Source organism: Calliopsis andreniformis, chromosome 8, assembly GCF_051401765.1.
Source record: "Calliopsis andreniformis isolate RMS-2024a chromosome 8, iyCalAndr_principal, whole genome shotgun sequence".
Lineage (NCBI taxonomy): Eukaryota > Metazoa > Arthropoda > Insecta > Hymenoptera > Andrenidae > Calliopsis > Calliopsis andreniformis.
This window is the reverse complement of record NC_135069.1, coordinates 8432189-8504277: the sequence shown is the minus strand read 5'-3', so window position 1 is coordinate 8504277 and position 72089 is coordinate 8432189. Positions and strand designations below refer to the sequence as shown.

General features: G+C 37.5%; 5 protein-coding genes and 2 long non-coding RNA genes across 7 annotated transcripts; 3 read left to right on the top strand and 4 right to left on the bottom strand.

Annotated features, from left to right (window-relative positions):
• Positions 1 to 40934: 40934 nt before the first annotated feature.
• LOC143182527 (uncharacterized) lies at positions 40935 to 41338 on the bottom strand. The gene is made up of 2 exons (XR_013002467.1): positions 41249 to 41338; positions 40935 to 41155 (listed from the first exon to the last, which is right to left on the bottom strand). It is a non-coding gene; the product is annotated as an uncharacterized LOC143182527 (long non-coding RNA).
• A 405-nt stretch (positions 41339 to 41743) lies between these two features.
• On the top strand, positions 41744 to 42323 carry LOC143182525 (uncharacterized). Its single transcript, XR_013002465.1, has 2 exons — positions 41744 to 42009; positions 42103 to 42323. It is a non-coding gene; the product is annotated as an uncharacterized LOC143182525 (long non-coding RNA).
• Positions 42324 to 44070: 1747 nt separating this feature from the next.
• On the bottom strand, positions 44071 to 46778 carry LOC143182351 (uncharacterized). The gene is made up of 4 exons (XM_076383306.1): positions 46089 to 46778; positions 45100 to 45266; positions 44876 to 45010; positions 44071 to 44192 (listed from the first exon to the last, which is right to left on the bottom strand). Exons 1-4 carry the CDS (start codon positions 46119 to 46121, stop codon positions 44186 to 44188), a joined length of 342 nt encoding a protein of 113 aa, XP_076239421.1. The 5' UTR covers positions 46122 to 46778; the 3' UTR covers positions 44071 to 44185.
• Positions 46779 to 49504: 2726 nt separating this feature from the next.
• LOC143182074 (uncharacterized) lies at positions 49505 to 63486 on the bottom strand. Its single transcript, XM_076382816.1, has 4 exons — positions 63444 to 63486; positions 63159 to 63400; positions 63004 to 63115; positions 49505 to 50192 (listed from the first exon to the last, which is right to left on the bottom strand). Exons 1-4 carry the CDS (start codon positions 63484 to 63486, stop codon positions 49936 to 49938), a joined length of 654 nt encoding a protein of 217 aa, XP_076238931.1. The 3' UTR covers positions 49505 to 49935.
• LOC143182516 (WD repeat-containing protein 36) lies at positions 52300 to 55359 on the top strand. Its single transcript, XM_076383548.1, has 3 exons — positions 52300 to 53890; positions 53963 to 54240; positions 54323 to 55359. Exons 1-3 carry the CDS (start codon positions 52357 to 52359, stop codon positions 55175 to 55177), a joined length of 2667 nt encoding a protein of 888 aa, XP_076239663.1. The 5' UTR covers positions 52300 to 52356; the 3' UTR covers positions 55178 to 55359.
• Ndc1 (Nuclear division cycle 1) lies at positions 55392 to 57515 on the bottom strand. Its single transcript, XM_076383550.1, has one exon. The coding sequence runs from the start codon at positions 57325 to 57327 to the stop codon at positions 55600 to 55602; it is 1728 nt and encodes a 575-aa protein (XP_076239665.1). The 5' UTR covers positions 57328 to 57515; the 3' UTR covers positions 55392 to 55599.
• On the top strand, positions 59270 to 62152 carry Rassf (Ras association family member). The gene is made up of 11 exons (XM_076383580.1): positions 59270 to 59337; positions 59372 to 59427; positions 59608 to 59702; positions 59876 to 60006; positions 60071 to 60146; positions 60225 to 60365; positions 60446 to 60622; positions 60702 to 61196; positions 61266 to 61548; positions 61628 to 61847; positions 62055 to 62152. Exons 1-11 carry the CDS (start codon positions 59270 to 59272, stop codon positions 62113 to 62115), a joined length of 1803 nt encoding a protein of 600 aa, XP_076239695.1. The 3' UTR covers positions 62116 to 62152.
• Positions 63487 to 72089: the final 8603 nt, after the last annotated feature.

Here is a 72089-nt window from a genome sequence, read left to right as displayed (position 1 = left end):
TTGCCGAAAATTACTTCTCTTCCATTTAAATTACAATTTACAATTTCATATTTAATCATTGATTTACAGACTAAAATTCTAGGACCATTTCCCACGTTTAGATAATTATTCAACCTTTCCATTCAATCTTATGACTCTCTCCTGACAAAATATGAAATAAAAAGCAATATTACTCATACTCTAATACATTCTAAATCAGAGTGTCTCGCAAAAATCATTTTCACAACCTACGCAGAACATCAAATAACAGTCATGTCACTCTCTCGAAGAAACCAGTCGGTGTCCCCTTTCGCTTCCATTTTTTCTCTCTTTTTGTTTTACTTCCCAAATTCGTCCGCGTTCTTCATTCATTCACCACAGGGAAACCGCATGAAAGGGAATTCCACAATGGCGAGCGACTATCCGGTTGAGCTTCTGAATAAGACGGCTCCACCCTGACCCCGTACACAGCGTCGCCCGCTGACGAATATGACTTGGAATTAAAGCGAACGTTGACGAAACGAGAATGCAAACTGCCGACTTCCTGTTTCCGTGTATCGAAACGGGTCACGTAAAAGCGAAACGGCAATGCGGTCCAGTCCAGGAAGTCGGGTTCGCCTTAATTCGTTCATGGGTCACGAGTGACCCTGAGCTACCCTGGATATTGCATGTCGTTGGCAATTTCGTGGGTTATGATCTTACGATATGTGGGTCATTTGTGTCTTTTACGATGAAGTAGTCATTTGGTTCTTTTTTATTGTCCAGTAAATATGGATTAGTTTTTGGAGTACGTTCTTTTGTAAAATTGATTAGAAATTCAAATGAGCACTTACTTAAAATGCAATGCTCAAAAGTTATTATTAAAAGTAGTTAATATTGAGAAGGTTTTATTGTATATATTCTGTATATTATTGTGTACATACTGCATAGGCTATAAGAAAAAGATTGTGATATTTTTGAATTAATTATTCCTGAAATTATTTTCCTCAATTATTTTCCCTCGACGTTATCATTGGATATCTAAGTTATGTAAAGTATTTTATAATCGGTATTTCTATCGTAAAAAGGTCACGAAAATACGTAACACTTTTCTCTGAGGTAGTGGATTATTCCTTGTAGCAAAATTCTAATAGAAAAAAATGTGAACTTTTCAGGACTTTTCACTTCTTATTAAAACGTAATTATTATTCTATATCATGTCTTTTGCCATCAATAACAATCAAAATGCATAAAAAAGAACGAGGACTCGTCTTATTCATCGCAATTCAGGGTATTCAAAGGACACCATGGACAGCTCGCATTCGATGTGTAACAGGGCAGAGGGTTCGAAGCAGATAGGCTATTATTTTGCAGTTATAGGGTTGAAACATGATCATTGATAATAACATATTATTAAGGTCGTAACAAGGTTTCTTACAATAAAAAAGAGCTCTGTATCCCTCCTAATGCGCTGCTCGATTTTCTCAGCCATTTTCTCAGTGTCTTCTTTCTTTACACCACCGACCCACAGGTTCACGTATACGTTTTCACAAAACATAACACGAGACACTTTCCTCTTTTCTTCGCAAAAATGAATCATGGAGCCTACTTCGTAGGTCCACAGAAAAATTAATCATTCCTCGCGTGACATTGTCCGAACATTACCACTGGAGAGTTTTCGTTCTGCAAATTATTCGAAATTAGTTTCGCGAATTGTACGACTAATTTTTCGCCACGCTTTTGTCGCGCAAGAATATTGTGAATTATAAAGTTACAGCTTCATATTGAAACGTCTCGCGATGGCTTCTGTTGATTTTAGGTTAGTAAAATAATTTAGATAGTATTAAGTAGCGGCCTCGCGTAATTAGCGGTTTCGAATGCCGATTCTTTAAGATACCAGATAAAGCGGCCGCGTTTAAACCCAATCTTAATTTGCCCCTCTTTACAGAATAGATTCGTATCAACGTCCATGGGAAGTGATAGATGACGGTAGTACACGGAAGCAATCTCGCTCGCGTTGAATATTTTTTTCTAAGTTGGGTGGAAGTCTCTAATTTATGTTTTAAATTGGTGGAGAACTTTTGCTGTTCTATGGTTACTCTTTCTATAACATCTCTTGTGTTAAAGTTAGGTCTTGGTGTATTGTGCTTTTGTCATTGCTATGGTAACAATTTTACTATTATCAGTATTCAGTTTTATTAAAATTTTGTTGATTTTACTAGAGAAAAAATTTTTGTTTTAAAAATTATAAGAAAAATAAGTTTGGTTTTAAAAATAATATTCCTCGTTAAATATATACCTCTCTTGCAAGTTAAATATACTTATTCAGTATTTTAGAATTTTTTAGTTCATCTGCATTTAAAGTAATGAGGAACAATAAGTTTTTACATCACTTGCAAATACCTTCAAATTGGAGAAAGCAAATTATATTCGCCATCTTAATGTTCGTATTAACGAGTCAAACAAAGCTTGCCAATTTGTATTTAAAGTATACCATGTAACAAAATTTGTATCTTACCGAGAATTAATACTTTCAGCAATTGTGACAATTTTCTTTATCCCATTGCAATTAAGAAATTATTACAATTGGTTGTAATTCGTGAAAGTCATCTACTTAGAGAGAAAGTGCTTGTTTTCCTCAATTGACAAAGTAATTTCAAACTTTTAGCTACCAGCTATTTAGCTAGTGTACCATTTTCTACAAACAGACTGGGTTAATTTGAGAAGACTTCACTTTACATACAAATAGCGCGGACAATTATGTCGATTCGCTTGTTCCTGTTTGAAAATTGCCAAGTCTTATCATTTTATCTTCTCTCATCTCGTAACACCACATTGTCACTTAGCATTCGAAGATAACTCTTCTCAAATGGCCATGCAATGCAGTTTTACTATTCAAAAAAATTGACTTTACCAAAAGTTTGATCATTCTTAACCCTTTTACTGAACGACATACGTATAATACATCCTATGAAAATAACCACTCATTGGTATAAAGTGTACATTCACAGTATAAAGAGACGTAGACAAATTTGCCTGCAAAGTAGGTACTAAAGTAGTACATACTTGCTATCTATACGCAGCCTTAGATAGATGCAAATCTCTTTTACCTATCATCCATCATTTCCTGCACCTCCTGTTCTGCGTTCTCCATTATAATAACCAGCAGCAGACTAGAGAAAAATAGCACGTTGGCAGGTTTCGATTTAAAATACATTCAGCTAATGAGTTAACCGAACAAAGCATCTAGAATCTAGAGATCACAATCCTCCAATTGTTGAGGAAAAAAGATTTTTAGTTAAATTTTTAAAGCACGGAATTGTATAAAATAAAAAAGCTCATGTTTTAAAAGGCCCACGGAAGTTTTATTCTTCTTAAATTTGACGAAGTAGATTTATTTTAATTATTAGTAAATTCTAATGTATTAGGTATACCTAATCAAAAATAAAAGTTGGTATCATAAAATAGTATCCTCAGTTTCTTGGACCTCGTAATTAAAGTATTGCAACATAAAGTCATACGTTGTTTATTGGGACATTTGACATCTCCAGCGGTTAAGTATTGGGACATTTATCTTAAATGCCCCGAGTATTTCATCCCATCTTTACCTAAATAGCACAAGACGTCTTGAAGACAGATTTTATGTCCATTTTATGCCTGAATGTCTTACGCCATAATTTGGTCGTCTTTAAAACATCCAACAGCGCAAGTAAATGTTATAGTAGCCGATCATGTCCCGATACCTGGACACTAATGTTAATTTTATTTAACCCTAAGCTTAAATTGTAATAAAAAAAACAGTACTGTTAATTAAAAAAAAAATATCTTAGAATAGTATATTCAATTATTGGGTCGTAATTTAAGTATCGAGTAAAACATCTTTCACTTGCCCACTTATTGGGACATTTGACATCTTAATCGCCTGGGTATTGGGACATTCATCTTATGTCATAAAGACTTCCGAAGTTTACGTCCGTTTCAGTTCTAAAGACCCACTACGTGGACGTCTTAAAGACTTACGCTTTTGGACCTCTTAAAAACGTCTATTTAATGTCTGAACGTCTTATAGACTTAATTTGTACGTCTCACGAGTGTCTCTTAAGACGTCCTAAAAGGAATATTGATTTGCAACTTGGAACATTTCAAAGCCTTCTTTCGAGCATTTTTAGGACCTCACTAGATGTCTTTAAGACACTCCAGAAGAACTGTCTGTGCTATATAGGCACTTTCCAGCCAGCCGCTCCCAAAAGGAACGAAAGGAATGGGAAGCGAAGTAAAAGTAACATTTCCATAACCGCGGAAGGAGGTAGCGTGACTGGGCAGGGTGACGTATCGCGGAGGACCATGTTTCTCGTCGGATCGATCGATAGATCACGGGCGTGCATAGACGTTGGCCGCGTAATTTCGTAGATGCACGCGGCCCAGCGACGCACAGAGGACGCAGGTGGTCGCGTGCAGCGTCGATAGGTGCACGGTCAGACCTGGCGGCGTGATCCATAATGGTGGTGGGTGGTGGCGGTCTGGCGGTCTTGTGTACACGCGTGGCTGGCATGGCAACGGGGTCGATAAATAGCCCGGCACGGCACCGACTTCCGATTTCATCGTCGACGCTGCCGTGCCACGTCGGTATCGCTGCCCTGCGCTGGCATTCCCGCCGATCCCTGTAATTCGCCCTTAGAGCTCGTAGCCGAGTCGACCGAGCAACGAGCTGCGGGGAAATTTTCAGCGGTAGCCAATTTGCGTACGATGCGCCCTGATGGCTTTCGACGTTCAGATCGGACCTCTCTGCGGAGCTTCAGTCGTATTAAACCTTGTTCAGATTAGTCAAGTTACTGGAATTCAAGCAGCTTGAATGGAAGTGATTTGAAGCGACTTGACCAATGTGAACCTGTTATCTTACTTGGCTTGAAATATTCCTTCAAGTTTCTATTTCGTCTAGGCACGTTCAGATCAGTCAAGTTAGTTGGATTCAAGTGGCTTGGATATAAGTGATTTGAAGCAACTTGACTAATGTGAATCTGTTATTTTACTTGATTTGAAATATCCTTTCAAGTTTCTATTTCCTCTAGGCACGTTCAGATCAGTCGAGTTCAATTCAAGTGGCTTAGATGTAAGTGATTTGAAGCGACTTGACCAATGTGAACCTGTTATCTTACTTGGCTTGAAATATTCCTTCAAGTTTCTATTTCGTCTAGGCATGTTCAGATCAGTCAAGTTAGTTGAATTCAAGTGGCTTGGATGTAAGTGATCTCAAGCAACTTGACCAATATGAACCTGTTATCTTACTTGGCTTGAAATATTCCTTCAAGTTTCTATTTCGTCTAGGCACGTTCAGATCAGTCAAGTTAGTTGGATTCAAGTGGCTTGGATATAAGTGATTTGAAGCAACTTGACTAACGTGAACCTGTTATTTTACTTGATTTGAAATATCCTTTCAAGTTTCTATTTCGTCTAGGCACGTTCAGATCAGTCAAGTTCAATTCAAGTGGCTTAGATGTAAGTGATTTGAAGCGACTTGACCAATGTGAACCTGTTATCTTACTTGGCTTGAAATATTCCTTCAAGTTTCTATTTCGTCTAGGCATGTTCAGATCAGTCAAGTTAGTTGAATTCAAGTGGCTTGGATGTAAGTGATCTCAAGCAACTTGACTAATGTGGACCTTTTATTTTACTTAATTTGAAATATTCCTTCAAGTTTCTATTTCGTCTAGGCACGTTCAGATCAGTCAAGTTAGTTGAATTCAAGTGGCTTGGATTTAAGTGACTTGAAGCAACTTGACTAATGTGAACCTGTTATTTTACTTGATTTGAAATATCCTTTCAAGTGAAGTTGAGCGAATCGTGAGTATATTGATAATGTGGTTCGACCCTTAGTCGTCTGGCAGGCGATGGGTTACATCTACTGGCGATGGTTCTAGGAAATGTTTGGGTTCTTTAGGAATTGTTTCTTTCGAATCAACATAAATTTTGGATTTCTAATTATTTCAGTTCTGGGATAATTGGTAAAGAAGACTATATTTGTTCAGTTATAGAAAAATGGTTGCCTTTCTCTTTTTAAGTGACTCTTTTAATAGATTAATAAGATGTGAAAATTGCATTCATAGATATTATTTTAAAATATTCTTATTTATTAGTATCAATATTCTCCTACCAGGAAGTTGATTTCTCAGCATTATTTCTGAAACTTACTCTTATCTTAAACAATATTTTATAACATGATACAATTAATTCTGGAATGCTACACTGGTACTGGTACTATACTGCAAAATAATTGCCAATAAAAATGTTTTTTAATTTTTTTTTAAATCTGATTTAAATAACCTTAAACTACATACTTGAAAGTATATCATCGAATGTTCACAGACTTATTTACATATTCAGAATGTGTAAGAATCACGCTAAACTTGAAAGACCCAATGTGCTGTGTGACAGTCCGAGAAAAGAATGTGCCATTTCAAGATTAATGAATATGAGTTCGAGCAAATATCTGGATAAAGCTTTCAATCTCTTATAATAAAGAGACATAGCATATAATCCCAAATTGCACAACGATATTGTGGATATTAATTACGCAACATTAATTTGAATATAGAAATCTAGGAAGTTATAGACCTTGATTTATATTCGTGCTCTTAATAATTAACGTCAATATAAGAGGTGTCTTAAAACTTCTCGTGAAATTTATTCGAAATTTTCCTTTTTCCCTCATTTCTTTAACCTTAATAGTAAAAATAAATTACAATCATAATATTAATTTCTTTCTCATTTTTACACATGCATATGTATAGATCCCTCTTCTTACATCCGCAAAATGTTCTTTTCATTTGCCCTGCTTTCATAAAATTATCCAATAAATCTTTCCAATTTATGCAGACCTAAGCAGCGATAAAGCGTTAAAAATAGGGAAACAAAAGTATCTCATACATAATAGGAGTAGAGTGAGATCTCGATATACTGGCAGTTGTCGTTTCCTTATCCTCTCAAGACTTCTCTGGGAGTCGCGTGACGTACACATAAGCCAAAGAACGAAAGCTGTAGGACAAAAAGAGGCAGGAGGCCCGCGCATTTGCAACCTGTCGCGATAGGGGCTCCTTATCTGCGGCAGGTGTGCGTCTCTGAGAAAACGGCTGCCTATACACAATGAAATTCTGCTTAGCACGTTTCAAGGTATGTGCTAGCTATACCTTACTTTCAGCTTCTGCAGGCCAAACTATTTTGAGATATTAGAAAAATTTCTTCTTAATTAAAGGGTCTAAGTTCAGTATATCTTATGAGACTAACAATAAGAATTAGAGACACTTTTCCTATCATTATTTCCTCAAAGCTTATTTTGTGGATGCACATAAATATCAGTTATCGAATAACGAAAGCATTACTCAACATCCATTCATTTTGGCGTAATTAGTGATGGAGTCATGATCTTCTAATTTCAGTGCTATATTAAAGATTTCATAGACTTCTTGAATACCTTGTGCAATGAGTTGAGGCTCACTCGTAATTCTACATAAATAGAGACGCAAATGGAGTGGAGAAATGTTGAGCTTAGATCAATCGCTTAGGTTTCGATGTATTTTAATTAGACAATTGCATATTCTAGATTTATAGTCCCTAATATGATCAGAATTCGAAATACATGTCAATTTTAAAATGTGAATATTTGAGTTGAAAATTGTGCTCTTGTAATAAGAATTTGTAATAAATAACTGGATTGTAATTAGTTATATTAAAAATATCTATACAATATTTTTTACTAAATCCATTTACTATGTAACATATTTGTTGCCTTTAAAGGACCATTAATAACTAAGAATCAGATTAGATATTTTATAAAATAGTAGCGCAAATGCTATAACTATTTACAATAACTAGTAATTAATTTAACATGAGCAAAATATTTTTTTCATAAACTTACAATTGGATTAAAGAGATTCATTAAGAATTAGAATAGGATGAAGGAGCTTCGAATTAACAAGACTTAAGTGCAGTTATATACCTTTATTTACTCGTTTTGTAATACATATCTTATTTAGGTATTTAGTTTAATTAATATAATTTATGCAATGCCAATAATTGATTCAATATCTCGATGCAGCTTAATCTTAGATGGTAGATAATCTTCTTGCTGAAACCATAAAAAGATCGTAAATCTCTCATGAAAGATGTTCTGCATAATTTTTTGCTCGTTTAATATCCATTTAAATTTATAATTAAACTAGTGTGTGTTTTGGTTTTTGAATGATTAATAGTTTAACTATGTTAGACCTCATTAAGTTTATGTAATATACACTTTTCTTGACATTGTCAGAAATCATTTAGTATTTACATTATCCTAACCTTTGCATAAATAAATATTTTATGGCCAAAGCATTTTCCATCGTAATGATTTACACACGAGTCGATTTTCGTTTAGAATTTAAATTATACTTAAATGCAAATTGGTATTTATGTAATTGACAAATACCAGAAATTTAGAAGAAGCTATTTTAATTGAAGTTCATCAAATAGATGCACGTATGTAGCAGGTTGAAAGTTAATGTTTAAATTAATCAGCATATTATTTAATATAAATTAATTTTCCTAATTCTTTCTTTCACGAGAATCATTGAAAATATAAAATATTTTTTTTCAAGCTACAAAATACAATCAATTGTTCAAAACTATTCATACATCACATTTGTAATAAAACAGGAAAGGAGTTAGTCTCCTAAATCGACAATAGAAATAGCACGCTCAACAGCGCAAGTAGATGCATCGGTGAATCTTCTCTGTGCATCTACTTTCACCGATTAAATTGAACAGCACGCTCGAGCGATTACCCAGGCAATGATTTACTTCTATGTTCAGTTCGAAAACCTTCAGCTACCGCTATTCTCGTGTTACAAGATTATTGCCTTCTTGATTGACAGGAAATTTATGCAAGCAAATGCCTTGTATAAGAGACACATCAACTGCAACGAAATTACTACTGACAGACACTTTAAACTTACAATGTAGAAAGCTCAAAGTTTTCAATGTAGACAGTTCATAGGATTTTTTAATTAACATTCAACCTAAAGTTTAGGCATGAATTGATTTAACCAATATTACAGTTGCATTTTTCTGCATTCTGGTACCAATTCGTGCATATCATTTTCATAGAAGGATTTATGCTCAGCATTAGAATATAACTAAAGTGTTTAGGTAATCTAGTATTAAGAACATCGTTAAACTCTTAAGTTTCCTGGTTTTGGCATTATACATTTGAATAACATTTAAATAAATGAACCAAGAGGGAGAACATGAGAAAAGTTTGTGGTAACAAACATTTTAACTCGTTCGGTCGAAGTCCACGATGAATCGGTATCCAGCAAGTGATGGCATTGCAAGATCCACGATTATACACTGCACATCTGTGAATTCTTCCAGTGCCAAGACTCGCCAGAACCTTCCTGGTGTCCTTGATCTTCACTTCCTTCACTTTTCCCTCGTGCAGACGTCAATACTAGCACAATACGCATTTCCCTTTCCCTTCCCTTTCGTTTTACGACTTACGCGAAGCACGTGACTCCTTGCTTCGCAAATCCTTTTATCTATCAGTGCTCGTCGAACCTTTTCAAGGGAAAGTTTCACGTGAAAGCCCTGGGAAGTGTCCTGAACTTGACAGACTACAACATTGTAAGTACAAAACAATTCCAAATAAAAGAGGAATCATCTTTCTGTTTCGTGAGCAAAGAATTTATAGATAGTTAACATTGGGCAGATAAATTTAAATTGGTTTAAAAATTGAGAAATTTGCAAACAATAGAATTCATTAGTTTGATACTTGAGTCATTCAAATAGTATTGATAAATACATATTATAATATTATATTTTTACCCATTTCATGAATACAATTTTAGGATAATACAAAATACATAGAAATAAAAAGTTCTCAATTTTTAAAAGTGATTTCTAATTTTCTTTTCCATTAGAAGAATTTTCATTTAGAAAATGAATAAATGCCTTTCGTTCGGTGGCGTCGATCGTTCGATCAGAATTCAATCAAACACTAGAGAAATTTAGATAGGTCGCCTACGTGACGGAATCGTATCGAGAATCACGAAATGAATTCAGAGGGCAAAAAAATGCGAGGAAAAGAAGGCTCACGGTGGTCATTTTCTTTGTGTGGGTAACGAGGTTTCACAAGTGATTTGCGAAATCCGCTGACTCGAACCGTGTTGGCGAATGATTTAGTCACGAAAACCAAATGAATCTCAAACTGAAAGTCAATGAATCGACTTCGTTACGTTTTCGTATGATCGATCGTTATCGAATCACGTCGAATAGCAGCATTGAATAATACGTCAAACAGTGAATCAAATCACATTTCGTATGCATGAATTGGCTTTTCGGAGACTTGGAGCTGAATTTCGATCATAAAAGCATTGGAAATTGTTACAAAATATATCGTTCATTTACTTGAAGATTTTAGCAGAGACTTTCATATATTCATGATTTCCGTTATTCACAGAAAAACCAAAATTTTAAAAATTGTAATTTAGTGAATTCCAATGTTAAAAACAGTGAAGTTGATCGAAAACTTGTTCCCCTTTAACTAAGTCAGAATTTTCATTCGAATTAATAATCGTCCATTATTTAACGTAATTACTCCTTCAAGTTAAAAATGAATGTAACGCATTAATAAATAAAAAAATAAATGAATAGAGGTGGAGTCTATAAAACGATACGAAATGAACTGATAACTCAGAGACCTGTTTCAGAAATCAGAAACCGCTGAAAAAATGATTGTTGCTAGCAAAATAGGAATTACGAGCCAGCGATTAACTACAAAACGTCGGGATGAAAATTACGTAAAATTACGAGTCAAAATTACACCGAGGCTAATCGTTCTTCTCGACCGAACCTGAGTTACGAGATTAGCGATTTGGTTGCAAGGTGTATCGAAATCGAGCCAACGATCGTTGTAATTACCACGACTGCACAAAAACGAACGCAGAAGGCCGCCAGTGGAACATAATGAACGACGCTGACGATCTCGCGATATAGGTACCGGAAGTGCTCTCTAAAGCTACGAATTCCACTTCCGATGTGTCAATCTATCGCGGCTATCGAATTGTCCAACATTTTCTGTTTATTTTTAATCAATTCGCTCTCTCGTTAAGTCGTGAAATTTAACCATCATTCTGGGACAATAAAGCAAAACAATATTATTGAATACCTATTATTGGAAATTATTCGAAGATCGATGAAAAACATGAGGACGTGTATGCAACAGAATTATTTTTGGCTGACAGTGTTAGAAATTGTATACTGTGGTAGGAGAATTCATGATGTCAGCAGACTTTAACGAGTAAGATAAAACTAGTCGCCTCAGAGGTTTGCAAACAATTTGCTCAGCTGTTATTTAGAAGTAGTTCTTCCACGTCAGCTCAAAAATCAATTTAAAATACGGCAAAGTCTTTTGAAAAACGATACTCCATTTTGTAGGATTCATCAGAGTTAGATGTTAATAGAATCGATGAATTCAGTGATTTTAAATCGAGCAATTATTAACACGTGCTTGTTTTCCGCGCTATCGGCTCTCTTTACTGTACCGTATATGCTCTGCAAGCGTTTCTGTTTGCCAGTCATTTAACACCTTCAGGAAATGAATTTTTATCTCTTGCATTCCAAATTTATTATCATTGCAGAAAACATTAGTAATGCAAGTAGTTCTCTTATCTTTCTAATTAGAAACAAAGTTGAAATTTTATGGATTTGTAACAGTGCTTCAATGTTTAACGAATGATAGAAAGAAACTCTTGAATTCTGAAACCAAACACTTAACAAATTCTAACACTGTTGGTTATTAAAAATACGTAGATATTTATGGAAGACTAAAATATTTTACATCATTTATTTTTCAGTGTTTTAATATAAACTGAAGATGTACATTACCGTAGCTCTCATTAAAAATAAAAAACAATTTATTAACCTACGAGTAAAAATACTTTCAAAAAATATCTATTCGATATGTAAACCAGTATTATCTACAGTATTCCTCAGTGAATATTTTTCACCCATTTCACTCAACGTTAAGCAACAAAAATACCAATACAAGGCTCCTCTGTAGACATAAACAAAATCATCCTCCTCATAAAAATTTCCAAGCTAACTCCTATTCATCAAAGTCACAAAAAACTGAACCAAAATCCCCACCATTCAAGGATCCAAATAATCCTCTTCAAGGAATCAAATAATCCTCATCTCTCGAAACCCCAACGTCCCCAACCATTCCCACACCCATTCCCCTCCAGAAGGATACGAAATGCCTCCTGGAACACCAGTACCAATCACAAACGCCGAATGCAGGAGAAAGGAGGAAGGGACTCGCGAGTTCACGAGGCTCGATCGAAAATCGCGTGTACTTGGCTCGTCGCGCGATCTCGTTGCTTCCGGTCTGCAGGGCGTCCGAGGGCGTTCGACGCTGTTTTTGGGAACGGCCGCGGAAACGGGACGAAACGAAACGGCGCACGGGCCGAGCTCGACACACGAACTGATCACGAAAAACCAGCCAGAGCCCATCGTGAAGCCTCGGTACCGGTCGCTCCGTGTCGTTCCACCGTGTGCGTCGTTCCGTTCGGTTCCGCTCGGTTCCGTCCAGTTCCAGGGAAACCGCCGCACTGATGGGCTCTCGAGTCACTCCTGCACCGCGGTCTCTCTCTGCCCTGTGCTAGAAGAAGGCGCGCCTCGCCTCTCTCCCCTTCGTTCAGCCACGCTAGGACCTGGTCTCTACCTTTAATTCGTTCTCGAGGCGAAGGTTCTTCCTATACACGTGTGCTACCCTACGCCCACGACTTGGGTAGCCTGTCCACGGCGGTCGTTGAAGCGTTCAACGCGTTCAGCGCTGAGTTCTGCGCGAGTCCCTGTTCAGGTCGCGTGAACCGAGCATGGTAGGTGTTGTGAAGTTTGGTCAATAGAGGTACTTCGATGATGGTGTTGGGTATTTGTTATGAAAGTCGAGGGTGGAAGTTCAGAGGCCTCAGTTGGGTGGATTATGTAAGGCTGAATGTTTCATTGGCTAGGGGATTGGGGAATGAGATAGGGTAGGCGAAAGTGTGGGGTGTTGGGGAAGAAGTTGGGTGTTTGTTTTGGGGAAGTTTCTGGTGTAGGCGCATTCTGAGGAGTTGTTTGGTGAAAGAGTTTGCGTGAAGTTTAGTAGGACGTGTTACGAAATGTTGGGTACTTGATTAGCTTTATTTTAGAAATTGAGGAACTCTAAGTTTACCATTCGTCTGAGAAGCTTCAATGTTGAGAAGAGTACACGTGGCACTGAACGTGTTAAATGACGCACCTAATTATCCAAATTGCAGAAAAATGTATATTTTTTTGTTAGAATCTCGTTACTGTTTTACTTATTTTGAATAATTGTTGCTTCAGTTTCTCCTTTGATAAGACGAAATTATTAATTTAAATTATTTGCAGAAAGATACACTTTGTATATGGTTAACTGATACGATTGAGAAAGAAACATTACATGAGTTTTTATTGCTGATGAAGTACCCACTTATATAGAAATATACACCTACATTCCCAAGAAGAGTACTATTTAGAATGTTTTTTACGTTTAAAATTATTTCCATGTATAATACTTCGAATATAGTAGAAGGGAGGAAATGAAGATATAAAAATAATACTATATAACCATCATATGATGAATAAAAGTCTATTTGTGTTTACCAACTACAGTTAATTATCGATAAATATCGTTTATGCTCATATAAAAAGTAAACGCGAAGGCTTTACGCTCCTTTTAACACAACCCGTTTAATATGTAATATTCCCGTGCATGAACGTGATTAAGAAAGCACTAGGCATCATTTGAGTCATTAAAAAGCTTGCAAAAAATGTTTCCATTGACACAGCACTAAAAAATAAAAGAAATCATGTCTTATAATTGGAAATATATTCCTTGCATGCTAGAGTCATATTTTCTGACGATACAGTTTTGCTGCAATGCACGTACTGGACTAAAATACAAACACTCTTATCGTTCTTTTTTGTATTAGTAGTGACTTGAATAATGTGCATTTGATAAGATTAGGTAGTTCAATATTTTGTCAATGACAGCAAACTTCTGATGAACTTTACAGCTGTTCTAACAAAACTTTGTAATAGAAAGTGTTTCGAACTCGAGAATTGATATATCTGAATATAAAATTGTATCATTTTTTTTATTCACAAAGCAAGTGAAATAATTTTTTAGAATTTCATCAACTAGTAACACATCTTGACGACGTTCTCCATGAAACATTCTTCTATTACAATGAAATTTCAGTGAAAGTAGAATTAAGTTTTCAGTAGATGATTTTGTGATTTCTGAAACATAAAATTTTAGTAGACAGATTTTTAATTTGTGTCGACACTGCTAGAAGTTAGATGGTCCATCAATTATTACTAATATAAAAATTGTTTTCCTCCTGTCATAGAAAATGAGATACTGCATATATGAAAGTTCATTATTTTTCAAAATTAAATTCTATTTTTTCTAGATTCCATTACATTCTTATCTTCTGCCTATTTTAGTAGACAAGTATTTTTGAAAAATTGTTCACGCGTGGCTTGAACCTTGGTATATTTTTTAATCTTGTTCACCTACGTCTAATCTGCACTGTTCCATGAATTAATTCTTGTTTTTTATAATTTACGTTCCCTCTTGATTTCAATTTTTACGCACAAGATATTTTCTCATAAACAAATGATTACTTAGCATCCCTTAAATGTCTTCCCACAAGAAAATCAATTTGACCTTAAACCTTTTTTCGATAGTTCATCGCCATAAATATCTCCGTTAATTCCCTTTCTTTCATTTACTGTCTCGTTACCCCTTTATCGCTAGTCTTTCATCCTTTTACATTTTTTCTCTCCATCATACCTCAATAAATACATCCACAGTCTTAACAACTACCACTACCCTTTTTTTGCATCCAACCCTTTATTTCCTCCTCTATTTACCCACTTTCCCATGCTTTACAACCCAATCGCGTCCTCGCGTTTACCTTCCCTTCTCACAAAAACACCCTATTTTCTGAACTTCGCCCTCAATCACACCTCCTCTTTCTTTTAAGTCCCAGCAAGCTTTCTTTCCCTCTCCATCCCCTATTTAACCCTCCACGATGTCCCCCCGCCAGTCAGTAGAAAGGCTCTAAGAAAGTAGGATGTATTCTGCTGGACGACCGTCATTTCAGTCAATGGTGGTCAACAGCTTCTTTTTATTTAAATTATTTCTTTTTATTTTTCGTCATGTTCGTCGTTCAAAGGGCGAAGGTCTACGGTCGTTTCTTTCGTACTTTCTCAGGGCCTTTCCACCGACTATTGCTCGCACTTACCGCGACTACCCTCTTTCCTCCAGCGTCTTACCGCGAGTATTCCTCTCCACCCCCGTCATCGTCCCTTTCTCACTCGTTTTTTCTCTCCTCCCTCGCCTCCAGGTGCACGCGACTTTCAGTCGCGGACGACTGACCGAGACTGACGAGGCGGCGCGCGAACAAGCGTGCCCGCGGGGGTGGCTCTGCGCCGCGGCTGCGCCCCTTTTTTCCTGCTACCCCCTCCATCCCTGTGCTGTACATCCGCGAGCCCTCGTACGCGCGACACCAGGCCTTCCACCGACGGGACTAATTTCCCTGCACCCTTTTCTCCGCTCCAACGCACGAAAAGCCCGCGGCAATTTGTCGCACGTCGATGTCACGAAATTGTTTGCAATCAACCCTGCGACCCTTTCAGGTTATCACTGAACGATTCGTCGAGCGAGTGGGGAGTCGCGGAAGGAAAGCGTGGATGGCGAGGTGTGGTAACACACTCAAATTATACGTATGTTAATTCGGTTCCCTGGAGAGTTAAATCCGCGGTGTACATGGTAGTGTTTTCATTGGGGATTTGATTCATTGCGGGGGTGTGCTCGCGAGGGTGCTTATGGGTGGGGAGTACTAATTGAATTATTTTTGTGTGACTTGTAGAACGATAGAGTGTGTTGAGGTTTCTATTTTTTAATTTTTGTGTAAGCTTTTTAATGACTCAGATTTTTAGGCATAAGGAAAGGGAGAAGAGTTAATTGAGAGTTTTAGATAGTTTTATTCTTAAGTAGTTATTGAGGAAATAAAATTGTATTTGTTGTGTTTTTTATTTTTTCTTCGGAATTCTATTCAGATTAGTCAAGTTACTTGAATTCAAACCACATGGATTCATATAAAATCCTTATCGACACAGGACGATGGCTGCTTTAATATCTACAGCAGCAATAAAAGAGTAACTCGTAAATGAAATTCAAGTTCCATCTAAAAAAGCACCGACTTAATTTACCTATCTAATACTTGCAGAATTTCTTAACTCCATACCCCAGTGAAATAAAAGCTTCACATTATTATGTGAATCAGCTTATCATGGTTATCGTACACCTAAAATAAAGATCCTAAACACATATCACGCAATCCCATCGCAAATGGTTAGCATTACCACATGCAAAGACGGTCTACTAAATATTCATCAACTCTCTTGAAATTATTCAAACCGTCCGAACTAGATCGATATACGCGAGGCTCTCGAATAGCCTGTTCCCAATCGAATAAAGCGCCCAATCGAGCGTGGTTCGACGCCTCCTTCTTGAATGGTTCCAAACAGTAGCCACGGTCGAGGATCGGCGAGAAATGCAAACGATTTGGAGGAAAAGAAACAGGCGATACGAGGTCGAGGAAACTGGAACGTCCACGTTCCACCCACGCCTCTATCGCCGATCGATAGTAACACGTCGCTTGGACTACACTGTTCGCATAATCAATACCAACTGATATATCTGTAATGGAAGCGAAAGAACAGGTCGCGGCAGTAAAAGGGTAGAAGAATACCGTTGATAGATTGTCGACGACGAGCGTCTCTTTATGGAGGAAATCGCGCAAACAACGAGGCTATGCTAATTGCTTCTCGCGAGGAAATGCGCGGGAAATTTAATGCGCGACGAGTCAATAATCATTGACTCTTATTGTTAGAGAAAGTAATTAAATGCACATAGGTACTGCTCTTTTTTTTGAGAATTGTTGTTTTCATTAAATGATAAGTGAATAGTTTTAGAAAAATGAAAAACTTGTATCAGGTAGAAAAGGATATATAATAATAATAGAATAGAAAATGTTTTTCTAAATTATGTCGATTTTTAAGAGCATTTTAATATATCACTGTTGTCTAATTTTTGCTTGTTTTTCAAAATTGCATATTCGTGTTTTTATCATCTAAATTCTGCTGGTATTACCCACGTTGTACCAACTTAATATATTACATTTAATTATGGATCGCTAAATGATAATAATCGACCAATGATAACAGCAAACCCCTGCTAAGTACAGATAGTTTTTTAAGTAAATTTTTATCGTGAACAAGGTATAGAATAAATCTATTATTCAGAACGATTTAGTATCACATTCTGAGGAAATTTGAAACCTTTTTTAACATTTTGATGTCTACTTCAACGTTATCGATCTACTTTGAAATAAGATTGCAACGCTACTGGCGGTAGGAACTAAAGTTAAATATTTCCGGGAATATTTGAAATTTGTTTGAATTGAAGAAATAAGTTGCACATTTTTTTACTTTAGCAAAGGGTTGAAAATTCCTAGAATTTGATATTAACTTTGTGTCTGGGATTTATAAGATTCTTACTGTTTCTAAAACTGTAGGTTATCATTATAGATAATACAACAACAGAAATAGAACTAAATAATTAGTTATTGTTTAATCAGTTGATTAAATAGTTGAAAAAAATTAGTCGATCAATGGCTAGCATGGACTGTATAGGTACTCATCCTTCAAAAGAAAACAATTTGAAAAAGGAAAGAGAATGTTTGGTCTGTCGTCAATTCTCTATTTTTGTGGTCACTGACATCGATATTGATCAATCAGTTTCCATATCCGAACGAGCGCAAGGATCTTGTGTAACGATTTAACTCGGTATCGCAACAATCCTAGACGCGCACTTGAAATTTCTGCACATATAAGACTCGACGGAATGTAACGTAAACGCGACAACTTCACAGCTCGGTTTTCTCGGAAACTCGCAACTGTTGACAGCGTACATGTACCTGCTAAGCACTTTAGAAAAGCGTTTATTTGATATTATTCAAGAAAATTTTCTAATACTTTTAATCAAATTTTAATTGAATTTTCACCAAAATTTTTACTTGAAAAAACTCTAATACATATAAGCTGTCTATATTTCCCAAAATTTGTAAATTTTTTTTATAGAAAAAGATCGCAGAAGAATTAAAATAGTTTATTATTAAAACTAAGAGGTTCCATACTTTTGACTCAGTTTTGCTAAGTACCCTCAGTCAAGTATTCTTCCACCAAAATTAATTATCGAAGTCGTCTTTCCTTCGCTGTTAGGGAAGAACGTGTAGTTCAAAAGAGATTAATCTGCCTCTTTTCTCACACGGTGACTGCAGGTGCAATTGCAGCAGCCTATGCTTGCAGCATTTACGAGTACGAGAAACGTTGATCAGAGTGAAAGAGAGCTTGGATTTGCATAACGAGCCGCCGATGAATTGATCCATTCGCCATGCCGAGTTTCCATGAAAACGATGTAATTTTATTCTTCCAAGGATATATATAACTTACATCGGGAATCATGGAATAATTATTGCATTAACTACCACACAACTTTCTGTGTTCCTGTCTTTTCATTTATTCAAATATACCATTCTAAAAGTAAGAGAATTATTTTTCATATCATAGTTCGATGTAGTATTTAATGTTTCGTGTCAGACTTCGTGGTATTAATGTTGATTGAAAGGATTATAAATTCTAGAGTTTATTTCTGCACCTCAGAGCCAGACTAACCCAAGTCTATTTCTTTCAAAATTAAGATTTCTACAGAATCTTACTGCTTTCTGTACATTTTATTAAAATAATAGGAATTTAGTTAAGTAACGTTATAATTGAAGGCAATGTAATAGTACGAACTACTTCAAATACTATGTTAAGAAATGGGTAATCGCGTTTGTTTTTCGGCTCTCCTGAAAAATAATAGAAAAGGACTCACGTCACATTGGCTTTCAGGTACAGATTTACTATAAGTGTTTAAGAAAACGCTGTGTATCTAGGTGCCAGTCACCGATGGCATTCAGCGTATTAAATATTCAGCCATCAGACGATTGGCAAGGTTCACATAAAAGGAGAGAAAAGCGGAGGCTAGATTAGAGCGAAAAGAGGGTACCGTTAAATGGATTATTTGTATTATATTGATCCCTGTCTAATATGGCGGAATATCGAGTATCTACATGTAGGTAATACGATAGGATCGGATTGCTTTAAGAAACGGTAACTGTAATAAAATGATAAGAAAGCTAGATACACATGCACATTATCTTGTGGTAACACTGATGTAAAATATTCTGAATTTTTGTTACCATCCTTTATCAGTAGCCTATAATATAGCTGATTTTCCATTTTCATTTAATTTCTCATACAGTACCTCAAAAATAAAAATTAAATTTGTTACCATGGGAGTGTACAGTCTTACTTTCACAATTGTGTTGAATAAAATGAATTTGTCGGATAGAGTAATCCATTTTTCTACTTGTTATTCTATGCAATTAATCAGTTTAATTTTGTTCAGATTCTACTATTTGATTTTTCAATTTCTTATCTATTTAGTTTCGTGTTAAAGTTTTGTTTCTTGTTGAATCAAGAGTGCTTAGCATAGTGTCCGTATTACAATCATTAATGGCGATCGAAAGAGAAAGTAATAACCGATCAAGCAACAAGTAACATTAAGTGTCCTACATATGAGTATTCTACTTACTTTATCAAGTTACTAACCTGCACCTGCGAGGTGTTCTAACGTGGAATAATTAATGTCTCATTTAAGTTTTATCAAATTAATCATTTGAGTTGATATTATTGCATTAGTATTAAATACTTAATCACTTTTAAGTGATATTATACATCAAGAAATGCTGTGCTATAAATCCTTTTTCTAACAAATAATTTTGTTATAATACCTTTGCTATCTATTTTAGACATTAGTTTACCCAAAGAAATGTTTCCTATTTTATTTCAGTTTGTTTCTAAATATTTCGTTGGAAACATTTAAATAGATTATCAAATTTCTTCCTTATTATATTTAAGCTATCACTGAAATAAATATATTCAAATAATTCAGATATAAATATTACTTTTCAATTAAATTTTACTAATTGTACTATGAATCAAATTATTATCTCTATTCAAATAAATAAAATTAATTAAACCTTTTCAATACAATATCCATCAAAAATTCTCTCTATTGTTAAATATATGTTATTAGTTTTAGTAATTGAATCTTCTCATAATTTTATGAATCACCTATGAAAGGAACCGATCAACTTTTAGTCGTTTCACCACTTTCTTTGTAGAAGTCCAGCTCTAAAGGCATTGCGTTTCACCTAGGATTACGAAAGCCATCTAATCATCATCCTTTTGAGAGAAAAACGTTTCGATCGTTAGCGTTTCAGCCAGTGTAATGCCACGGTCATAAAATGCTAACTTTCGCATGCATCTGCTGCGGCGTGATGTTCATGCGGAAACGTTTTGCTCTGCCTGTCTCTCTTTCTCTCTTTTTGGAGGAATTTTACTCTACGTTAGAACACCGAAGGAGAAATTACTCTCTATCGTTCGACTCAGCGCAATCTGTCAACCAATTGGTTCCACTTTTGCATCCTCCTTCGATGATAAATAAGAGGATTTATTTTGCAGAGGATTCAGTGCAGTTATTTAGCTCACTTCGTAGTCATTATACCAACTGTATAGAAAGGGAAATATGTATTTTAGAGGAGATATTTTAGTACAGCAAAAACCCTCGATTAACTGGATTCTTGTTATCTAAATTTTCTGTATTCTAGGATTTCAATTTTCTGATAAAATTGTGATAGACATTTCGTTTTGTTGTTAAAGTAAGTTGTATGTTTAAATTTTTTAATTAAATTGTTGTTCTTTTACGTTATTTAGGAATGCCTTGAATAGATAACATTTGAATTTTATAGTTAGATTTATAAATTAGATTAGGAATTTATATATCTAGAAAGTCAAGTATATGGTTTCATCCAACCTTCTCTTAAGTTGAGTATAATAAAAATAAAATAGAATTGAAAGAAGATCCATGAGTCGAATTATGACTTAATTCTAGTAAAAGTTAGAATCAAAAAGTTCTACCAAATATTGGATCATGAGCTTGTTAATCTCAGTCAATAGCTCAAGTATTCTGACTGTATAATATTCCCACGAGTAAACAATTTAATAATAAAAAAGGTAGTCGCAGTAACTAATGCCCATTAAAGTGGACTTCCTAATAATATCCCAACACACAACATTTTAACTACTTAAAGTGGTTCTACAAATACATATAGCCACAGAACTGATCATTAATCTTCGACACCAAATATTATCCCCCTTTATAACCAATCACCTGCATCTTAGCAAGCACCTTATCTTCAAAGACATTCACTTTCTTCACCCAGTGAAAGAAAAAGGAAAGGCAGGAAACCGCGTTTGAAACGTCCTGAAACGTTTCCTCGCTTCGATCAGACTCTTAATTGCGCGGGATACCGTTCTAACGAAGTCGCGGGAAGTTAATAAACCCCAGCGGAGCAATCAATGCCGATCCATCGGTTATCCTCCGCTGCGCGAGCTTGAAAAGGAACAAGGAGCAGTCGAGAAATCTTTATCTCGAGCGGTCTTTGATCGCTGATCGCGGTGTCCCTTCAGCAACGCGAGTCCGTCACCTGTGCTTATCGATCGATCGATCTTGCAGAGCCGCAGAGATCGCAAAAAACCCGCGGAGTCTCTTTGATCGACGATCCCCACTCCACGATCGTCCAGCGGCGATCGGGGCGATCGATCGGTGAGAATCGACGGAGGGATCCGACTTGGGCAGCGCTTTCTCGCGTTCGCAGCTTCCATGCACTGCCGTCCAGGTTGGAGGCTGCGGTTTTCGCTCCCTTTGCTCGTGTATGCGGTTTGCAAATCGATTCTGAAGCCTCTGCTTGCTTTATTTGGTGTGAATAGAGAGACGATTTTATTTGTCGGCAGTTTCGGTGCCTTCCTTTTCATTCACTTTGAGTGATTAAGTTTTGTGAGAGGGAGGGAGAGAGATTCAATGCAATTTTGTGTTAAAAGGGTCTTTATTGAGAGTTACAATTTTTTTGTAAATAGAATATTCTTCGTTCTTCTTTCTTCTCGAAGTAAGATAGTTGATGTAAGATGAAAAGCCTTAAGAGACCTCATTATTTTTTATTCCTGTAGTTGTTTGTGTTGTAGTTTGTATTCTTGTGATGGAAGTGTTCTTAGCGAGCCTGAAGATACTTTGCTGAAATTGTTGAACAATAGTGAGTTATTTGCTAGAGATGTTCCTGTAGTTTGTTAATGTTATTTGCTTTCTTAATTTTATACTTACTTCAGAGTTATTCACTAAAATAGGACACTGTATTTTCCCCTTTCTCTTCATATGAACTGCTGTATTTCTCATGCCACTGTTCTACTCTTGAAATTTAAATACTAAAATAATTCAAACAATTTATGATCCCAAAGGATATCTATCCAATCACTTCTCGATAGATCAGCTCCAAAGAGCCTCGAATCAGCATTAGCAAGTTGCAATTCAAAACCTCATCAACTACCATCCCCGAGAACCCATAACGAAAAGCTACTGCACCTACTAATTTCGATTTTTAAACACGTCTCATAATTCGATACTATTTACTGCCCACTCGAGTCTATCGTTACTCAATGTATTTACTCCGAAGAGCCTCTCGAATCAGCATTGTCGAGTTACGATTCGAAGTTCATCGATTACCATCCAGCGTCTGCCTATTCATCCTGTTCCTCGAGACCAGGACGACCTGGATAACGATCCCAGCAATCAGAGCTACTTTCCTAGACAAAAACGACCGATTCGCGCCGCTCGAGGGACTGTTGTTGATCGAGACGCGATCGAATCGTGAAAATAGAAGAGCACGAGACGCGCCGCTGCTGCTCCTCCTCGACTCGCTTAATTGCCGAGTTAATCTTCTAACGAAGCGGCTCCGCACGCTCGCGCAGTCAATCAACGACAACTCGTTTCTTATTTTCACGGACGCAGATAATGTTGCACTTTTCACCATTGTGGCGTCCTCCTTTTCATCCTTTTGCAGCCGACGCCAACCTCTCGAACGATTCAGCCTTCCATCGCGGTGATCCTCCCTCGATCCTTGAATTATATCTCGATCAACCAGAACGCGGTTGTTTAACCTCGTTTAATCGCTAATCGGTCGATGGGCAAGCAAGAGAAAAAGGGAAGTGGTATGAAATATGAGGTGTGTAGTCGTGAAGTTTGAAAGTTGAGTGGAGATGATGTTAGGGATAATCAGATGAATCTGTTTTTAAATGAAGACAGAAGGTTTTTTAAGGTTCGACTAAGTCTTTTGGTATCAATTGTTTTTTGAGAGATTCAAATTTTGTTGTTATCTCTATTGATGCGTAGTAATTAATCCCCGAATTTTTAATTACTGTTGGAATTAAATGTAGTATTTGTTTTTGATCATTTTACTGACAGCTTAGCTAAATTTGTCTTAGCTATTGTCAATGACATAACAATAGCATCAATCTGTGTCAACTCTCTGCCAACTTTCATGCCTAAAATTGATCCAAACTCAACAATTTCGTTAATCAATTTCTCCATATAATTAATGAGCCCAATTCTCAATTCTTCAGTTGTGAATTGATCAGCTCTATATAACCACAAACAATATCTATTAACAAAAATTTCTCGATGAACGAGAGCATTGTGAGTAAATTAAAAGTGTTAAAATTAAAACCACTGTGCGTGTCATGATAGAATTTCTCGCAGACACTATATGACAGTCGAAGTGTCAATTTTCATATCTCTCGTCGAATATATTTCAAATTTCCCTACGATCCATTAACCCTCCTAGGTTCCTCAGATCTTTCGGACCCAATTCTTCTGTCCCTCTAAATTTCAAAAAAATGCCAAGTAATGTATAAAGTAACATGAAATATTTCAGGAAGAACATAGCGAGATTAAAAAGAACGAACCATTAGCCAAAAGTCTTGTACTCACCACCACCGATATCCTCCACTTCCAGTCAATCGCCTACTTTCCCCTATCTTTCCTAGTCCCTATCCACCTAATTCACTTTCCCTGCACCTTTTATCCTCACTTTTCACCGACACGAACCAACCACTGCACTTCACTGGATCGTCCCAAGCAGCTCAGTATCATTCGATGTACACGCGCAATTAATCGACCAGTGGTCGTCTGTTATCGTTCACTGCTTGCAACGTTATCGTCACGCTGTGCGGATAATGCAGACCGTCTTCCCGCTACCGAAGCCCGACACGCTAAATCGTGCAGAAATCCAGGTTGTACGTGCACCGACCTGAAGCCGCAGAACCTACGTCCCTGACCTGCTCAACCAGCGGCCTCGATGAATCATGCAGCCAGCGAGATCTTCAGGAAGACAATCGACGAAAGTTCTCAGCCTCTAAGGGAGATCTTGGTCCCCTTATGCTTGGACTTCAGATTGGATCTTTGGAACTTGGTCTTCAACTTGGTTTCTTTGATAGGAAACGAAGCTAGGATTCTTGCTGATAATTATATTGAAGGATCTTTTAAGCTTCAGTGTCTGAAGCTTTGTGATTCAAGTGTGAGGTGAGGACTATTTTAGAGAAGTATTATGGCAGAAGAAATCGTACTTCAGAAATTATGTTTAGAGATTTTAGAAGTATTACCATTTTGAGTATTGATGTTCAGGGCTGAATTGCATGTAGAGAATTTTTCAATTTGTTACTTTTTTGTTTCTTTAGGTGAAGGTATTTAGGATAGTTGACTTGAAGAATTGTGTATTCTCGTTAATTAAGTTTCTGGTCTGTTTTAAGTCTGAAACTACACTTTACTTTATTTTTTAATTGAACTTATTCTTCATTGCATCATAGTGTGTCACTCTATCAAAGCTTGATACGTTATTTATCTCATTCGTTATCTTCGTTAATACTGTATGACTTAGTATTAAGTCGCTATATCGTATCGTCATTTATCGAACAACTTTCAGCATTATCGCTGCAACCTATTCACTTTCCACTTTTCTCGAACACCAAAGTTCCTTATTGACACCTTAATAATTGAACACTGACCATTCACTAGATCCCTTTTTTTAGGATCGACCAAAGTCAAGAGCTCGTATCATAGAAATTCCTCGTCGAAGATCGCAGCCACTTCCTGTCAAGATAACCAGCAGCGTTCCATCGAAACGGAGAACCTGTTGATCCTTTCCATGACTCTGAATCGGCCAAGTGCTGACAGCTAACGATCCTCATCGAAGACCAGCAATTTGTCCAAGAATGTCGAACAGATTTCATCGAACGATATTACATATTCTGCTCGCGGTAATTTATTTAAAAGCGCTGCTCCGCGAAACGCTTGGGATAAGATTCTCGGCGTTGTTCCCGCCACGGAACGAGATTAGTCAACAGCAGTTCGAATTACACTTTCGAGATCGTTCGCGTGGAAATGGATTCGTTGTGGCGTCCTAACTTGGTCATCTGGCTTCGTGATTTCCAAGCTGGAATTCGACGTAACGGTGTCTCAAAAGTTTTTCTAAAAACACATTGGAAGGCTAGGATTGGGGTATGTTTAATTCGTCGCTGAATCACTTTTGCAAGATATTTGGAAGGGAGTCAGAGAATAGTGATAACTAATTTAGGAGAACTGTAAACTGACTGGAACTGGAACTTAAAAATCATTCATTTTTCAGTCTCAGTTTTCTGTAGCTACTGTTCCTACTGTAAAGTGTAGGATATAACTAGGCATCTATTTAGGTATCTCAATTGTCAACTAAGTCCAACAAAATCTTTCGCTTCAGTGTCCTCAGCTTAAGAAGCTATTAGAAAGCGTCAATAATTTCTACCTATCAGGACTTAGTATTCCAGTTTCTCACTGTAGGCTACAGACCCAATTTCCTAACATCAAGTAGACTTAAACTTCAGAGATCAATCAAACCACAATTACTCGTAGTCCTTGTCTAAATTCAAATGAAGTCCTTCCATTCCTAGCTCCATCATCACCATTAAATTTCTCACAAAAAAAAAACAGCTCCCAAGTCCATTAACTTTCCAGCCTCAAAGCCAGACCCCTCGAACACTTCCCTTAAGCAGCAATTAGGATCCAAACCACCTGTGGATCCCTGAACGAAGCATCTTTCCAGCACGATCTAGATCCCCAATCAAGGCGCGCGCGCGCGGACTCGCGCGTTTTCGAGCATGCTTCCGGCTCCTGGTTCGCTCTGTCCAAGTGGAACGGGTCGATCGATGATGGCCAAGCTTTCGGCCCGCGGCGCGAGGAACCGGAAGAGGTTGCTACCAAAATGGCGGGCGCGTGATTTCGACGTGGGGACGATTGAAAAGCCGATCGGAAGCTTGTTAAAGGATGAACCGAGCACACGGCGTTGGTAGAGAGGTTTTCGAGCAACTACGAGCCGGTCTGAAGGCAGCATGTCTTTCTCCCCTGCATTGTGCATCAGGTCGCGGAGAGAGGGAAATGGCGAAACGATGGTAGGAGAAGTATAGTGCAAAAAGCTGTTGGGAGGGAGAGGGACACTGGTGAACGCGATAGATTCCGCGTGTTCTGGAATCGGGACCATCGGGATGCTGTCTTGACGCAGTCGTGTGCGATTGATGAGAGCGATCGACTTCGATGAGGTGATCTCGGTGACTGAGAGGATCAAAGAGATTAATAGTAATGGCGGATATATTAATAATTGTGGGATCAGTCGCTGTGGTAAATTTTAGTGAAGGATTTTCTGTGAAATCTGTATTGAAATTGTCTTAGTCCATGTAAGGGTCATAAAATTATATAGGAAAATTGTAATTTATTTTGATCTGTAATGTGGGATTTTGGTTGATGATGCTTCTCCACTTTATTGTCGAGTTATAAATAATATTTGTGTAGGCTAGTATGGTATATTAATTATATTTCATGATTTCTAAATTTTTGTACCGCAAGGACAGACTAGCCTTGAGACACAGATTTCATGAATTTACTTTTATTTGAGGATCAAATTTATAGGAGCTCTTATGGTCTAAATACAATCTTTTATTATTTTCTCTAAAATAATACTATTAGTATTTAAGTAGTTCTATAATTTTTATAATTCAAATAAGTGTTAAAAATGGCAGTAATAACCAGACTTATGAAATGCTGTACTCTATCTACTTATCGTACTAGTACTGCAACTTCTAAAGACTTTTTTATCTGTGAAAATATTGATAACATCATGTTTAATCACTGATATACTGATTTTCATTTTTCGCAACCATCTATATCTTAAATTAATTTTCAATCTCTTTACAAAATTTTGTATACCTTGAAACAAACACGTAATTTTTAGTTATATCTGCTAGGTTTAATAATAATTAATGCTCGATCCTTATCTCTTTCAACAATATAAAATTTGTTTAAAAATTCATAAATTTAAGTTAACCAATATTTGTATGCATGAAATTATCTGACCATGTCAAAAAGTATGCGGGTTGTAGGATTGAGATAACGACAAGGCAACAGAGCACCATACGTAAAATAGTAAAATCAACTTCCACTCTCTTTAATAAATTTAAGAAAAAACGAGAAAAATTCATCTAAAACAGTTCCTTCAATCACACGCGATTAAACGCTAATATGACTAATTATTACTATGTATTTATAACACTCGTTTTAAACACTTCCTTCCATACTTTTCTTTTAATACCAGCAGAACATGATAAAAGAAATTTCTCTTAACAGTAACATAAATCTCAAAACTTAGTAACTGGGCACTAAAATAATGCTCCATAACATGAGCTCAAAGCTCATAAATAAATACAATAATACTATAATACTAATTTATATAATTTTATATAATTTATAATTATTATTTTATATAATTTAACTAGTAATACTAGTTAACAACAGGCTTCAACAACTGCTCTGTCTTCCACCAGCGTAAAAAATACTTTACTTGCGCAGCGTACAAGATCCAATCCTCTTAACATAGATAATTGAAGTGAAAAGAGAAAACACATAATTTCAGCAATGTTCTCCACATCTCGATCAAAATCTTCAACGCTGACCAACAGTTACTCTTCTGTTATCGCATGCTTACCGAATAGTGCCTGGTGTTACGCAAACACTAAGACCTTCTGAATAAATTTAATTACACAGCGGGATCGCGTCGGAGATTTAACTTCACAATAGCCTGGCATTATTCACTTGGAAAAATGAGCAGAGTTTGTAATTGTTCTGGAGCATCGCGTACGAAGGCATGCTCTGTTTCCGTGAGCTGTTCTTTCGAAATCGTATACATGCTATTCGCGCAGAATTACGAGCGTTAATTATCTTCGCGCGGAACAAGGACTATGAAGAGAGCCTTGAACTCCAAGAAAAGGTTTCAGAGCTTCTTCTCTTATTTTAGTAAGCTCCTGTTAGATACGTAAGACTTGAGAAAGGGAAAAAGCATTGGCGAAAGATTAATTCATAATATTCGAATGTCTTGAATTTAGTGTAGGAAGATAATTTCCAGGAAGAAAGAAACATTTCAGAAGAGCAATTTTACACTCAGATGACTCCGCTAAATCTTAGCTGTTAGCTGGTTCCTTCCTAAAGGTCGAATGCAAATGAGTGACACGACATCATTACAATTTTTTAGCGGTGGCATTATGCAATTTGGCAGATTTATATTTTTAATGAGATATTACATATGAGCCTCTAATCGCCAATATTGAACATCAAAAGTGCAAAATTGCATTGAAATTGTATTACTCTTGTGCACCGTGACTAAAGGAACAGGTGGCTGACCTGCATCATGTATTTATATTTGTATTAATTCTGAACTTTGAATATATAAAATGTTCGACTACAAAGGAGAGAAAATTTTAAGGGTGATTTTATATAGGACGAAATAAAGCATAACAAAATTGTGTCTGAGTTTTTCTTTCTTAATAATAAGCGTTTAAAGATTGGTGAAATTCGCCTGAAACTAGGCAGCTCGAATGGTGCCAGTGTCGACGTGAAGCTCGTCGCCAGGCGTCAGACCATGGAGCACAATGATTGTCATAACTACTGTGCCTTTAGGTTGTACTCACTGATTTTAATAGCATAAGAAATATAAATCGTTACTACAATTATTACTTGTATTTCTCAAGATTTAAGTTTCAGCAGACACCGAAGGAAAACAACGCAATTTTGTTAAACTTCCCTTGGCATTTGTTGTAATGAAGCATAAGTACAAATCCTCTTGAGGGAACACGCCATGGACGGAGCATGACTGAAGTCAATTTAAGCCTGTAAGTAATGATAGCTTACTTCAACACTTCAAACGTAATCCCCCAGCATCTATGGTTTCGCATTTCTGTCTTCAATTGCGCTTCCCATAGGGTCTGATACCTATGATGCGAAAGAAGAAGGTGTCGAATGTATGAAAAACGAAGACATCGATTTTATCAAGGATTCTTCACAATACCATTTGAAAGACTAAAATTCGAAGGAAAATTTAAATAAATTCGCTCAAAATTTCATGTAAAGTAGTTTTATTGTAAAATTTCATACAAAATAGCAACAATAAATAGTTGTAACTTGTCACCATTTGTGTACTTTCTTATTTGTGCTGCAGTTTTGATAATGTCCACATCTGCTTCTTAGGTCAAAGTATATTCTTGACTAAGGAAGATGTTACTATTAAAATAAAACAGCAAACATATTTCTTTATATTACTTTTAGTTGTTAAATACATATTTATACTAGATTATATTAACCAGGACAGAAGTATTTATATTACACATAAAAGAACATAATTAAACATTGCAGACAGTATATAATCTTGTTGAACAAAGAAATTATTCAACATTTACAAAGCTACAAATTTCTTTATATCTCCTTAATTAGGAATAAAGCAATAAATGCTAATAATTTGCTTGAGACATTGTGTCTGATTGTTATTAATAATACATGTAGCAGAAAAAATGCTGCTGCTATAATTACTTTACAGAAAATGTTAATTTTTTGGCAAATTATACTTTGTTCGCTCAATTTCGTACTTCCAATTCCTGGTACCCCCTCCCCTGTTCGGGAGGATGTACATAAATACTCCAGGAGGACGAGGAATTTCTCAGTCGCTTGAGAACCTTTGAGGCTGCAGATCGTCCTACCGATCCCACTGCCGGGGGTGGGAGTTGGGGTGAGTGGTGAGGGGTGGGGGTGGGGGTGGGGGTGGGGGTGGGGGTGGGGGTGGATCCTGGACTACTACAGCCAATGGACAAACGTCACCGCTTGGACTGCTCTGACCAGAGGAAAGTTTGACCATTCACCCTCCTTGACCATTGATAAGTATTATTCAAATTTTAAAAAGAAAGTGACCTGCAAACATTAATACATTGTGTGTGCTTGTGTATATCTAGTGTACGTGTAGAGTGTCTATTTGACGTGTGCTTACAAGGGAACATTACGAAATGTGTCCAAACAAATGTGTTTCACAAGTGATTTGTTTGCTCATTTAAATTTCAACATATTTCTAATATATATCTCATAAGAAGCAACGAGATGCAGCAAATAATGTGTTAAAAAATATATGGAGCGACTTCAAAAAATTAAAATAACGCAGTATTCCCATAATACAAAAAACTATTTTGGAAATCCAAATTAAATCCAAGATTCATATATAAACTTCCTCTGTTAAGTAATTAGAAACTGTGATAAAATTCGTAGATATCGTTACGCTATTCACCCATTCAAAAATTTTAGAAGTTTTAATCATTAATTTCTCCAGTAATGAGGCAAAGGTGCTCCTTCCTATTTTGTGAAACTGTTTTGTTTGGCCAGTATTCCAAAAGAAATGGAACACAAAACTCGGTGCACATTTCGCTAGGTTTCCTTGTTAGTGTTTATAGCGTAGTGTGTCTTCTCTCAATTTTCAGAGTTCAAACATACACTGAATTAAAACATTGCATTCTTTGTGGTCTCCTATAGGCATTTGCTGCGGTGAAGTGATACAACACAAATCCACTTAAGGGAACGCGCAGCAGATGCCTGCAGTCGGTTTGAAGCCCCGTGGATGCTGGACACGGATCACGTGGGTCGTCATACAGTACGCAGTTGGTAGACTCGCAGTAATCAGCAAAAAAAGTGTAATTTTACTGAGAAAGCAAATCCAACGTAAAATACTCGAATCCGTTAATACCAATCCTATTCCCATATTTTCCCTTATAAGAAATAAAGACATACGTAAGTTCGGAGTAATTTCTACCCTTAGAGTTAAGATAGAAAAACAGGGAATATTCCATTAAGGAACAAAAATAGACGGGGCTTGCGCATTTCTGAAGTCCCTTATTTATTTCCATATATAACTAAAACATTTCAAACCCCAATTCTTTTGTAAGATAATTCAAGCTCTACATAGTCTATTTTCATTAGTCGCTCAGTACCTGGAATATTTTAGGAATACGGTAAACGCAGGTAATATTTTGAATATTTTGGTAAAAAGTACAGATAGATGGGCCTTTGAAAGTTTTCATATTGTAGATAGAGGTTGTTCGCAGCCTTGGCCCTCGCAGTCCCCCCACGCAGTCTAGGTCCACGAAGCACCCCCCACGCAGCCTAGGCTCTCAGAGTCCCCACACAGCCCAGACCTTTGCAGTCCCCATACAGAATTAGGTTGTCGCAATCCTCAGACAGCCTAGGCTCGCGCAGTCCATACGCAGTATAGGACCTCGCAGACCCCATAGAGCCTAAGTTCACGGAATCCCCATACAGGTTAGGCTCACGCAGCCTAGGTGCTTCCAGTCCCCACACAGCCCAAACCCTCGCAGGGCTATCGTCCCCACACAGCCTAGTCCCGCGCAGTCCATACGCAGCAAAGGACCACACAGGCCCCATATAGCCTATGGTCCAGAATCAATGTGCTCACAATACCCGTCCACAATAAGGCCGTCATTCGTTTTGTGTGTAGACAAAGTGATAGGAGGCGCTAGAGACCTCATTCAAATTGCACGGTATCCTTGTATTGTTTTCGAAAAAGCGGCATAAAAATCCTGGACAGCCAGCGCAGGAAGCGCCTCAGAGGCACTGCGATATGCTGGGGCAAAAGTAAGAGAGTGGCGATACCACAGGTAATACAGTTAAATGATAGGTGATACCCACACTTTCTTTTACTCTTGTCTCGACATATCGCAACATACCTCTGTTGCTTCTGAAATTTCCAAGAGTGTGGGTCTTGACGGTTTAAGTCGGTTCCTAGATTAACCTCCCATGTCCCATGTCAAAGGCATATGGGACTCCGTGAGTACGCCATCCTTGATCAGTGATCAGACCACGTGATGCAAGATACGAAGCGTCCATCGAGGGACATCATCAAGTCGACGACTTGATCATTCATCATCCTTGACCATTGTTAAGTATTATACCATTTTTGCCTTTTGCCATTTTGACATTATATCATTTCATATTTCATTCTTCTTCAGGGATCAAACAAGCATCGAACGAAGCGTCGCATCTTCAGGTTAATCTGTGGTGAACGGTGTAACCATTTATCAGGGCAAGATGTCCTCGAGGAACGTCACAACGTGGAAAAGAGCGCCAAAGTCACAGTAATTCAGTGTATTGCATGCGGCGCCCTCACTTTTCCACTTTATGACGTCACTGGAAGACATTTTGAAAACGACCCTCCACGACCAAATCCCTCGTCATTTGCTCGTGAGATTTTGAAGCAAGCAGGTCATGACAGTTCTTGGTTAATTTCTTCGCGAGCTTCGTCTGCTCCATATCAGAAGCCCATGGGATTTCGCGGGTACGCCATCCTTAAACAGTGATAAGACTATGCGCTGCAAGATACGAAGCATCGATCGAGGGCCGTCATCAAGTAGACAACTTGATCATTCATCGCCCTTGACCAATGATAAGTATTTGTGCCATTTTTAATGAAAAGTGAGTCGTCAGCATTGATACCTTGTGTGCTAGTGCGCGGAATTGCTTAGTGCATGGGTAATGTGTCTGTTTAACGTATGCCCAATGTGTATAGTGCAGTGTTTTATTACTAATCTCGAAATTTCAGTTGCAAATTCCCCCTCTTCAGCTCGAGAACGTATAAATACCCTTGGGGAACGACGAACTTCTCAGTCCCGCTTCAACCTCCAGAGAGTGCAGATCGTTCTTGTGATTCTGTGGTGGAACTACCCTGGACTCTACCCTGTTTTCCTGGATTGCCATAGTCACTGGACAGATGCCACCGCATGAACTACACTGACCAGTGGATAACTTGACATTTCATCATACTTTACCACTGATAAGTATTTCTTAAATTTTAAATGAATCTGAACTGCTAATATTAAAGCCTTTTGTCGGTGTGTTTGACGTGAGCCTAGGGTGTTTAGTATAGTGTATAATGTTCTTTCTCTTTTTTTCGTGGGCCAAACGGACACTGGATGAAAACAGCGCATTCAGAGGCAACAGATGTTTGGAGACGATGTGGACCTGCATGGATGCTGAACGTGGCTTGCGTGAGACGTGCCATAGTACGCAGTTATTCAACACGTAGTATATACCACGGGAAACGCAATTGTATTGTCAAAACAACTGTAATGTAAAATATTCAACAACATTAGCACCAACCCTATTCCCATACTTCCCCTTAAAAGAAATAAAGACATACCCGAGTTTAGAGTAATTTCTCCCCTTAGAATTAAGATAGAAGGACAGGGAAAACATTGAATGCTCCATTAAGGAGCAAGGATAGTCGGGACTTTCGCATTTTCCAAGTCCTTTATTTATTCAGATATATGACTACAATTTTTGAAACTCCAATTCTTTTCTAAAGTAATTCAAGCTATAGATGGCCAGTTTTGAGTAACTATTAACTGGAAAATTTTCAGAATATAGTAAAATTGGATAATATTTTGAATGTGCTACTAATAGGCGCGCTTTTGAAAGTGTCCGTGTTGTATAAAATTGGGGCAGTTCGTATCCTAGGCCCGTGTATCCCCACCGTGAACACACAGCCCAGAATTAGTATGCCCAGTATACTCGTGCACAATAAGATTGACATACGCTCCGTGGTAGATAGAGATAGGACGTTTAGGATACCTGATTAAAATTGCCCGGTTTCTTAGTGCGATTTTAGAATAAGAAGGCGTAAAAATCGTGCACGACCGGCGCAACACGTTCCTCAGCAGTGTTGCGATATGCGGGGACAAAAGTAGAAGAGTGGGGATAGCGTAGGAAAGGTAATCAAGTGGTAGGCGATACCCCCCCTCTTCTTCTTATGTCCCGGCAAATCTCAGCACTGATCCTCAGTCGCTCCTGAGACTTCGAAGGTTGCGGGTCGTAGTGGCAATTAGTCTGTTTCTAGATTAGCCTCCCCTGACGTATGTCTAAGGCCAGTGGGACTTCGAGCGTACGCCATCTTTGATCAGTGAACAGACCACGTGTTGCAAGATACGAGGCATCACTCGAGGGACATCATCAAGTGGACGACTTGATCATTCGTCATCCTTGACCATTGATAAGTATTATATCATTTTTACCCTTTACCATTTTCACCTTATATCGTTTCATATTTCATTCTTCTTCAGGGATCAAACAAGCATCGAACGAAGCGTCGCATCTTCAGGTTAATCTGTGGTGAACGGTGTAACCATTTATCAGGGCAAGATGTCCTCGAGGAACGTCACAACGTGGAAAAGAGCGCCAAAGTCACAGTAATTCAGTGTATTGCAGGCGGCGCTTTCACTTTTCCACTTTATGACGTCACTGGAAGACATTTTGAAAACGACCCTCCACGACCAAATCCCTCGTCATTTGCTCGTGAGATTTTGAAGCAAGCAGGTCATGACAGTTCTTGGTTAATTTCTTCGCGAGCTTCGTCTGCTCCATATCAGAAGCCCATGGGATTTCGCGGGTACGCCATCCTTAAACAGTGATAAGATTATGCGCTGCAAGATACGAAGCATCGATCGAGGGCCGTCATCAAGTAGACAACTTGATCATTCATCGCCCTTGACCAATGATAAGTATTTGTGCCATTTTTAATGAAAAGTGAGTCGTCAGCATTGATACCTTGTGTGCTAGTGCGCGGAATTCCTTAGTGCATGGGTAAAGTGTCTGTTTAACGTATGCCCAATGTGTATAGTGCAGTGTTTTATTACTAATCTCGAAATTTCAGTTGCAAATTCCCCCTCTTCAGCTCGAGAACGTATAAATACCCTTGGGGAACGACGAACTTCTCAGTCCCGCTTCAACCTCCAGAGAGTGCAGATCGTTCTTGTGATTCTGTGGTGGAACTACCCTGAACTCTACCCTGTTTTCCTGGATTGCCATAGTCACTGGACAGATGCCACCGCATGAACTACACTGACCAGTGGATAACTTGACATTTCATCATACTTTACCACTGATAAGTATTTCTTAAATTTTAAATGAATCTGAACTGCTAATATTAAAGCCTTTTGTCGGTGTGTTTGACGTGAGCCTAGGGTGTTTAGTATAGTGTATAATGTTCTTTCTCTTTTTTTCGTGGGCCAAACGGACACTGGATGAAAACAGCGCATTCAGAGGCAACAGATGTTTGGAGACGATGTGGACCTCCATGGATGCTGAACGTGGCTTGCGTGAGACGTGCCATGGTACGCAGTTATTCAACACGTAGTATATACCACGGGAAACGCAATTGTATTGTCAAAACAACTGTAATGTAAAATATTCAACAACATTAGCACCAACCCTATTCCCATACTTCCCCTTAAAAGAAATAAAGACATACCCGAGTTTAGAGTAATTTCTCCCCTTAGAATTAAGATAGAAGGACAGGGAAAACATTGAATGCTCCATTAAGGAGCAAGGATAGGCGGGACTTTCGCATTTTCCAAGTCTCTTATTTATTCAGATATATCACTATAATTTCTCAAACCCCAATTCTTTTCTAAAGTAATTGAAGCTATAGATAGCTAGTTTTGAGTAACTGTTAACTGGAAAATTTTCGGAATATAGTAAAATTAGATAATATTTTGAATGTGCTACTAATAGGCGCGCTTTTGATAGTGTCCGTGTTGTATAAAATTGGGGCTGTTCGTATCCTAGGCCGATGTATCCCCACCGTCAATACACAGCCCAGAGATAGGACGTTCTGGAGACCTGATTAAAGTTGCCCGGTTTCTTAGTGCGATTTTAGAATAAGAAGGCGTAAATATCGTGCACGACCGGCGCAACACGTTCCTCAGCAGTGTTGCGATATGCGGGGACAAAAGTAGAAGAGTGGGGATAGCGTAGGAAAGGTAATCAAGTGGTAGGCGATACCCCCACTCTTCATCTTATGTCCCGGCATATCCCAGCACTGATCGTCAGTCGCTCCCGAGACTTCGAAGGGTTCGGGCCATAGTGGCATTTAGTCTGTTCCTAAATTAGCCTCCCCTGACCTATGTCTAAGGCCCGTGGGACTTGGCGGTACGCCATCCTTGATCAATGATCAGACCATGCGCTGCGGGATACAAAGCATCCATTGAGGGACGTCATCAAGTGGACAACTTGATCATTCATCGTACTTAACCACTGATAAGTATTACTCCCATTTTTAATGAAAAGTGAGTTGCCAGCATTAATAGCTTGTGTGCTTGTGCGCGCGCGTGCTTAGTGCATGGAAAGAGTCTCTGTTTGACGTATGCTTAGTGTAGTGTTTCATTATTAATCTCGAAATTTCAGTTACAGATTCCCCCTCTTCTGCTCGAGAAGGTATAAATACCCTTGGGGAACGACGAACTTCTCAGTCCCGCTTCAACCTCCAGAGAGTGCAGATCGTTCTTGTGATTCTGTGGTGGAACTACCCTGGACTCTATCCTGTTTTTCTGGATTGCTATAGTAACTGTACAGACGCCACCGCTTGGAGTACTCTGACCAGTGGTCAACTTGACCTTTCATCATACTTTACCTTTGATAAGTATTGCTCAAATTTTAAGTGAAAAGTGAACTGCTAATATTAATGCCTATTGTGTGTGTTGAACGTGTGCTTAGTATGTATAGTATAGTGTAGTGTATAATGTTCCTTCTCTTTTTTCATGGGTGAAACCAACATTGGATGAAAACAGCGCATTCAGAGGCAAGAGATATTTGAAGACGATGTGGACCTCCATGGATGCTGAACGTGGCTTGCGTGAGACGTTCCATGGTACGCAGTTATTCAACACGTAGTAAATACCACGGGAAACGCAATTGTATTGTCAAAGCAACTGTAATGTAAAATATTCAACAACATTAGCACCAACCCTATTCCCATACTTCCCCTTAAAAGAAATAAAGACATACCCGAGTTTAGAGTAATTTCTCCCCTTAGAATTAAGATAGAAGGACAGGGAAAACATTGAATGCTCCATTAAGGAGCAAGGATAGGCGGGACTTTCGCATTTTCCAAGTCCTTTATTTATTCAGATATATGACTACAATTTTTGAAACTCCAATTCTTTTCTAAAGTAATTCAAGCTATAGATGGCCAGTTTTGAGTAACTATTGACTGGAAAATTTTCAGAATATAGTAAAATTGGATAATATTTTGAATGTGCTACTAATAGGCGCGCTTTTGAAAGTGTCCGTGTTGTATAAAATTGGGGCAGTTCGTATCCTAGGCCCATGTATCCCCACCGTGAACACACAGCCCAGAATTAGTATGCCCAGTATACTCGTGCACAATGAGATTGACATACGCTCCGTGGTAGATAGAGATAGGACGTTTAGGATACCTGATTAAAGTTGCCCGGTTTCTTAGTGCGGTTTTAGAATAAGAAGGCGTAAATATCGTGCACGACCGGCGCAACACGTTCCTCAGCAGTGTTGCGATATGCGAGGACAAAAGTAGAAGAGTGGGGATAGCGTAGGAAAGGTAATCAAGTGGTAGGCGATACCCCCCCTCTTCTTCTTATGTCCCGGCACATCCCAGCGCTGCTCCTCAGTCATTCCTGTAACGTCGAAGGGTGCTGGTCGTGGCGGTTTTTAGTCTGTTCCTAGATTAGTCTCCCCTGACCCATGTCAAAGGCTTTGGGACTTCGGGGGTACGCCATCGTTGGTCAGTGTTCAGACCATGCGCTGCGTGATACGAAACATCCATCGAGGGCTGTCAACAAGTGGACAACTTGACCCTTCAACGCCCGTGACCACTGATAAGTATTGCTCCCATTTTTAATGAAAAGTGAGCCTTAGTGTGTAGTATGTAGTGTATAACGTTTTCAATTTTATTTTCCGAAATCAAACAGACACCAGATGAAAACATCGCATTCAGATGCAGCTGGAGTCTCTGGAGCATTACTGGAGTCCACTGAATCCTCCTTGGGTGATGAACACAGTTTGTGTGGGTTTCTATACACTATGCAGCTACCGAATAGTGAATGGCAAGTAAAGTGCAATTGTTGTATAAAATATAATGTAAAATATTCAAACACATTCATCCCAATCCAATTCCCATACTTCTTCTTAGAAAAAATAAAGATATAGGAGAGTTGAGAGTAATTTCTACCCCAAAAATTAAGATATAAGGACAGGAAGGACTTTGAATATTCCATTAAAGAGTCAGAACAGACGGGTCTTTCATAGTTTCGAAGTGCTTTATTCGTTTACATACGCGACTAATATAATTTCAAGTCCAAACTTCTTTCTAAGGTAATTCAAGTTTTACATTAGTCAGTTTTCATTTATTATTCATTTATTATGTTCATTTGTTATAAGACGATGACGATGTAGAATATTTAACGAAGGCAGTAAAGACTGTAATATTTCGAATATTTTATTAAAATAAAGGTAGATGGAACTTTGAAAGTTTTCCTAATGTATAAGATTAGGGTTGTTAGCAGCCTATCCACGCGCGTCCCCACTCAACCCAAAATGTCCATGCCCCGTAATGTCATTCGTTCCGTGGCAATCGAAGAGATAGGACACTTTAGATAACTCGTTATTTCCAAGGCACTTGAGGTATATAATTCGAGTTTTCCAATAAGCATGGCCATCAATATTTAGCAAACGATTGAACAGTAAAATGAAGCCACCTTATAACATTTCATTTTTCTTTATTCTTCAGGGGTTAAACAAGCATCCAACGAAGCGTCGCATCTCCAGGTTAATCTGTGGAGAACGGTGTAACCATTTGTCGTGGCAAGATGTCCTCCAGGAACGTCACAACGTGGAAAAGTGCGCGCAGCTCACGGCATTCGAGTGAACTGCATGTGGCGCCCTCACTTTTCCACTTTATGACGTCACTGGAAGACATTTTGGAAACGATCCCGCAGCACCAACGCCCTCCTCAATCGCTTCTGAGACTTTGGAGGAGACAGATCGTGGCAGTCCTTGGTTAATTGCTTCGGCTGTCCCATACTAAAGGCCCATGGGACTATAAGGGTGCGTCATCCTAGAGCAGGGAGCAGGCCATGCGCCACGAGATACAGAACATCCATCGAGGGACATCATCAAGGGACGTCTTCAGTTGAAGAATGTAATTATAGGTAAGGTTTCAGTTTAAATCTTCCTTTTACGTCTTTGATGAGCCGACTATTAATCTTATATCTATCTGTTTCAGGCCAGGTAGCCAGCATGGTTGTATGGCATGCATTGACTCGACAGGAGGAATGCAAAGTACTTTACTGTTAAGAAGCTTCGTCGTGAAGATAGAGGACAACTGCTTGCATTTGTTGAAAAATTGTGTGTGTCATGATGTGTATTAATTATATGTGTTAAAAATTGATCTTTATGTTGTATGTACAAAACACGTCTGTATAAAATCCTCTGCCTTAAAAAAATAAAAGTCTTTGTAGAAATAACCATGTGTGCTTATTTACACCACAATTTTGCCATGTTCCTTTCATATCCATTCGGTAATCAAAATTCCATTTTCCTTCAATTTTTCGAAAGATCTCCTTGCATATCATGTTCTCCTAACACTTCAGCAAATTTCGGGCAAAAGATAAATTCCGTTACCCGACAATTTTTTGATAGACCTCTTCGCATATCATGTTTTCCTAATAACTTAGTCGATTTTTGGGCAAAAGCTGAATTTTGATTCCCGCCAATTTTTGGTAGACCTCCTTGCATATTATGTTATCCTAATAACTTAGTCGATTTTCGGGCAAAAGCTGAATTTTGATTCCCGCCAATTTTTGGTAGACCTCCTTGCATATCATGTTATCCTAATAACTTAGTCGATTTTCGGGCAAAAGCTCAATTTTGGTTCCCGCCAATTTTTCGATCGACCTCTTTGCCTATCATGTTCTCCTATTAACTTAGTCGATTTTGGCCAAAACTGAGATTCCGTTTCCCGCCAATTTTTCGATCGACCTCTTCGGCTATCATGTTCTCCTATTAACTTAGTCGATTTTGGCCAAAACTGAGATTCCGTTTCCCGCCAATTTTTCGATCGACCTCTTCGGCTATCATGTTCTCCTATTAACTTAGTCGATTTTGGCCAAAACTGAGATTCTGTTTCCCGCCAATTTTTCGATCGACCTCTTCGCCTATCATGTTCTCCTATTAACTTAGTCGATTTTGGCCAAAACTAAGATTCTGTTTCCCGCCAATTTTTCGATCGACCTCTTCGCCTATCATGTTCTCCTAATAACTTAGTCGATTTTTAGCAACACTGAGATTCTGTTTCCCGCCAATTTTTCGATAGACCTCCTCGCATATCATGTTCTCCTGATACTTTTGCGCATTTAAAGGACCAGCTAAAGTACGTTTCCCGCAAATTTTTAAAGATGCTGCGATATCTCTTTTTATATCATGTTCTCCTCAAACTTTTGCTTATTTTCTTAGCAATATATAACTTTGGGGCAGGAATAAATGCAAGTATTAGGAGAACATGATACTAAAAGAGGTCTATTTATTACATATCGTTAGCTATATGCTAACGGTTAGGAAACAGGATTGGTGATGGAAGAAATAAATCATGAATCGCATATACCTTTTACTACTGTCTTTTTATTGTTATAAATCAAGTTACATGATATATAAAATACATTTCAACTTATACAAGCTGTGTTCAGGACTCACAGAGGTTCCAATCGGCACCAGTCGTCTGACGTGCTCCACGAACTGGATTCATATTATCGCTTCACCGCGACAGGCGTCAATGAAAGACTCAGGAGAAAGTGACGCTTTCACTCGGTGTCTCGTTGACCTCTGAAATAGGAACAAAGCCATATTCACTACGGACACTATATACACTCTAATATATCAACGAGCGCACACAAGATATTAATGCTGGTCGCTCACCTTTTGTTTAAAACGTGCGCAATACCCGTCAGCGGTCATGGTAGTCCAAGGAATGTTGGCTGTTCAGCAGCTGTCGTAGTACAGGACGCCATCTTGGACCGGGACGTAGCACGCCCTCCAGAGGACGCTGTTGTCTGGCAATCCCGCGGCGTTTGATGTGATCACTGAACAAGTATTGCGCACCCTGAACGTCCCACGGGTTTTCAATATGAACCAGTGGAGGCTAGCCTAAAATCCAACCGAACGTTGCCACGATCCGCACCCTTCGAAACATCGCGAGCGACTGAATAACGTGTCTGTCCTTTTCTGACCTAGTAAATATTCGGCTCACTCAAGTTCAGGCTTGTTTTGACCCGACATCTATCGAGATTTTATGGAAACATTTCAGGTTCGGACTACCTCCGCAGCACAGGACTGGCAGTAATGCGGTTACAGAGAAGCGGTTTTCCGAGGGTCAAAAGCTGTCTCTTTCCTCAGTCGTTCGCGAGCTTTGGAAGAGTGCAGATCGTAGTGGTCCTCAGACGCTTCTCGGATTAGCATTTCGTGGATCCCGTCCTCAAAGATGATCCGCAAGGACATCCTCAGCTCATCAGGAAGTGATCGTATCATATGCCGCGGGGATGCCATACAACAGCGCCCTCTGGAGGGTGTGCTACGTCCCGGTTCAAGATGGCTGCCTGTACTACGACAGCTGCTGAACAGCCAACATTCCTTGGACTACCATAACCGCTGACGGGTATTGCGCACGTTTTAAACAAAAGGTGAGCGACCAGCATTAATATCTTGTGTGCGCTCGTTGATATATTAGAGTGTATATAGTGTCCGTAGTGAATATGGCTTTGTTCCTATTTCAGAGGTCAACGAGACACCGAGTGAAAGCGTCACTTTCTCCTGAGTCTTTCATTGACGCCTGTCGCGGTGAAGCGATAATATGAATCCAGTTCGTGGAGCACGTCAGACGACTGGTGCCGATTGGAACCTCTGTGAGTCCTGAACACAGCTTGTATAAGTTGAAATGTATTTTATATATCATGTAACTTGATTTATAACAATAAAAAGACAGTAGTAAAAGGTATATGCGATTCATGATTTATTTCTTCCATCACCAATCCTGTTTCCTAACCGTTAGCATATAGCTAACGATATGTAATAAATAGACCTCTTTTAGTATCATGTTCTCCTAATACTTGCATTTATTCCTGCCCCAAAGTTATATATTGCTAAGAAAATAAGCAAAAGTTTGAGGAGAACATGATATAAAAAGAGATATCGCAGCATCTTTAAAAATTTGCGGGAAACGTACTTTAGCTGGTCCTTTAAATGCGCAAAAGTATCAGGAGAACATGATATGCGAGGAGGTCTATCGAAAAATTGGCGGGAAACAGAATCTCAGTTTTGCTAAAAATCGACTAAGTTATTAGGAGAACATGATAGGCGAAGAGGTCGATCGAAAAATTGGCGGGAAACAGAATCTTAGTTTTGGCCAAAATCGACTAAGTTAATAGGAGAACATGATAGGCGAAGAGGTCGATCGAAAAATTGGCGGGAAACAGAATCTCAGTTTTGGCCAAAATCGACTAAGTTAATAGGAGAACATGATAGCCGAAGAGGTCGATCGAAAAATTGGCGGGAAACGGAATCTCAGTTTTGGCCAAAATCGACTAAGTTAATAGGAGAACATGATAGCCGAAGAGGTCGATCGAAAAATTGGCGGGAAACGGAATCTCAGTTTTGGCCAAAATCGACTAAGTTAATAGGAGAACATGATAGGCAAAGAGGTCGATCGAAAAATTGGCGGGAACCAAAATTGAGCTTTTGCCCGAAAATCGACTAAGTTATTAGGATAACATGATATGCAAGGAGGTCTACCAAAAATTGGCGGGAATCAAAATTCAGCTTTTGCCCGAAAATCGACTAAGTTATTAGGATAACATAATATGCAAGGAGGTCTACCAAAAATTGGCGGGAATCAAAATTCAGCTTTTGCCCAAAAATCGACTAAGTTATTAGGAAAACATGATATGCGAAGAGGTCTATCAAAAAATTGTCGGGTAACGGAATTTATCTTTTGCCCGAAATTTGCTGAAGTGTTAGGAGAACATGATATGCAAGGAGATCTTTCGAAAAATTGAAGGAAAATGGAATTTTGATTACCGAATGGATATGAAAGGAACATGGCAAAATTGTGGTGTAAATAAGCACACATGGTTATTTCTACAAAGACTTTTATTTTTTTAAGGCAGAGGATTTTATACAGACGTGTTTTGTACATACAACATAAAGATCAATTTTTAACACATATAATTAATACACATCATGACACACACAATTTTTCAACAAATGCAAGCAGTTGTCCTCTATCTTCACGACGAAGCTTCTTAACAGTAAAGTACTTTGCATTCCTCCTGTCGAGTCAATGCATGCCATACAACCATGCTGGCTACCTGGCCTGAAACAGATAGATATAAGATTAATAGTCGGCTCATCAAAGACGTAAAAGGAAGATTTAAACTGAAACCTTACCTATAATTACATTCTTCAACTGAAGACGTCCCTTGATGATGTCCCTCGATGGATGTTCTGTATCTCGTGGCGCATGGCCTGCTCCCTGCTCTAGGATGACGCACCCTTATAGTCCCATGGGCCTTTAGTATGGGACAGCCGAAGCAATTAACCAAGGACTGCCACGATCTGTCTCCTCCAAAGTCTCAGAAGCGATTGAGGAGGGCGTTGGTGCTGCGGGATCGTTTCCAAAATGTCTTCCAGTGACGTCATAAAGTGGAAAAGTGAGGGCGCCACATGCAGTTCACTCGAATGCCGTGAGCTGCGCGCACTTTTCCACGTTGTGACGTTCCTGGAGGACATCTTGCCACGACAAATGGTTACACCGTTCTCCACAGATTAACCTGGAGATGCGACGCTTCGTTGGATGCTTGTTTAACCCCTGAAGAATAAAGAAAAATGAAATGTTATAAGGTGGCTTCATTTTACTGTTCAATCGTTTGCTAAATATTGATGGCCATGCTTATTGGAAAACTCGAATTATATACCTCAAGTGCCTTGGAAATAACGAGTTATCTAAAGTGTCCTATCTCTTCGATTGCCACGGAACGAATGACATTACGGGGCATGGACATTTTGGGTTGAGTGGGGACGCGCGTGGATAGGCTGCTAACAACCCTAATCTTATACATTAGGAAAACTTTCAAAGTTCCATCTACCTTTATTTTAATAAAATATTCGAAATATTACAGTCTTTACTGCCTTCGTTAAATATTCTACATCGTCATCGTCTTATAACAAATGAACATAATAAATGAATAATAAATGAAAACTGACTAATGTAAAACTTGAATTACCTTAGAAAGAAGTTTGGACTTGAAATTATATTAGTCGCGTATGTAAACGAATAAAGCACTTCGAAACTATGAAAGACCCGTCTGTTCTGACTCTTTAATGGAATATTCAAAGTCCTTCCTGTCCTTATATCTTAATTTTTGGGGTAGAAATTACTCTCAACTCTCCTATATCTTTATTTTTTCTAAGAAGAAGTATGGGAATTGGATTGGGATGAATGTGTTTGAATATTTTACATTATATTTTATACAACAATTGCACTTTACTTGCCATTCACTATTCGGTAGCTGCATAGTGTATAGAAACCCACACAAACTGTGTTCATCACCCAAGGAGGATTCAGTGGACTCCAGTAATGCTCCAGAGACTCCAGCTGCATCTGAATGCGATGTTTTCATCTGGTGTCTGTTTGATTTCGGAAAATAAAATTGAAAACGTTATACACTACATACTACACACTAAGGCTCACTTTTCATTAAAAATGGGAGCAATACTTATCAGTGGTCACGGGCGTTGAAGGGTCAAGTTGTCCACTTGTTGACAGCCCTCGATGGATGTTTCGTATCACGCAGCGCATGGTCTGAACACTGACCAACGATGGCGTACCCCCGAAGTCCCAAAGCCTTTGACATGGGTCAGGGGAGACTAATCTAGGAACAGACTAAAAACCGCCACGACCAGCACCCTTCGACGTTACAGGAATGACTGAGGAGCAGCGCTGGGATGTGCCGGGACATAAGAAGAAGAGGGGGGGTATCGCCTACCACTTGATTACCTTTCCTACGCTATCCCCACTCTTCTACTTTTGTCCTCGCATATCGCAACACTGCTGAGGAACGTGTTGCGCCGGTCGTGCACGATATTTACGCCTTCTTATTCTAAAACCGCACTAAGAAACCGGGCAACTTTAATCAGGTATCCTAAACGTCCTATCTCTATCTACCACGGAGCGTATGTCAATCTCATTGTGCACGAGTATACTGGGCATACTAATTCTGGGCTGTGTGTTCACGGTGGGGATACATGGGCCTAGGATACGAACTGCCCCAATTTTATACAACACGGACACTTTCAAAAGCGCGCCTATTAGTAGCACATTCAAAATATTATCCAATTTTACTATATTCTGAAAATTTTCCAGTCAATAGTTACTCAAAACTGGCCATCTATAGCTTGAATTACTTTAGAAAAGAATTGGAGTTTCAAAAATTGTAGTCATATATCTGAATAAATAAAGGACTTGGAAAATGCGAAAGTCCCGCCTATCCTTGCTCCTTAATGGAGCATTCAATGTTTTCCCTGTCCTTCTATCTTAATTCTAAGGGGAGAAATTACTCTAAACTCGGGTATGTCTTTATTTCTTTTAAGGGGAAGTATGGGAATAGGGTTGGTGCTAATGTTGTTGAATATTTTACATTACAGTTGCTTTGACAATACAATTGCGTTTCCCGTGGTATTTACTACGTGTTGAATAACTGCGTACCATGGAACGTCTCACGCAAGCCACGTTCAGCATCCATGGAGGTCCACATCGTCTTCAAATATCTCTTGCCTCTGAATGCGCTGTTTTCATCCAATGTTGGTTTCACCCATGAAAAAAGAGAAGGAACATTATACACTACACTATACTATACATACTAAGCACACGTTCAACACACACAATAGGCATTAATATTAGCAGTTCACTTTTCACTTAAAATTTGAGCAATACTTATCAAAGGTAAAGTATGATGAAAGGTCAAGTTGACCACTGGTCAGAGTACTCCAAGCGGTGGCGTCTGTACAGTTACTATAGCAATCCAGAAAAACAGGATAGAGTCCAGGGTAGTTCCACCACAGAATCACAAGAACGATCTGCACTCTCTGGAGGTTGAAGCGGGACTGAGAAGTTCGTCGTTCCCCAAGGGTATTTATACCTTCTCGAGCAGAAGAGGGGGAATCTGTAACTGAAATTTCGAGATTAATAATGAAACACTACACTAAGCATACGTCAAACAGAGACTCTTTCCATGCACTAAGCACGCGCGCGCACAAGCACACAAGCTATTAATGCTGGCAACTCACTTTTCATTAAAAATGGGAGTAATACTTATCAGTGGTTAAGTACGATGAATGATCAAGTTGTCCACTTGATGACGTCCCTCAATGGATGCTTTGTATCCCGCAGCGCATGGTCTGATCATTGATCAAGGATGGCGTACCGCCAAGTCCCACGGGCCTTAGACATAGGTCAGGGGAGGCTAATTTAGGAACAGACTAAATGCCACTATGGCCCGAACCCTTCGAAGTCTCGGGAGCGACTGACGATCAGTGCTGGGATATGCCGGGACATAAGATGAAGAGTGGGGGTATCGCCTACCACTTGATTACCTTTCCTACGCTATCCCCACTCTTCTACTTTTGTCCCCGCATATCGCAACACTGCTGAGGAACGTGTTGCGCCGGTCGTGCACGATATTTACGCCTTCTTATTCTAAAATCGCACTAAGAAACCGGGCAACTTTAATCAGGTCTCCAGAACGTCCTATCTCTGGGCTGTGTATTGACGGTGGGGATACATCGGCCTAGGATACGAACAGCCCCAATTTTATACAACACGGACACTATCAAAAGCGCGCCTATTAGTAGCACATTCAAAATATTATCTAATTTTACTATATTCCGAAAATTTTCCAGTTAACAGTTACTCAAAACTAGCTATCTATAGCTTCAATTACTTTAGAAAAGAATTGGGGTTTGAGAAATTATAGTGATATATCTGAATAAATAAGAGACTTGGAAAATGCGAAAGTCCCGCCTATCCTTGCTCCTTAATGGAGCATTCAATGTTTTCCCTGTCCTTCTATCTTAATTCTAAGGGGAGAAATTACTCTAAACTCGGGTATGTCTTTATTTCTTTTAAGGGGAAGTATGGGAATAGGGTTGGTGCTAATGTTGTTGAATATTTTACATTACAGTTGTTTTGACAATACAATTGCGTTTCCCGTGGTATATACTACGTGTTGAATAACTGCGTACCATGGCACGTCTCACGCAAGCCACGTTCAGCATCCATGGAGGTCCACATCGTCTCCAAACATCTGTTGCCTCTGAATGCGCTGTTTTCATCCAGTGTCCGTTTGGCCCACGAAAAAAAGAGAAAGAACATTATACACTATACTAAACACCCTAGGCTCACGTCAAACACACCGACAAAAGGCTTTAATATTAGCAGTTCAGATTCATTTAAAATTTAAGAAATACTTATCAGTGGTAAAGTATGATGAAATGTCAAGTTATCCACTGGTCAGTGTAGTTCATGCGGTGGCATCTGTCCAGTGACTATGGCAATCCAGGAAAACAGGGTAGAGTTCAGGGTAGTTCCACCACAGAATCACAAGAACGATCTGCACTCTCTGGAGGTTGAAGCGGGACTGAGAAGTTCGTCGTTCCCCAAGGGTATTTATACGTTCTCGAGCTGAAGAGGGGGAATTTGCAACTGAAATTTCGAGATTAGTAATAAAACACTGCACTATACACATTGGGCATACGTTAAACAGACACTTTACCCATGCACTAAGGAATTCCGCGCACTAGCACACAAGGTATCAATGCTGACGACTCACTTTTCATTAAAAATGGCACAAATACTTATCATTGGTCAAGGGCGATGAATGATCAAGTTGTCTACTTGATGACGGCCCTCGATCGATGCTTCGTATCTTGCAGCGCATAATCTTATCACTGTTTAAGGATGGCGTACCCGCGAAATCCCATGGGCTTCTGATATGGAGCAGACGAAGCTCGCGAAGAAATTAACCAAGAACTGTCATGACCTGCTTGCTTCAAAATCTCACGAGCAAATGACGAGGGATTTGGTCGTGGAGGGTCGTTTTCAAAATGTCTTCCAGTGACGTCATAAAGTGGAAAAGTGAAAGCGCCGCCTGCAATACACTGAATTACTGTGACTTTGGCGCTCTTTTCCACGTTGTGACGTTCCTCGAGGACATCTTGCCCTGATAAATGGTTACACCGTTCACCACAGATTAACCTGAAGATGCGACGCTTCGTTCGATGCTTGTTTGATCCCTGAAGAAGAATGAAATATGAAACGATATAAGGTGAAAATGGTAAAGGGTAAAAATGATATAATACTTATCAATGGTCAAGGATGACGAATGATCAAGTCGTCCACTTGATGATGTCCCTCGAGTGATGCCTCGTATCTTGCAACACGTGGTCTGTTCACTGATCAAAGATGGCGTACGCTCGAAGTCCCACTGGCCTTAGACATACGTCAGGGGAGGCTAATCTAGAAACAGACTAATTGCCACTACGACCCGCAACCTTCGAAGTCTCAGGAGCGACTGAGGATCAGTGCTGAGATTTGCCGGGACATAAGAAGAAGAGGGGGGGTATCGCCTACCACTTGATTACCTTTCCTACGCTATCCCCACTCTTCTACTTTTGTCCCCGCATATCGCAACACTGCTGAGGAACGTGTTGCGCCGGTCGTGCACGATATTTACGCCTTCTTATTCTAAAATCGCACTAAGAAACCGGGCAATTTTAATCAGGTATCCTAAACGTCCTATCTCTATCTACCACGGAGCGTATGTCAATCTTATTGTGCACGAGTATACTGGGCATACTAATTCTGGGCTGTGTGTTCACGGTGGGGATACACGGGCCTAGGATACGAACTGCCCCAACTTTATACAACACGGACACTTTCAAAAGCGCGCCTATTAGTAGCACATTCAAAATATTATCCAATTTTACTATATTCTGAAAATTTTCCAGTTAATAGTTACTCAAAACTGGCCATCTATAGCTTGAATTACTTTAGAAAAGAATTGGAGTTTCAAAAATTGTAGTCATATATCTAAATAAATAAAGGACTTGGAAAATGCGAAAGTCCCGACTATCCTTGCTCCTTAATGGAGCATTCAATGTTTTCCCTGTCCTTCTATCTTATTTCTAAGGGGAGAAATTACTCTAAACTCGGGTATGTCTTTATTTCTTTTAAGGGGAAGTATGGGAATAGGGTTGGTGCTAATGTTGTTGAATATTTTACATTACAGTTGCTTTGACAATACAATTGCGTTTCCCGTGGTATTTACTACGTGTTGAATAACTGCGTACCATGGAACGTCTCACGCAAGCCACGTTCAGCATCCATGGAGGTCCACATCGTCTTCAAATATCTCTTGCCTCTGAATGCGCTGTTTTCATCCAATGTTGGTTTCACCCATGAAAAAAGAGAAGGAACATTATACACTACACTATACTATACATACTAAGCACACGTTCAACACACACAATAGGCATTAATATTAGCAGTTCACTTTTCACTTAAAATTTGAGCAATACTTATCAAAGGTAAAGTATGATGAAAGGTCAAGTTGACCACTGGTCAGAGTACTCCAAGCGGTGGCGTCTGTACAGTTACTATAGCAATCCAGAAAAACAGGATAGAGTCCAGGGTAGTTCCACCACAGAATCACAAGAACGATCTGCACTCTCTGGAGGTTGAAGCGGGACTGAGAAGTTCGTCGTTCCCCAAGGGTATTTATACCTTCTCGAGCAGAAGAGGGGGAATCTGTAACTGAAATTTCGAGATTAATAATGAAACACTACACTAAGCATACGTCAAACAGAGACTCTTTCCATGCACTAAGCACGCGCGCGCACAAGCACACAAGCTATTAATGCTGGCAACTCACTTTTCATTAAAAATGGGAGTAATACTTATCAGTGGTTAAGTACGATGAATGATCAAGTTGTCCACTTGATGACGTCCCTCAATGGATGCTTTGTATCCCGCAGCGCATGGTCTGATCATTGATCAAGGATGGCGTACCGCCAAGTCCCACGGGCCTTAGACATAGGTCAGGGGAGGCTAATTTATGAACAGACTAAATGCCACTATGGCCCGCACCCTTCGAAGTCTCGGGAGCGACTGACGATCAGTGCTGGGATATGCCGGGACATAAGATGAAGAGTGGGGGTATTGCCTACCATTTGAGTCTCTCTCCTACTGTATCCCCACTGTTCTGCTTTTGTCCCGGCATATCGCAATACTGCTGAGGAGCGTATTGTGCCTGTTGAGCAGGATATTTACGCCTTTCTGTTTGAAAATCACACTAAGAAACCGGGCAACTTTAATCAGGTCTCCAGAACGTCCTATCTCTGCGCTGTGTATTGACGGTGGGGATACTCGGTCTTACGATGCGAACAGCCCCAATTTTATACAACGCGAAAACTTTCAAAAGCGCGCTTTTGAGTAGAATATCCAAAATGTCACCTAATTTTATTATTCCTAAAGTATTCCAGCTAATAGTTATTCGAAACTAGCTATCTATAGCTTGAATTACTTCAGAAAAGAATTGGGGTTTCAAAAATTTTAGTTATATATCAGAATAAATAAAGGACTTGGAAAATGCGAAATTCCCGCCTATCCTTTCTCCTTAATTGAAGATTCAATGTCCTTTCTGTCCTTCTATCTCAGCTTTCAGGGGTGAAGTTACTCTGAGCTCTGGTATATCTTTATATTTTATAAGAGGAAGTATGGGAATAGGATTGATATTAATGTAGTTGAACATTTTGCATTACAGTTGCTTTGGTAATACAATTGTACTTTTCTAGCGACTTACTGCGTGTTTGATAGTTCTGTACTGTGTTGCAACTTATGTAAGCTGTGTTCAGTATTCACGGAGATTCAAGTCGACCCCAGTCATCTGACGTGCTCCATCCACTATGAAGTGAAGAAAACTCAGAAGAAAGCGAGGTGTGTTCATTCGCTGTCTGTTTGACCACTAGAAAGGAAACAAAACATATTCCTTATACACGCTAAGCACACGTCAAAAACACACTATTCATACACTAAGCACTGGCACGCGTACACACCAGGTATTAATGCAGGCAGATGACTTTTTATTTCAAATTTGATCGATACTTATCTGTGGTCAAGGATGATGAATAGTTTGACTGCTCACTGGTCAAGGTAGTCCGAGGATTGATGAAGGAACCAGCAGCTATAGTATCTTGGAAGAAAGTGTGATCCTGGGCCAGGGAGACCCCTTCGTGGATCGCTAGGGTGGTCCGCACCCATCGGAGACATTGGAACGACTGCGAAATTCGTCGTCCTCCTGGAGTATTTATATCCTCTTGACCAGAAGGGGTGGGGAGAACAATTGATTTATATTATGAGATTAATTTACAAAAAATAACAGAAATTTGATGTTCAGTGGTCATTCAATCTTTTCATGGTTTCCGACCTGAATTTTTAATTCTAAGTAAAGTTTTCTAAGTAAAGAATTCTAAGTAAACTAAGTAAAGTTTCCATATCTTCCTGAAAATATTTTAATTTTAGTTCCTGCCACTTGTAGCGCTTTAGTCGCATGTTAGATTGTGAGTCGATAACGTCGGGTATGACATTAAAATGGTAAGGACTTTCAGTCGATAAGAGATCTGCTTATGAGTCCTTTGATCGTGTGACAAAAAAATAACATTAGATGATAAATACCTTATCTTTCATTTAAAAAAATCGATTTTTGAATAAGTTCCCTGTGGATCTGATCGATAAAATAAATTCCTATATTACAATTCCTATAATACAAATTTAGTTCCATTGTACTTTCATTGATGAATATAATTCATGCTTTTCAATATGGATGCGCCCATGGCTGATATCTTTAAAGTATGGTTGTGTATCCTAACCTTACTTTCCACATGTAAACATCAATTTTAATACAACAGTAAAGGGAACAATGGTGCACAGTAAAATATTCTTAAGAAATCGTGCATTAGGATATGTCAGTAATCATATTCCTCTCGTGACTAGATATATTGAAAGACGAAAAGAGAATCTCATAGTAACATGCGTGGGTAATGCTTTTCACACCTATGGGTGTACACATTTCACGCTTCTGAGCGTGTCAGGTACGCACCCAGGTGAAATTACCTGCTTAGCAGCAGACTCGTATCACATTTACACAGCATGTGAGAATGTGATATATGCTTGGCGGAGAGGGACAGAACTGAAGCATACTTACAAAGGTCATGAATGTGCAGTGCATAGTATGTTATCGTTTGGCCCACATTTGATATCTGTTGATGAAGACAGCAATGTCAAAGTTTGGGATATTAAAACAGAAGAGCTTGTGCTAGAACTTACGTTTAGCAGCAAGCTTTTTAAGATAACATCGTTGATGCATCCTAATACTTATATGAATAAAGTCCTATTTGGAAGTGAACAGGGTCAATTGCAACTGTGGAATTTGAAAATTGTAAAATCAATTTATGCATTTAATGGATGGAACACACCAGTAACCGTAATCGAACAAGCACCAGCAATAGATGTTGTAGCTGTGGGTTTAAGTGATGGAAGAATCATATTACATAATTTGAAATTTGATGAAAGCCTTTTTGAATTGGTTCAAGATTGGGGTTCTGTAATATCCATCAGTTTTCGAACAGATGATCACCCGATCATGGCTACAGGAAGTCTAGATGGTCATATTGTGTTTTGGAACTTGGAACAACGTAAAGTAGAAAGTCAACTCCAGAAAGCTCATTTTGGAGCAGTAACAGGCCTAAAGTATTTGCCCAATGAGCCACTATTAGTATCATCATCACCTGACAATTCTTTAAAACTATGGATATTTGATTTAGCTGATGGTGCTGGTAGACTTTTAAGAATAAGAGAAGCTCATGCAGAACCACCTACTATGATTCGTTTTTATGGAAATGAAGGCAACAATATATTAACAGCTGGAAGTGATTCTTCCTTAAGGATATTCTCAACAGTTACAGAAATACTGAATAAAAGTTTGGGAAGAGCTTCATACAATAGAAAAACTGCAAAGAAGAGAGGAAGAGCTATAGATGATCCTTTACTCATGCCACCAATAACTCAGATGGCTGCTGAAACAACAAGAGAAAAAGAGTGGGTTAATATTGTAGCAACACATTCTGGCCTAGGTAAAGTTACTACTTGGTCCTTTAACCAAGCAAAAATGGGAGAGCTCATGCTATTACCTGAAAAATTCAAAAGGAACTACAATGTTGTGGCCACTAGTGTATGCTTAACAAAATGTGGCAATTTTGTTGTTATTGGTTACAATACAGGACATGTAGAAAGGTTTAATGTACAATCAGGAATTCATAGAGCTAGTTATGGCAATGAGAAAGGGGCCCATAAGGGTCCTGTGAAGGGTGTAATGGTGGATCCTTTGAATCAAACTGTTATCACTGCTGGAAAAGATGCTTTTATAAAATTTTGGGATTTTAAGCCAAAGACAGGTACAGGAAATATAAACTTCGACTTATAGTAATTGTACTTATAAATATAAAATTATGTATTATAATTTATAGGAAATACGGAACCAAGAGCAAAGATGGCAATGGATGAACCGATTGAATGGCTACGATATCATGACGAAAGTTCCCTTGTAGCTCTAGCACTAGAAAATTTCAGTATAGTATTAGTAGATCTAGATACGAGAAGAATTGTTCGTCACTTCGAGGGACACGAGGGACGGTTGACCGATGCATGTTTTAATCCTGATTCCAGGTGGTTAGTTTCAGCATCTATGGATTGTACAATTCGTACGTGGGATATTCCTTCCTCGAATTTAATAGATATCTTTCAGGTATACCTTTGAAGCACAGACTTTTATAAATAATTATGAATTCTACTATAAGACTCTAAATAATGTTTGCACGATGGTTTAGGTTCCAGAGGCGTGCATATCGTTACATTTTTCTCCGACTGGAGAGTTCCTTGCCACGGCACATGTTTCTAATGTCGGGATATATTTATGGTCAAATCGTACCCTTTATTCTCACATTTCGCTAAAAGCGATCAATAAGAACGACCCGATTCCAATGATCGGTCTTCCTGGTTCTGTGGTAGAAATTAATGATTCTGAGGAAGAGGAGGACACTGAACCAGAACCAGAATACATTTCTCCAGAACAACTTGACCGTGATCTTATCACGATGTCTGGTTTAGCGAACTCCAGATGGCAGAATCTACTCAATATAGATATCGTAAAAAAGAGAAATAAACCAAAAGAACCACCTAAGGCACCAGAAAATGCTCCTTTCTTCTTACCAACGATTCCATCATTGGATCTAAAATTCGATTTCTCAGATGTTAAAAATGCGGAAGCGAATAAGAAAATAATTACCCATCCTGATCTGCAGAATCTTACTTTCTTTGGGAAATCTTTATTAGCTGTTGAAGATGGAGAATATAAAGATGTTATTGAGAAACTGAAATCCATGAGCCCAAGTTCGATCGATTTCGAAATTCAATCACTTTCAGCAGACGAAAAAACGTCGAACACGCTCTTGCTTCAATTTATGAAGATGATATATCAAATGATTGAAAAGAAAAGAGATTTTGAACTATCGCAGGCTTATTTATCTGTGTTCTTGAAATGGCACGGAACGACGATAACAGAAACTGAATCATTGAGAAATTATTTAAGTACACTGCAGGAACTACAATTGAAAAATTGGAATTTATTGCAAAATATATTGTTTTATAATCTTAGCGTTGTAGAAGCTTTGAAAAAAATGTAACATATTTTATGATAATGAACATTACAAATTGTTTTTTATATGTAATAATTATGTAAGATATTTTTTTAAACATACACTTAAGAAAATTAAATTGATTGTTTGGAGAACATTCGTTTTATTACTGCACCTTACAAATTTAGATTTAGGAACGTTACTAGTTACCAGCAGAATATCATATGCATTTCAAATTTACAGTCATTCCTTTCCTAAGAGAATTACATATTATACAGTGAACCATAAATATAATCTTAACGACTGCACTTACAAATATAATTTATGTATATAAATGTAAAAATTACAAAAATAGATTTAAGGTTTTTGTAATATATTTTTATGTTAAATATCCTGGACTTTATGTTTAAAACAATGTGTCAAGGAGAGCAATATATACATGAGAATTTCAAAAATATTAAAAACAATTATTATTCTCTGTAAGTACGGAAAGACATTAATTGTACCATTGTTGTATGTTCCAATGTCAAGTCTTCAATATAGGCTTCAAAATGTGTAACAATCCTGTAGAGACTTCGTTTTGTCGCAGCGCGTAGAGATTGAAAGATTTGCTTAATAAATTTGTCATTTTCTTGTTTTTTTGCCATAATATACGATCTTTGTAATTTATCAAGTGCTTGCTTTAATGTAAGTAAAGTGTTAATTATGAGTGGCAAATCCTTTTGTGCAATTCCATAAGAATCTTCACTTAGTGATAGTACTGCTAAGGAAGAGATTGCATCAGCAGCCCAAATCACTGATTGTCCATTAAACAAAGTATGGTACACTTTACCACCTTCTATTTCACCAAAGACATAACTAATGTATGGTTTGGAAAGCAAATATGTAACAAAATTATTCCATATAGTTTTCTTAAACTCTTGAGCTAATTGTGTGATATCTTCTTTTTGAATATTACACTCTTCTATACATGCTGGTGTGCTCTGTTTTACTAAACTGCGCATGTTATACGCATATTTTTCTTGAAATGCAGTATTAGAATGTACCATGTGTCTGTCTGAAAAATTCAATGGTAATGGTTCCTGACTTTTAACACATGGTTCGCTAAGATCCTCTGTAAATTTCTTAATAAGTCCAATACATTTTTCTACAACACAGTTCCAATTATAGGGATGACCACCAGGTTGACTCAATGTGAATAATATGTTTCTTCTTAGTTTTTCTTTTTGTGCTATGGTGACTAAATCTAAGTACCCTAAGTGTTGCATTATTGGTATCTTGTCCATTGACAAGACTTCAGGAAGTGTTACCTCGAGATTATCATTATTAAAAACATTATGCTGTTTAAATTCAAAGGGAACCCATTCTGTCAAATGCACTTCAAATAACAAATAGATGCTATCAATTGTCAATATAAATATCAATTGATACAACCATAAATGGAAAACCAATGACAAGTTCAATAATCTAGAAATACTGTTAAGTGGTTCACTTTCTAATTGTGTAGATGCCAGGAACAGTATCAAAGATCTACAATAAGATCCCAAGAAGTAATAACTAATTAAATAATATAAGCTTGACCATATGCATTTACCCATTAACAATGGAAGCAATGAATATATCTCTATCTTAAATCGGTATAACTTTGATAAAGATATAATTGGAAATCGTAAATAATTCACACGAAAGATGTTAGTCTTCAAAAAGAAGTATAATCCACTCCAAAGTCCACTTAAGAATAAGAAATAATGTTCTTCTACTAAACAGGTGCCATAAAGTACATTACATTCTGTTGTTAAGAAACTGTATGTACCTCCTTTAACTGCCAAATGCAACCACACAAGGAGGCCTCCGATGATAATATGTAAAATTCCCAGCAAAATATTCTGCGATGTGAATATGCTACAGAACTTTGCGAATCTGCTTTTCAAGTAGGGTGGACAGTTCAAATAACTCTTGCTACAAATAATTCCATGGAAAAACGTGACAGTCGAAAGGATGCAAAAATAACTCCACATTCGGAATGAGGTTACTGCTTCCCAGGTGTTTTGAAGCCACAATCCACAGTCTGTATTTAAATTTGTGATCAGAAGTAGACAACATAAAAGAAAAAACTGCACGATTATGCTGGACGTTATGGCAAAAAACATTTTCTGCATCAACAATTCTTTGCATCCTTTTTTATTTGTCTGAATCATCTTCTCTTGAGTTAACCTTACTGCTTCAATTAAATATTATAAACTTCTGTGCAATGTAAAATTATTTTGAGCAGGCTGTTTGCACCGAAAAATATTTACGCGAAATTCTTGTTTTTTCAAATACTTTCACCATTCAAACAAATTATATTGTTATACAGCATTAATATTACATGAACTCATAACTTCAAAAAGCCGGTATGTTTGTGAATTTTTCGTTAAATTTTATCATTCGCGCCATAAAGGATATTTTCACGAAACGAAAAACAAGACGATTAAAGTCACATTTTCAATAAAGCAGTTTCCATTAGCTTGAAAAACTAAAAACAAACAGTATAATCAGTATTTAGAAAAAAGGTTGTGTTCGATAGCAATTATTATTATACATATTATATATATTTATGTTGAAGACATTGTTTAAAAATGATTTCAACAATGGATCAATAAAGAAACTTAACCAAATTTTAAAACAGTTATAAAGTAACGTCTTTTATTTGTGAAAATATTAATTAAATTTAATATTCAATAACTATTCATTATTTAAATTTTTGATGAGTTCAAGAATACAAGAAGCTCTTTACTGGAAATACACCATTGAATAAAATACTAATAAATTTCGTGATGCAGCCTAAGCGTTACAAGAACATTCCAATTTGTGCGACTTTTATGCGCACGCATTCGTACCGACGGGATATATACCGACCGCGCTGCCGGAGACCTTCAGTGGATCTTCGGATCCTCCAGAGAGAGGGGGGGTGGGCGTCGCGTTTCTTTGAAAATCTGAAAACGGCACGCCCACCCCCCCTCTCTCTGGAGGATCCGAAGATCCACTGAAGGTCTCCGGCAGCGCGGTCGGTATATATCCCGTCGGTACGAATGCGCGCGCACAAAAGTCGCACAAATTGGAATGTTCTTGTAGCGCTTAGGCTGCATCACGGAATTTGATATTATAGATTGGAATGCTACTTTTCGTAGCGTTTCTAATGGGACTAGAATTGAGTAGTCAACTATTTTCTTTAATAACCTACAAATAGGAAATGAATAATATGTATACATATGTCTATATTTTAAAATGTAATAATAAATACTCCTTCATCGAGAATTTAAATCTGTATTCAATGCCTAAAATTGTTAAATTTAATAATGTAAAATAAATCATTATAAAAAATATGCATGCAAATACATAAAAGAAATATTGATATCAACTGTATAGTATGTAGAGACAGAATTTAATATAACTGGCGTAAATTATAGAAACATTATTATACTTGCTACATCAAAAAACATTGTAAATTAAATAATTGTTATTGTTTAATCATTTAGTTTATAACAAAAAATTATGTTCTATAGGAAAACAGTATTTAATGAATAAAATGAAAGAAAATTGTCTATTAAAAAATGATAATCGTAAAGCATCAGTTGACACAAAATCAATGAGTCCTACGCACTACTACTTATGTTTCGTTAATGAAAGTCTCTGAATGAATGTTCTACGACGTTTTCGTAGTTTCCCTTCTACTTTACGCACATATCACAATTCTAGTAAAAAAATGTAAGTCAAGTGCTTGATACGTTTCTGAACCCGGACAGGAACAACTCATTATTCAGCGAAGGTTGCCTTACTAGTAACATCTTTAATTAATCCGCATGTCATTTTCAATGCACCTATTTATATAGTATATAAACAAAATGGATTAGAGATCTGTAAGAACAAGTTTTTAGAATTTGATCAAATTTCTGAGTGTCTGCAGTCATGTGGAAGTGCCATAAATGTGGGAAACCAGTATATTTCGGTTAGTTTTCATCCTTGCATATATTAAAAGACGTATTAATTTTGACAAGTAGCGTTTTCTGTCATTACTACGAAGTTATTTGTATTTTACTTCTGTTTATGTTACAGTATTTTATATTTTTTTGAGCATACTGACTGATCAATAATTAACTAATGCATGTAACTTGCCAATTTTTCATTATTCGTTGGAATAATATTTTCGTAATTAATTATTGTTTATTGTAATTTAATGATTATAATTCTCTGAATCTTAAGAAAAAATGGGATGATGTATTTCAGACTAAACATTTATTTGTATATTATACCTGAAAGTTTAATTAATTAATTTACTGTATTTTTATCCTTGTAAATAAAAGTGTTAAAGACATTAATTGTGTAAATATTGTATACTTGTTGTAATTTTGAGCTAACTATAATTGATGTATAAGCTTTTGGAAATAAAAAGAATTTATTCTTTGGATAAAAATACTTAACTGTTTATATATCTTTAGCTGAACGCAAACAATCATTGGGCTATGATTGGCATCCAGAATGTTTACGTTGTGAGGAATGTGGAAAACGTTTAAATCCGGGCCAACATGCAGAGGTGCAATAATCTTTTTGTCACAAAATGATTATTATAGAATCATAATTTCCTTACATTATTTTAAAATTAAATATAAAATATATTTTGCATACTCTTCTTGATATTATTCATGTTATTATATATTGATTTCAAAATAATTTAGTTTGCATTTTACTTTATGTATTGCTTTGTAGCACAAAGGTGTACCGTACTGTCATGTACCATGTTATGGAGCACTTTTTGGACCACAATTATTTGGTCATGGGACCAGAGTTGAATCACATACAAGTTTTGGAAAAAAAGAAGCAAGACCATCATTACCTAGGTACATAAAATATAGTCAATTCATTTTTAATATGCCAATATATTCATGAATTTTGTGTATCTAGATCACACTTAGAATCAAAGCTGAAAGTTTTCAATCAGTATTATGAGGGCAAAAGTGGTGGAATTAGAAGTCGCGAGGTATAGAAAAGTTTTATCACATATTTGCAATTTGATGTATCAGGTAAGAGTTTAGTAAATTGACTTTAATTTATGCAGGTTAATGGAAGATTGATATTAGAAGGTGCTCTTCGAATTTATTGGGGTGTTCGAGGAGTGATTCATTTGAAAGAAGATGATGATCAACGTACAGTGGTCACAGCTCGAAATAGAAACTCTTGTAGGCGCAGTGTATCTGATGTTAGTATATATCTTTACGCAAAAATATAATTACATTAGAAACCTTATGATTTCCTACCTTATATATCTCTTTACAACAGAGTATAGAAGATGAAGAAGAGAAAGAAGATATTCCAGAAAAGTGTGTGCCTGAGCAGGATGCAGAAACTGAAGCCAAATCTGTTCCAGCCTCTCCTGATCATCTCAAAAGTCTCACTTTGCCAATGAAGTTAGATGTTAAAACCATGGAATGGGATGAGTTAGATGAACTTCTTCAGGTTACACACGAATTCCTTCAATTCATAGCTATTCATATACTTTCTGATACGTTCTCACCTATACAAATCAATTTTGCAGGTGGAACGTAAAGTAGAAGACGGAAATAAATTATACCAAACAATGCCAGAAAATCTGCCCTCGATAAGCTCACAAAATAGCTCAGAGGCATTACCACTTTCTTCCCAATCCAGCCTCGACAAATCTGATTCCCGTGAAAACTCAGAAACAAGTAGCCCTAATCATCAAAGTAATCGCGGCGACAGTAGCGTAACTAGTACACCAACTCACAGCATAGGCAGTTCATCCAGTACAGACACACCTGTCTACCACGGAACCCCAAATCGAAATGGAACTCTTCGAAGGGTAGAGTACTTTGATAGCTTGGAGAAGAATATTTCTGGCAACAGATCTATCAGCACCGACGATAGTTGGATAGAAAAGGGATTGAATCGGTCAATGTCTGGACCTGACTGTCTTCAAAGACATCGAACTGACAGTGATACAGACTCCGTAAATTCCCTTCAGTTTAGAGAAGATGACAACATGACAATGTCCACTGATAGCGGATTAGAAGTACCTATCATATTCCTATCGTCTCTTACTCCTCATTTTTGCAGTACGTACATTTAAGATATATTTCAGCTGGATGGTGTAGTTTTACGAAGGAAACAAGGATCTACAGCTATTAGACGTCGTCCAGGAGGTCGCCGACAGTCCCGTAGTCGTTTGCGACGTCGTTGCTCGATCAATGGTCACTTTTATAATCGCGAGACTAGCTTTTTCACTCCGCCGCATGGCTCTCAGATGTCCGTTTGGATCACGAGTTTGGTAAACACTCAAGAGGTCATTAACCTTATGCTAGACAAGTATAAAGTGGACGCGAAGCCAGATAATTTTGCATTATTCGTGGTTCGTGACAATGGCGGTGAGTTTTAAATTGATAAATCTATTCGAAAACGTATGCATTTACTCTTAACTGTCGCTTCAAATACTTTCTTTTTTAGAACAAAGAAGATTGAGAGATGATGAATATCCCTTGGAAGTTCGAGTAGTTTTGGGCCCGCACGAAAATGTCGCCCGACTTTTCTTGGTGGATAAGTTGTCGACGCCAGAAATCAGTTCCGACGTCGCGCAATTTCTTAATCTTTCATTGGCGGAGTGCCATGGGATTTTGCAACGTTATCATTATGAAGAAGAGCGTCAAATTCTTCTACTGAAGGAAAAGTACGTTCTATTTGGAAGACTTCTATTGAGCGCCCTTTATGTATCTGTATCGTTGAAATATTTACAGTTAAATACGGAGACAAACATATTAAGACTATCTCGAGATTAATTATATTTTTGTTTCAATATTGCATTCCTTCCTCTAAAATGATAGAACATAACGAGACAATATAAATTAAAGCGAGACTACTTTTCTTTCAATTTCAGATATAAAGAGATGCGACGAAGAATACGGCAAAGAATGGAGGAGCTAAAGGTTCGACTATAGTTAGTATGTACTCCTAATGAATATTTCATTATTTTTCTATTATTTTTCATTTGAATATCGTTTCCTTTTTATATAAATTATTCCTCTTCTATTGTAACAATCTCGAAGAAGATATGCATTGCAATAGGGACACATAATATTTGAGTCATGATTCATTTGAACGTTAAAACGTACTACGTGAAGATCGATTTACATTCGAGTGTATCGTGCGATATCGTACTAACACTTTCTAGCTTAATGTTTTGTTACATATTATCCAGCTGTATTCATGATCTTTTTGCGTCTTTGTTGCATTTACCACGTATTTAATAAGTGCAGCTACTATTCAATCGCGCAGTGCAATTTAACTAGATATTCATTATTTTTTAACTCGACTGTGTATTGAGAAAGAGAGTCATGTAGTCATACAGGATGTTCCAGAATCAAGTGGAAAGGTGTTCATTTTGTATACATATACAAAAAAAATAAGTTAAAAATATAGAATAAAAGTTTTTGAACTTTTAATTCATGCTCCATTTTATAAAATTTCAAATTCTCAAAATACTATGCTTTCTTTTCAAGAAAATTGAACTTGAATTTTAGTCAAGTATCCGAAATACATTTCTAGATTGGATACACACAGGTAAAGAAGACGCTATAAGTATCCCCTTAACACCGAATATACCTCGAACGCCTAAATTGTATCTTGGTGCAAATGTTACAAGTATAATTAAAATTCAATCTCCACTTTCTCGAGAATGAGGCGAATTAACAAATGTTTCCTCATTTTCCACTTATATTTGTTATGTAAAACTACCACCTTTCCGCTTGTGCTACCGGTTCTGGGACGCTTCATATAAGTCATTGCTTGACATCTTTTAAATTGGTATTAATAATTATTGTACGTACCGAGTGAGATGCAATTTTTGATCCAATCGAAGGGGCAGATGATTCCTCGAAAAAAGGTGAGTCGATTGACTGAGATAGTGCCTCTTGACACAGGATTATTGTTCCACGAACACTGAAAAGGCACTAAAACTCTTTAATCGCGCGCGCACTGAGACATAATTGACACGGACGTCCTCTGCACGTGACACGATGCGCACTGGCGTCCGCGCAACGGGGCACAGTGAAGATGCGCGTGACTCGATGCGCAATAGGCTGCGTGCGACTCGATGCGCGATAGGCTGCGCCCGACTCGGTGCGCGATAAGCTGCGCGCGACTCGATGCGTAGTAGATAGCGCGCGCGTATCGCGCGATATTCGAACTTGGTTCCATCGAAGAATGTCTCGTGTGAGATGTTAGCTTATTTTTTCGTAGAGAATCGCTTAGTTTTCTATCGAATTACAAATTGCAGCCCACTCTTTGCGATGCTTTATTGCAGTTGTCATATGTATGAGCAATTTAAATGAATGAATTCATTACCGTAGCTTATAAGATGCGATAAACCACTTGTGTATCGGAAAGCACACCAATATATATGTATATAGAGTGAATTTAAAATAATTTCCAAATGAAACGGAACAGAAATTTCGATGGGAATACTTATTGCAGTTTAGAGTGTTCGATAATTAATGCAATTTTAATGCAAGGCTGTCCAACTTCTTACCTCGTGAGGGACTTTGTTCTTGGAAATTTTGTTTTCACGTAGGTGCCAAAAGGAAAATGGTAGAAAGAAAACTATATGTTGAATGGAGGATGGAAATAGAATTTTAACGAAAACATTGTTGAGCTTTCAAATGGAACTATTAGAGAAGACATAGACGTTTTAAAAATATATAATATTTATAAATATATACATATATATATCATTACAGAGGTAGAGTCTGCTAGATAATATTGGAATTGAAAGCATTTCCGTAAATAATTTAGTAAAACTTATTTTTCTCTTTCATGTGCTTCCTTTCTCTTAAAAAAAGAAAAATATAAAATTGTACATACAGTGTCGATCAAGAGAAAGTTTAATAATTAATTACTGAAATAATGACAGACATTCTCCATTTTCTGATGTACAGAAGTTGAAAAATACCCCAGAATATCAGTATGATAAATCAAATTTAGGATTAGAATTATTTACGCACACATAACAATATGAGCGTTAAACTTTCTTTTAATCATCACTGTACATGTTGTCTAAATGAAAATGGCTATAAACGATTGTACCTTGGGACACATTAGTTGGACAGCTCCGATCGAATCCATAGATAACAGAGATTGTTATTACCTGATAGCAATCTTCGTCACGCGTCACTGCCGTAATTACTAGATAATTAACATAAAGGTTTCATCGTAGAATAGTACGATTACTGAAAAGAGGTCTGCTTTAAACGTAACTTTGCTTCCGGAACTCGTTTCGCATTTTAACATGATCGTAAATGATCTGCTATTTTTAACTATGACTTTAGAAAGTGAATTTTATTCGCGTAGTAGCTATTTTGCAATATTGTTGCTAATGAGCAATTTAGCTTAATTGTTAGTTAAAATACATTGGGATCCTACCATGATCATCGATCGTGAAATATTCTTTTGCATAGTGGAAGATCGTAGGCTACTAAACAAATTAGACTTAACAGTGCAATTTATTTAGTTTTCGCGAAAATTTAGAAACAAATTAAAGTCTGTTTCCCTAAACTAAGTAAAAGTTTGTTTTCTCCAATTTGTCATCTTTGTTTAGCTACTGGCTAAAGTATGTAGGTAATTATTATTGATTATATCTTATTTTGTTTAAAACTTCTTTCTTTAATTTTTTGTTTAGCACGCTTATTTCGAACAGAAATAAGTGGTATTAGCAAAATAAGTGTATTAATCATGAATGAAGGAGCTTTTTTCATGAGATATAGACAAATTAATATTTCTAGATTTAAGTGATCTTTTAGAGAATTTAGATAAGAAACACTAATGCAGAAGAATCTTTCGAGATTACTTTCACACGAATCTTTTAAAATGTTTCTCTGATTGCCAACTTAATGTTTCGTTCGTTATTTTAGTTAGAAGTTCTTTATAGATATTCTTCAGACGTATTTTTTAAATGAACTTTTAAAAGAACTCTTTTTTCTGAGTGTCTCGAAGCAAACCTGCGAAATAGTTGGTAAATGATAACAAATAAGAAGAAATGATCATTTTCGTTTAGAACTTTACTTTTTACTATTTTATACTTTTTTACTATTATTACTTCTTACTATCATCGACCATTAGAGGTGCAAAGTGAATTATGGAACAACAAATTTCTTTAAATTTGTCTTTTATAAACATGACTTTCTCTTTGTATTTTCTACGCCACAGTACATTTATCTCGAGACACTCTTTACGTTTGTTAGCAGCTGTTACGTATCTCAAACACTTCTGAGTTCCGTGTATAAACGTGGTCCAGGTAACTGGAGATACGCACAGTTACGATTTGTATAGTCAGCCGACCGATATTACACAGCGTAACTGATTTTCCATAGAAGAAAAATTGTACAGTGAAAGATGTAGAATGACACAAATCGATTGTAACTGTTGTTCATGACAATAGACATCGATCATAATTATACTTTAAGCTAGTCACATTTGTTTGCTAAATATTTACACAAAGCATGATGTTGCGCTTACGATTCGAGTATTTTGGAAAAAATATTTTATAAAACATAATACGAAATTTGACAGTGTTATAATTTAATTAGTGTATCAGCTTCTTATGTAGTTTTTATTTTCTGTATTATTTTTTTTCAATTCTGAGAAAAGGGCTTATATTAGATATTTTTTAAATATTGGTATTTTAATATTAACCATAAAAGTCAGAGAAAAATTTGTTGGTTTATTTGAGCACAAGTTGCACGCTACGGGAAGGTAGACGCATAGAATAAGATAGTTAAGAAGATAAGGAAAGTACTATTCAGACAGAGTGGAGTCTGACCATAGGGGTAATGAAACTACTTGCTCTCTGGTCAGACCGCAGGCTTTATCTGCACCTGATCTCTTCGAAAGCGCAAAGAAATCTGAAAACATAATTATAGATAACTTTATATTAACTTGGAAGATATTGTATTTTCTGTAAGAAATTGTCAATTATCTTTTATTAGCGACAGAACAATAATTAGTCAATAACTAATCATGAAAATATTTAGAAAAAATGGATACAGACAGTTCTACGATAACAAGAAAAAGTAGATCGATAATAACTAGTTAACGTTTAGTATTTAAATAACTAATTAATAAATCTTTTCTTTTTTAATAAGATACAATATTTTATATGAAATCTTAATGTTGGTTTAAGTGATTGCATTTGAACAATCCATTTTATACGAAGATCCCTATATTTTAGTGAAATTGCACATCGACTGAAAGAACATATCACTTTATCAACAAAAAACAAGAATAATATTTGTACCACGTGCAACTTTTGCTAGCATAAATTTTTCTCTCATTCTCAAAATTTCACAAACATTAATAAGTAACAAATAAATCCGTATACCTACCTACATTCTCAGGTATCCATTATTCATAGGAATCTTGAAAACTTAAAATTTGAGTTTGCTTGTGTTACTCGAATCGTGACGCGACTGAAAAATGTAGAATTTACACGTGTGTTGAATGCATCGACATATCTCGAAATTTTGAGCCGTACGAACAAAAAGATAGAAAATAGAAACTGGGCCACGCGAAACTAGCCTTACATATTTTATAAACAAAATAGCACACGCTTTTGTTTGTCATTTTAGCGGTAATGAATGTTTCAAGTGCGACGACAGCGTAACGACGAAAGGCTTCGAAGATCGAAGCTCTTTCACGGAGATGCGTTGAGTGGTAAAATTCTGTTTAGTTTCTCAGGCAGCTTTTTTCAGCTAGCTATTAGAGAGAAAGCTTAATCAATATTTCGTAAGAGACGTGTCACGATCAATTTTACAAGTGAACTATTTCTACAGTGACCTTGTATAACCAGTTGAGCTTATTTCGACTGCAGATGGATGCTACACGAAATTTTGTGGCGGATCATGCGTTTCGCGAATTTAAAAACGAGAAAAAAGAGGGAACAGAGTGTCTGTATAATAAATAATGGCGATAGCAATTGATCAGAGATTAAATAGATTTAAAATACTCCGTACCATGACATATTGACAAGAATGGCGGTACTTGATGTACCGAGACGTATAGAAGGGTACATTGAAAGTGCACAGTCCAAGATATATATAAATATCAAATTGTAAAATATATATGAATGCATTTGAAATTTGTATGAAATCGTTGAGAAAGTAATAAAGTGATTGCTTCTTTTATGACATTCTTTTTACTTTATATAACCCTTCGTCAAACAGTAATATCCTTTAGTCTCTAAGATAAACCAAGTCTCAGCTATCATGAAATCGTCTTTTCAATATAATAATAACAAGAAATTAAAAAAACTTAATGTGGAAAATCCATCTAACTTCATTTCGTTATTATTTAATTTCATATTAATACTATGTTTCAAGAATATAATAATACAAAACTTATATACGTTTCATAAATTCGATTACTGATTTAAATATTTCATACCAATAATTTAGCTATCTTTTTAAATCCTCTTTTTCACTGTTCTACCTTCCTCGTTCTGTCACATTTCTTCCCATTTTGATCAATTCGAATATCCATCAGTAAAACATTTATCTTCTACATTTCGTTTACAGAAATAACAAAAATTCCGAACGATTAAAAAAAGAAGGGAGACTGATTCTTAATTTTCTCGATCGTTTATACCTACCTTTTTTGCATCCCACTCTATTTAGTCTTTTATCGGTTTGAAATGGAAACGAACAGAATGAAAGGGTGCGTGAAGAGAAACGCTCCGCCGCTGAGATTGGACAGAATGTATTTATTTATCTTTGAAGTACGTAGAGTAAAGTAGATCAATGCAATTGTTATGAGTAGTATCGAGTAGTAATTGTCATACGAGTTGCTAGGAACGAGTATGTATACCCACAACACCGAGGAGCTCAGCCGCTCATGTTTTTTTTTTGCACGACACTGATATACATTAAACGTTACAAGATAGCAATAACGATTATCACCGTTGTTCATCGTTATCATTGACGTTACTGTTAATACCTTAGCCACGACTTTAATTACATGACTTACATCTTTGGCATCGCAGATACCAGATTCAACAACAACACGCGTTCACGTACACGCATGCACACACAGGCACACGCACACATGCACACATACACGCGTGCACACGCACCAATCCCGTTTTTCGTCACGGATTTTTAATGTTTAACGCGAAACGCGGCATGCTGCTTACAATTAGTAAACCTAGGCTTTCTCGCATGCCAGTTCCACCAAGTGGAAAATTCGTTTCCCGACTTTTTTCCCCATGAAGACTTTCAAGCTTCTTTTTTCTATTGAGAAAAATTGTCTTCCCTTTGACCTACGACCTGTGAGATTTTACTCCGCTGTAATTTTATTTAAAACAATGATGGGACAATTTGCGTACTTTTTAGTGGAGATGTTCTATTGTTGAGCATTTTAATAAAAATAAAATCTTTCGTGCAAATAGTGCAGAGTTTGTTTTGACTTATATCCAAGTGTTTTATAAGCTTTAATGATTAAAAGCATTGAAATTGTTACAGGCTTGCAAGTTATTATTTCGTTAAAATATACTTTTGCTAACTGACTTACTTCGAGCAGTTTTTAATCTTTGTTTCTGTTCTTTCAATTGAGTGACTTATGACTTATCAATGACATAAGGTAATAATTAAATTGGATCACAGTAACTAAAGGTTAATTCTTTTCTAGGGCTGTTAAAGTCCAAAAGCTGAATAGTAATTATATAAATCTGTAAGTTCCAATTCACAAAATACGACAACTATAATTTTTAAAGTCAAAGAGTCACAACTATAATATTTAAACTATAATAATGCAGGATTCTACACCTTTCATATCTATTAATACCTATCGCAAATGTTAACAGAAAAATTAAGAAGCCTAGAACAGAATTCTATATATTATTTTCACGACCTGCAAGAAATCCTGCACTCCGACCCCTGTCCTTTACATCAAATACATACCCACAATAAATCCATCAATTGGAACGAATGAGGCAAACGAATAATTTCAAGCAATCACCCTGTAAAAAAGTTATGCGGTAAAGTCATCAGATCGTAGAGCAAAAGGAATTTCTCCCAAGGAAGTCATCCTCCATCGTTCATCCTCCAATGAGCAACCATTGAATCGAGATTTTTATTTCCCTCGCGCCGGTGGCACGCCGGCCCATCGTCATCGTCATCGTCATCATCGTCCATTTAATCGAGGATGTCGCGGGCTTGGCTATCACAAATCTGGCACGAACGAGCCTTACAAAAAATACAATACGCGCCCACGACGTTTTTTTTTTTTTCTTTTTATCACAGACCAGCGCGCCGTCCGACATTAGCGTTACTCGCTAATTACGCGTCGCTACCGCTTTGTTTCGCCTCTCACCATCCGTCTACGAAAGTTCAGGTCTAGGGCAGGAGGTAAGGGGATGAGAAGGGGCTGATCTATCAATTAGTCTTTGGCAGGCCACCGAATCACCGATCTCTGTTTTTATTTATCTTCCTTTTTTGAACATCATTATCCCTCTTTTTTCCTAACCATGCTCGTTTTCTCAGAGGAGAAAAAGCTAAATGAGGAGTATCGTAGGAGTTAGTGGGGCTTGAGCATAATCCTGGAGGAGTGTGGCGCTCCTCTGGCGCGTTGGAACGAGTGCCAGTGGTTAGTAGTAGAATCTACGCTTGGTCAGACTTCCCCCTAAACCGATGTTTCTTTCGTCGCTGACGCGAATGGACTTGCTGAAGTGACTTGTATATTCTCATTGAGTTGTTAATCGTAATTTAGAAGGTACTGAAATTATGCTGGCGCGATTATTGCGATTATCATTGAGCAATTCGTTTATGTCGAGTGGAAACGAGAAGATGAGGTAGTAGAAATGGCTGCGTAACGTTTTCTATGGATTCTATTTATTCAAGGAAAAATTAATACTGAGACAGATATACTATTTGTCACTTCTTGCAAAATAAGTGCAACTACAGTGACCCACTTAATGATGATTAAAATTTGGCACTAAGGAACAAATTTTGGCTGATTCGATGCTATAGTATATGAATATTGCGTTGATTAAGTTAAATCGCAAAATTATTTATTGACACTTACTTTCATTAACTGAATAGACAGACTTGTGCATTACGTATTTCACGATATTAATTGGAGATGGAACTTATTGAAAATTTTATATAATTTTTCCAGAAAATAAGCAAGAAATGATTCACTTCTTTTAAGCAATTATATTCTACAAATAAATTTGACAGTTAAAATATCAGAGAGTTCTGTAACCAAACCACTGATACTCATTGCAATCTCTACCAATTCAACTCGTATTAAATCCCATAAGAAAACGAGCATCTAAAATCAAACAAATTTCAAAGCATCTGAAACGAATTGCATTCCTCGTTTCGTGTATAAATCGAAATTCGCGTTTCTCTCTTTTCTAACGAATCGGCAAACCTATCACAAAAGGAACGGAAATAGCCGTGCCGGAAGTTCCTCTGGGATTAAAGGTGGAAAGAAGTGAAGCCGCCATAGCTTCTTCCCTAAGATCCTCGTGTGTGCTTTTACTCGCCTCTCATTCTCTCTCTCACCCTCTCTCTCCCTCTCACTCTTAACGATAACAATCGAATATGAATTAGAAAAATAACATTATATCGTAGACAACAATTGGTTACAATGTATATAATAATGTACCAAGTAATAGTGTACTTTTTTTTTTTACACAGTACATTTTTTATCCTCGTTTTCCTTCTCCCCTTTCTTTCTTTCTTTCTTTCATTGTAAGCGTGCCATTGACGTGGGCGCCGTGACTGGCGTCTCGTAGAAAGCTAGAATTAAATTATAACGGCGTTTCATCGTCGTCGTTTCGTTTAGTCGGCTTGGTCGGTCGATCGATCGTCGATCCGTGACGATCAACGATCTAACGGTTGATGGGATCGGATTTAAGTGAGACTCGCAGCTTTGTACCAACAGCTATTTATACAATACACGTAATATATCGAACGAAGTTACCGAGAACGGGCTGCTGCATCCTTCTCTCGCTTTTTCGTCGTTTCGCAGATTTGCGATTTTAATGAAAGAGAACAAAATTTAATTTGAAAATAAAATAAAGTACAATTTTTAGCTTGCTTCACCTAATGCCCACGAAAAAAGATGTTAACAATAATTCATCTTCAAAATTTATCTACATAATTTCCCAGAACATCTTACTTTCAACCCTGGAATGGCACACTGGGGTCTTTCATGGCCTTAGGAAAAAACTGATTTCTGTCAATGTATTGTAAAATAATTTCAAATAAAAATGTTCTTTGATTCCTTTTTAACATTTGAATTCTGTAACATTAAACTATACACTTGAAAGTATTTCAGTGAATTTTCACACGATTTTTTACACATTCAAAATGTGTGAGAATCACGCTAAACCTGAAGGACCCAGTGTGCCGTGTAACAGTCCAAAAAAATAGTGTGCCATTTCGGGATTAATATAATTCTGAAAATATTCACCAACAAGACACTGAAAAAATAATACTTTATATTAAAAACCAGAAGCTTGAGAAGATAACAATATTTCTCGTCAAATTCGGTGAATCCCATTGAAAAAAGGGTACAAAAAAATGATAAAGCAAATAATTGCAATTCTAATTGAAAATTGTCCCTAATTATCAAAAAGATCCGAATCAGTTTCATCGAGTCATCTTCATCGACACCGCGCGACGAAAGACGAATGCAGGAGGCTCAGCCCCGTCCCGGGAGTTCCCTAATTAATTAATCGATTAACCAATTAGCCGAATAGCCACGCTTTAGGTACGAAGACAGCGCCCGGCGTCATTGGAAAAAAGTCGTGGACAGATTTCGAGACAGCGTGCGACATCATCACCACTTTTTCCCTTCTCAACACGCTTCGTACGCTTTGCAGGCGCACCAGCCATTTAAGCTAACACGTACTAGAATT

Coding starts and splice junctions, on each gene's coding strand:
- Rassf (XM_076383580.1), top strand. CDS start 59,270: ATGCATGTAACTTGCCAATTTTTCATTATTCGTTGGAATAATATTTTC. Junction 60,623..60,701: donor AGTTAGATGAACTTCTTCAG/GTTACACACGAA, acceptor TCAATTTTGCAG/GTGGAACGTAAAGTAGAAGA. Junction 61,197..61,265: donor CCACTGATAGCGGATTAGAA/GTACCTATCATA, acceptor GATATATTTCAG/CTGGATGGTGTAGTTTTACG.
- LOC143182074 (XM_076382816.1), bottom strand. CDS start 63,486: ATGACAACTGCAATAAAGCATCGCAAAGAGTGGGCTGCAATTT. Junction 63,401..63,443: donor CAAAGAGTGGGCTGCAATTT/GTAATTCGATAG, acceptor CGAAAAAATAAG/CTAACATCTCACACGAGACA. Junction 63,116..63,158: donor AGGACGTCCGTGTCAATTAT/GTCTCAGTGCGC, acceptor GTGCCTTTTCAG/TGTTCGTGGAACAATAATCC.
- LOC143182351 (XM_076383306.1), bottom strand. CDS start 46,121: ATGCTGAACGTGGCTTGCGTGAGACGTTCCATG. Junction 45,267..46,088: donor CTTGCGTGAGACGTTCCATG/GTACGCAGTTAT, acceptor GGCGGTTTTTAG/TCTGTTCCTAGATTAGTCTC. Junction 45,011..45,099: donor ACGCCCGTGACCACTGATAA/GTATTGCTCCCA, acceptor GAAATCAAACAG/ACACCAGATGAAAACATCGC.
- LOC143182516 (XM_076383548.1), top strand. CDS start 52,357: ATGGTGCACAGTAAAATATTCTTAAGAAATCGTGCATTAGGATATGTC. Junction 53,891..53,962: donor GGATTTTAAGCCAAAGACAG/GTACAGGAAATA, acceptor TATAATTTATAG/GAAATACGGAACCAAGAGCA. Junction 54,241..54,322: donor ATTTAATAGATATCTTTCAG/GTATACCTTTGA, acceptor ACGATGGTTTAG/GTTCCAGAGGCGTGCATATC.
- Ndc1 (XM_076383550.1), bottom strand. CDS start 57,327: ATGATTCAGACAAATAAAAAAGGATGCAAAGAATTGTTGATGCAGAAA.